The 72089-nt window shown below is 45.0% G+C and overlaps 2 protein-coding genes across 3 annotated transcripts in view; one reads left to right on the top strand and one right to left on the bottom strand.

The window, feature by feature from the left end:
• The window catches only part of slc25a25a (solute carrier family 25 member 25a), a 4043-nt gene extending 27 nt beyond the window's left edge, over positions 1 to 4016 (bottom strand). Inside the window, exons 1-10 of the mRNA XM_015960212.3 lie at positions 3746 to 4016; positions 2945 to 3071; positions 2776 to 2863; positions 2588 to 2699; positions 1731 to 1889; positions 1195 to 1347; positions 1008 to 1115; positions 762 to 929; positions 527 to 677; positions 1 to 436 (exon numbers count right to left, since the gene is read on the bottom strand). The exon at positions 1 to 436 is cut by the window's left edge and continues 27 nt beyond it. Of these exons, the coding sequence (XP_015815698.1) occupies positions 252 to 436; positions 527 to 677; positions 762 to 929; positions 1008 to 1115; positions 1195 to 1347; positions 1731 to 1889; positions 2588 to 2699; positions 2776 to 2863; positions 2945 to 3071; positions 3746 to 3907 (1413 nt within the window). The 5' untranslated portion in view covers positions 3908 to 4016 and the 3' untranslated portion in view covers positions 1 to 251. The remainder of the gene's footprint in view (positions 437 to 526; positions 678 to 761; positions 930 to 1007; positions 1116 to 1194; positions 1348 to 1730; positions 1890 to 2587; positions 2700 to 2775; positions 2864 to 2944; positions 3072 to 3745) is intronic.
• A 15537-nt stretch (positions 4017 to 19553) lies between these two features.
• Positions 19554 to 59620, top strand: LOC107386045 (early estrogen-induced gene 1 protein). 2 transcript variants are annotated; one of them, XM_015960214.3, is made up of 13 exons: positions 19554 to 19600; positions 19687 to 19841; positions 19935 to 20214; positions 36298 to 36418; positions 37784 to 37813; positions 40941 to 41057; positions 42465 to 42511; positions 42705 to 42859; positions 47957 to 48067; positions 48173 to 48368; positions 48460 to 48581; positions 48964 to 49033; positions 59340 to 59620. In XM_015960214.3, the coding sequence occupies exons 3-13, from the start codon at positions 20072 to 20074 to the stop codon at positions 59386 to 59388; spliced, it is 1161 nt and encodes a 386-aa protein (XP_015815700.1). In that variant the 5' UTR covers positions 19554 to 19600; positions 19687 to 19841; positions 19935 to 20071; the 3' UTR covers positions 59389 to 59620. The 2 variants fall into 2 exon arrangements, with proteins under 2 accessions (XP_015815700.1, XP_015815699.1); XM_015960213.3 differs by having other exon boundaries at positions 42705 to 42871.
• Positions 59621 to 72089: the final 12469 nt, after the last annotated feature.

The raw sequence follows: 72089 nt of genomic DNA, 5'->3' as shown, positions 1-72089 counted from the left end.
GAAGACTTCCTGAGTGCTGATGGTGCTTTTTAGTTTCACAACACCACATCTCCGCGTTTGACGACTAAACATTTGGTCCTCGTCACCGTTCACCCCTCATAGCAGCAGTATTTCTGACAACCTGAGCTCACAGAGTCCATATTTCCTTTGTCAGCCGACATTCACAGAATGGGACGGCTACTCCAGCCTCCAGAGGGCCCGGTGGACCCCGACAGGAGAAAGTTTGGCGATTCTGGTGCGTTTGTCTGCCTTCAGCGGGACGTGACTCCCAGCTGAGTCTTAAGCTGCTCGTAGACCACGTAGCTGATGCTGACGGCGGGGATGACTTTCAGGAAGTTGGGGGCCAGGCCTCTGTACAGCCCTGTCGGACCTTCGTTCTGCAGGATCTGCCTGAGGAGTCCGCTCATGGACAGCTGCTGATTCCCTTCAGTCACAGCTGGGAGAAAGAAACCCGTAGAGATTCAGGTACGGTCTAAACCCAGACGCCGCCATTTACCAACACGGTGAAACAGATGAGAAGACCTACCTTGAGCCTGCATCCGGGTTCGGATCAGAGCCAGCGGGTAGCTGGCGAGCTGACCACAGGTGCTGGACACGGTACCGCAGGCCAGCAGGACGAGCACGCCGGGGTCGGAGCTGTTGGTGCCGTACGTCTGCAGGTAGGAGTTCTTCAGAGTCTGTCGGGACAACACGAGTGAGTCAAGCTAGTCAGCTCTGGGTGACGCGTAAGGTCCGCGTTAGAAACGGCGGATCCGGCTCACCTCGTACACCGCCAGGTCGATGCCCGCGTACGGGACGATTCCCAACATGTTTGGGACGTAGCCTTTATAAAACGCTCCCAGTCCTTCCCTCCGGAAAATCTGCTTGGCACAGTCTGAAATCCCAGCGTACTGGCCGGTCTTCCTCAGCGCCAGGCGGGTTTTTAGAACCTGGGGACAGATCCGAGTTACTGGGACCGTTCCTAAGCCTCTGGACTTCAGACGAGAGGTAAACAGAGAGATAGTCACCTCCATGGGGTAGATGGAGCTCTGGGCGATCACGCCTGCCAAAGACCCAGCAGCAAACCGCTCCAAGATGCTCAGAGACTCGTTATCGCTGCCGATCAGACGCTTAATCTGGAAGAGCCGGTTCAAAAGCACATTAGTGACCGGCGCCAGGAACACGAGGCGTCCCAACAGGAAGTCACTGCTCTACCTGCTCATAAGCCATAAACTTCAGGGCTGATTCTGGAGCAATCTTGATGACGTTCACACCGTTCCCCCGCCACAACGACCTCATACCGCCCTCTTTGATCATCTGCATGAGTCCACTCATGATGCACATGTTGTTGGTTCTGGTTCCGTAGACCTAACGGGACGACAGAAAAAGCAGGTGAAGTGAGTTCGGGGTAGATCTGGAATGCTGACAATCCAGGCCAGCGGGGTCTGGTTTGTGTTGTAGAACTACGGGTCTATCGGGGTCAAAGTTCAGACGGCTGACGTAAATCAGACCTGCTGGTAACGCAGGCACACGCAGACCTTAACCCCCGATGACGGCGAATACTACAGGAGAGCTGCCATTGGTCAACAGGAGCCGGAGAATGGGAACATGGACTCTGACCTATGACACGGCCAATGCTAATCATCAACCGGTTGGAACCGTTGGGTAACTCGCTGTTGAGCAACAACGTTTCTAGAGGTGAACTAAGACCTGATAAATGTCCCCGAGACCTAGACGCTCCAGCTCCTCACCTGCATCATGACTTTGAGTCGGTCCAGCGGCGCCGTGCAGGTTCTGGAAACGACTCCAGCTCCTCCGCCTGCTACCAGGTGCCTCCACCACATCCCAGTCTGCCTTTCCTCAGTGGTGAACTCATCGGGCACCATCAGGTTCTCGCCAACGTCAAATATCTGCAGGGAGGACAGAACGTTTAGTTACACGCGTGTTCCGGTCGAGCGTCTTCAAGCATTTCTGAACATCCTTCTAGTCGCGCTCAGAAGCAACGCGTGAGAAACACGAACACGGGTCCGATTCTTCCAACAGGAAGGTCAAGGTGAGCTCTGTGTTCAGAGGTCAAGAACAGGAAGCGGGCGTGGCCAGTAAGCACAAGAAGACACGGTGAAATGATCACTAGTGAGTTTAGAATTTCTGCAGCCTCCTAGAATAAAAACAAAATTGGGTCAGAGTTGGGCTTGGAACCAGCCTTTACACACCTGTAAAGGTCAGGTTAAAGGTCAGAAATAGCCCACCTTTAAACCTGTTTTCACACAGCAGCTCCGGTTTCAGCACTAATTCTCAAGTGTTCTTGGCCCACAGAGCAGGCCAGGCCCGGTTCTATTCTGAGCCCTGAAAATAACCCCTGAGGAGCAGAGCCAGCGCCGGTTCTGACGCGCTGCTGTCCTCGTTTAAATCAGAACATCCTCCCTCTAATCCTGCTGGGAACGGAACCGCTCTCTTCTCGCGCCAACGACGCGCCGCAGGAGCGGTTTGTTCCAGACACCAAGTGAAACACGCTTCTGTCAGAGGTCACGGAGAGACGACCCTGGCCTTTGACTAAAGCAGCTGGTTTTGACTATCTGATCAGGCTTTGGTAGAGAGAGGAACCAACCGTGGAGTGTTTCCAGTAAAGAATGATCTCAGGAACATGTTCAGTCTTCTCCACCACCGGGTGCTGACTCCAGTCTTTACTGCTGATGGTTATCATGCCGTTCTTATCCATGCTGCAGACATAATAAATAAAGTCAATGTTGGTGTCTAATAATCCAAAGAAGGCAGCAGATTAGCTGGATGTTTTACCTCTCCAGCGCTTTACGTGCATGCTGCAGGGAAATGTGAACTCCGAGGTCACGGAGGGACTGCATGAACTCTTTGGGGTCGACACGACCTAAAAACGCCAGAGCCAGCGGTTTAGTGACGCTGGAGCGATGAAATGACACTAACCAGGTGTGAAACTTCACGCACTCACCTGCATTCTTCTTGTCGAGACTCTTCACCACAAGCTTCAGCTCTTTCTCGTAGGCTTCTAGATAATGAACAAACTCCTCGAAGTCCAGCTGTCCGTCTGCATCGTTTTCTTCCCTTTTTAAAGTTTTCTGCAACAAAAAGTTGAAATGATTAATGGAACAGACGCTGAGATGATGCTACTGGCTGCTGTTTACAGGGACAACGATGCTGGATTTAGGACAGGTCTGGCAGCAACAGTCTGGTTATGAAGGAGGTCAAAACTGGGTCACATCACAGCAAAGCCATCACGGCCCGGCTATCTTTAACCTCCTGCCAACGGTTTAAATCTGGACGGGCACTGGCTGTCCTCCAGGACACTGAACCGGACCGACACCTGACCTGCAGAAGCGCCTGACCGTGAAAGCGTTTTTTCAGCTGGACTTTCCTGTTAGAACACAGGTAAGTCCAGTAGGTGGCGCTGCTAGCCAACACACGGAGCCAGCTCCTTGTCCCCCGAACCGAACCCACTCCGGTTCAGAATCGCTTCTTAAGGCACTTTCATAAATAAAAAAAACACCATTTCATCCAGAAATATTAACTAAATAAAAGCCAGATTTACAGGGACCGACTTTTACGATGATCGCAAAGTGTGAACGGAACGTGAGGAATGTTCTGGACACCATTTTCCTCCCGAGGCCTGCGGCTCAGCCACTTCCGCCCGCCTAAAACTACTTTATCATTCAAATCGAACTTTATTCACACGTAGGTGGTGTGCAACACACCCAAGGAGATTACTTCGTTTAATTAAAAAAAAAAGTCTTACTTTCCGCCATTTTTCGTAGGTTGAAAACTCCTGAGACGGGAGGAACACGCTGAGTTTGTTAAAGAGGGACTTCAGCTCCGTCGGTAGTCCGTTAGACTCAAAGTACTCCACTTCCACGGGGTCCGCGTTGGACACGGGCACGTAGAGGCACAGTCCGAGCATGTTCGGCTCCGGTAAATCACAAAGACACTACAATAAATAAATAAGTATTACTCCTCGCTCGGCGTCTTCACCGCCCGGTTGGAGCCCAAGTGCCGGTTACGCGAGCAGCCGGCTTCTGAAGTAAGCCACTAGGCCCCGCCTCTTACAGGAACAGTGACGTATTTTACTACCAACCAATCAGCGAAGCTTCCCATTGATAAGAAAGGTCGAGATGAGGACGCATGGGGCTGGTCAGCCTCCTCTTGCGTAATTTCAATGGAGCCATTAAATGGATGGACCATCTTTGAGACACCTTCTGCTTTAGATAACATTCTTTATATATATTACCCCGCAGAGTATCAAAAAGATTAATTCAATAATATGTCATTTTATTTGGCGCAATAAAATACACCATGTTAAAAAATCACAACTGGTTAAAAACTACACTAAAGGAGGAAATTAAGACAATTCATTTCCCATCTATGGTAGGAGTTTTCAAAATAAATTGGCTAAAAGCTTATCTTTTAAAACTTTTAAAACTCAATATGGTTCCATATCCCAATGAATATGTTTAAAATGGTGGGAGGGTTGGAGTTCCTTTTGAAATGTGATTTTGACATATCGAGGTTACCTATCAAGCTGTCAGAATATCACAAACAAATATTGTTTTACTGGAAGATGGTGTTTAATCACAACTTCGTTCCCCATGGCTTCACCTTGTGGAATAAAAGGACAATTACAACAAATAGGAAATCATTATTTATAGATAAGTGGTATGAAAAAGGAATTATTTTTGTTACAGATTTACTAGATTCAAAAGGTCAGTGTCTTGAAATAAAGGCTTTTAATGGAAAATATAATATCCAATATTCACTTAGAGAATACAACAAAATTTGTCAAGCGATCCCTTTGCCCTTGTTGCATTTGATAGAAAATCATTTAATGTATAATCAAAGTCAAATAAGCTTACCTTTGTTGCAGTTAAAACAGATTCCTTTAATGAATAAAAAGTGTAACAAAACCATAAATAAACTAAAGAAATTTCATTTCATGAATTTAACAAAAACATTAAACTAAAGGGATGTAATATTAAGATAAATCAGAAATATATAAACTTTTTCAAATGGCCTATCCCCCAAAAGATTAAGGAAATGCAGTTTAAAACAATAAAGGAATATTACCCAGCAGCTCAAATGCTTAAAAAAACGATTCGGTTTTGAGGTGAAACTACATGGTTTTTGTTTACAAGAAGAAGAGAGTGTTGAACATTTGTTTTTTGTTTTTTTCTTGTTCTGTAACATCTAACTTTTGGCTGGACATGGTAAACTGGATGGGAATAACAATTAACAGAAAGAGTCAGCTGACAGTTGTTGTGGTGTGAAATATTAATTTAAGATTTAAATTAATATCAAAGTTTATTTATTAAACAGAAGATTCAGTGAGATTCTTTTCATTCGATAAACTGGAAATGCAACCCTTTTCTGTGTTTTGTTTCAATAATGAGGCAAGTTTAAAAATGAAAAAATTTATTCACTAACAATTTTAAACTGAAAATTTGAAGCAACAATTATAAAAATGACAACTCATAAATGGCAATTTTGATAACAATCCTTAACAGCTTTGATGTTACTTTTTTAAAAGCAAACCTGTGTTGGATGAAGCTAAAATTGACAATGAGTTTTGAATGCGTGAATGCAGTTCTCAGAAGGTTTCTTTCAGAGGGAATGGAAGGTGTTCTGGATGAAATGATGTTTTGCAGATAACAGAGTTATTTTTAGAGAAAACAGCATCAAACACATTCTATTGTGTTCTATCTCACCCGAAACAGGGCCCCCTTTGCGGATCCGGACATCAGAAGGATGGTTTCATCCAAGGTGGCACTTCGGCTGGAACGGTAGACGCAAGTGCCGATGGTCCGGTACAGAGATGTCCTGGGTACATGGCTATGCGAAGCGTTTGGCAGATGCACGTTCTCGTATTTAAATTTACTTCAGAAATCAATGACTCTGGGAGAGTCTTGCGTTAGCTCATTAGTTTCATTTGTTCTTTAGCCATTCTGGTCGGCGTGACCCAACAGCTTGCAGAGGGTCAAGGAGATGGCCGCTCTCCTTTCCTCGTGGTGTTGGTTGAAGAACTGGACGTGAAATCTGTAATGGTTAGTTTTTACCAAACTCTCTCAGAAGACCTCCCTCTCTCTCCGGAGGAAAGCTTGGTCATGCGTCAAAAAACATGTGCTGCAGTTATTGTTTATCTGAACTCTGTGTTAGCTGACAGTGAAGGTCTTCTTTGCTGAACACATCTTTAATCATTATAATAATTATCATTATAATACCCAAAGCATAATAATCCATTTCATGTAATTAAAATACCTTTATACCTGAACCAAGTGATCATGTATTAATGAATATTTAAACAGTAATAAAATCATCACCACATCCTCGTCCAGCAGAGATTACACCCTCGTCTTTCCAAGTGACTCCGCTTGTCCAGGTCCAGTGGTAATTCCCGGGTTTGCACCGCATCCATGTCCAGCGGTGGACCCAGGGTCCGCACCACATCAATGTCCAGCGGGGTTCCCACCTCCGTCTGTCCGAAAGGATCCGTCTATCCTGCTCCAGCGGTGGTCCCGAGGGTCGCATCGCATCCTGCTCCAGCGGTGGTCCCGAGGGTCGCATCGCATCCTGTCCCAGCGATGGTCCCGAAGGTCGCATTGCATCATGCTTCGGCGGTGTTCCCGGTGGACGCATCGCATCCTGCTTCGGCGGTGGTCCCGGAGGACGCATCGCATCCTGCTTCGGCGGCGGTCCCGGAGGACACATCGCACCCTGCTCCAGCGGTGGTCCCGAGGGTCGCATCGCATCCTGTCCCAGCGATGGTCCCAAAGGTCGCATTGCATCATGCTTCGGCGGTGTTCCCGGTGGACGCATCGCATCCTGCTTCGGCGGTGGTCCCGGAGGACGCATCGCATCCTGCTTCGGCGGCGGTCCCGGAGGACACATCGCATCCTGCTTCGGCGGTGGTCCCGGAGGACGCATCGCATCCTGCCTCGGCGGTGGTCCCGGAGGACGCATCGCATCCTGTTCAGCTCGTCCATGAGGTTCAGGTCCAGACCGTCCACGAGGCGCTGGTCCAGCCTGTTACAGAGTTCCCGTCTCCAGAGTTCCCAGAGTCTTCATCCTTGTCTCCAGAGTTCCGGTCTCCAGAGTTCCCAGAGTCTACGCCCCTGTCTCCAGAGTTCCCATTTCCAGAGTTCCCAGAGTCTACGCCCCTGTCTCCAGAGTTCCCATTTCCAGAGTTCCCAGAGTCTATGTTCCCGTCTCCAGAGTTCCCGTCTCCAGAGTTCCTGTCTCCCCCAGTCCCAGAGTCTACGTCCCTGTCTCCAGAGTTCCCGTCTCCCCCAGTCCCAGAGTCTACGTCCCTGTCTCCAGAGTTCCCGTCTCCCCCAGTCCCAGAGTCTACGTCCCTGTCTCCAGAGTCCCCTCGTAGTTGAAGTCTAGAGTTCCCTCAGTCTCCAGCGTCCCCTCTTAGTCGTAGTCCAGCGTCCCCTCTTAGTCGTAGTCCAGTGTCCCCTCTTAGTCATAGTCCAGTGTCCCCTCTTAGTCGTAGTCCAGCGTCCCCTCTTAGTCGTAGTCCAGCGTCCCCTCTTAGTCGTAGTCCAGCGTCCCCTCTTAGTCGTAGTCCAGCGTCCCCTCTTAGTCGTAGTCCAGCGTCCCCTCTTAGTCGTAGTCCAGCGTCCCCTCTTAGTCGTAGTCCAGCGTCCCCTCTTAGTCGTAGTCCAGCGTCCCCTCTTAGTCGTAGTCCAGCGTCCCCTCTTAGTCGTAGTCCAGCGTCCCCTCTTAGTCGTAGTCCAGCGTCCCCTCTTAGTCGTAGTCCAGCGTCCCCTCTTACTCGTAGTCCAGCGTCCCCTCTTACTCGTAGTCCAGTGTCCCCTCTTAGTCGCAGTTCAGCGTCCCCTCTTAGTCGTAGTCCAGTGTCCCCTCTTAGTCGCAGTTCAGCGTCCCCTCTTAGTCGTAGTCCAGTGTCCCCTCTTAGTCGTCGTCCAGTGTCCCCTCTTAGTCGTCATCCAGTGTCCCCTCTTAGTCGTCATCCAGTGTCCCCTCTTAGTCGTCCTCCAGTGTCCCCTCAGTGTCTTAGCCCGGAGTCCCCTCTTAGTTGTCCTCCTCTAGTGTCCCCTCAGTGTCTTTGCCCGGAGTCCCCTCTCAGTCGTCCTCCTCTAGTGTCCCCTCAGTGTGTTAGCCCAGAGTCCCCTCTTAGTCGTCCTCCTCTAGTGTCCCCTCAGTGTCTTAGCCCGGAGTCCCCTCTTAGTCGTCCTCCTCCAGTGTCCTCTATCCCCCGACTTCCACAGTCCCGGCTCCTGGTTCCCCGTCTCCGGCCCCCCAGACCCCCACTGTCCCGGCTCCTGGTTCCCTGTAGCCGGCCCCCCAGACCCCTGCAGTCCCGGCTCCTGGTTCCCCGTCGCCGGCCCCCCAGACTCTTCTGGCCCTCCTTCCTGGTCCGCCTTCTCCCGCCCTGCTCTGGTTTCCTGTGGGCGTCTTGAATCCGCCCTTGGGGGGGGGGGGGGGGGGGGGGGGGTTCTGTCATGACTCCCATCCTTCACCCTCCTCTGCCTCCTCATTTAACCTTCATTCAGCTCACCTGGTCCCTTCACCAAGCTCCTGACAAGCCCTGTTTTCCCTGGCAACCACAATCAGCTTCATCCACTTCACCTGCTCCTGACTCCTCAGCTCATCACTCACACTTGCTTCCCCTGCTATATATTCACCAGTCAGCCACCAGTTCCCTGCCAGATTATTGAAAACTTCGTGCCAGTAGATCTTCCAGCTATTCTGTGTAAACTGTGTCCAATACTGTGAAATTGATGTTTTGTGTATTAAAATAGCTAAACCTCTTTGCCTAGAGTTATAGCAGGCAGAGAACATGCTGGGAAACTCAGGTGTTTTAAGTTCATCTGCGGATGTGGCAGATCTATGAGTCTCTTATAAGAATATTACATCTGCTTGCACTCTCTTTAACTGATCAAAAATCTTTAATCTTTTCTCTCTGGAGCCAGCTCCATGTACGTTCCGTGAGACAAACCTTAGTGCACCCATAGATGTGTGTGAGTAGCTAAAATATGACGCCTTCATGTGAATAAGATGGAATAAGTAACTAAATGTAAAAAATAGTATGTTAATAAATAACAGAAAAGTAAATAATAATAATAAAGATCCAACAGTGTTTGTGGTTGTAGTATTTGACACATAAATTATGACATTGTGCTGTGGATTATATATATATATATATATATATATATATATATATATATATATATATATATATATATATATATATATATATGTATATATATATATATATATGTGTGTGGGGGTGTGTGTGTGTGTGGTTGTGTGTACGTTTGTGCCGAGACAGATGCAGTGTTGGAAAGTTGTGTGGTTGTGCCATACAGGTGTAAAGCTACAGAAGCAGGTAAAGAGGAAAGGAAAGTACAGATACAGGTTAAAGAAGAAGAAAGAACTAAAAAGAAAAGGTGATAGGGTGTGAGGTGGTGATGAACAGGTGATACCATCTAGAACACGGATTTAACAGCTGTTTAATCCTGATGTGCTCAAACCCAGTGAATCCTGAGAATAATAATAAATGTCTGACCTGATGTTGGGCTAATACAGCCAGTCTGTCACTCCTCACTCCTTGTAAAGTTTATAGTCCACATAAAGCTTATCCACCAAGATATCAGCCCTCTTCCCATCCTGGATAAAATTTTTGCACAGCAGAAAGAGGACTCGGCGCCGATCCAGAATTTCCTTAGGGAACTGGTCATTCACGCTGAAGTCTTTTCCGTTGAGCTCTCTTCCGTGGCTTTTAACAAGATCCTGCTCAAAATGTTCAAATTTAGCCACGATGGGACGAGGTCTTCTGCTGTCCACTCTTTTAGCTCCAAGGTGATGTACCTGGTGAAAGGTGATGTTTTTTACTGTTTCTTCAGGTATCTTCATTTGGCTCTGGAGAAAGTTTTTTATTGTTTGCTCGCAGTTCTCTGCTCCTCCCGTCTGCTCCGGCAGGCCTGCGAACACCAAATTATCCCTCATGCTACGGGCCTGAAGGTCCAAAACCGTCTCCTTCAGAATCTTGTTGTCCTGGGTGATCTGCGTCATTCCCTCTTCCAGGGAAGAAACGGACTCCGGCAGAGACGCGTTCTCAGCAGCGAACCGCTCAACCTGCTCTTGGCTGAACTCCAAAGATGTTCGGAGGTTCTGAAACTCCTGGTGTAGAACCTCAAGCAGATGAAGTCGCCCTTCAAATCCCAGAAGCCGTTTATCTATAGAATCTAATAATTCTAATATGTCCTTACAGGGAGATGAGTTCTCAGGTGAGTCCTGAGGAAGGCTCCTCTTGGTCCCAGGTGTTTCGGTCTCAGCTGCTGATTTCTTCGGACCCATAATGAAAAACTCAAAAACTCCATCATAATAGTTTTGTAAACTTTCTAAATTTTCTCCACTTACCTCCAGGTTGAGTGAGTTATACTTACCAGATTATTTTTTGCATTGTCAGTAGATAAATTAGGCGAAAATGCATCTTAATTGTTTGTGGATGTTGGTTAACGAGCTGCCATCAGCTTCAAACGCTGCCGTGTATCCGGTGATCGGCCATCAGCGCATGCTCAGCTCAGCCCCAAAGCTACCATAGCATAGTATGTTTGCTATTCACAGTGTCTCTATTAACTTCCTGGTTTGCTCTGACGCCTCGTCCTTGGACCGGGCGAATAGCAGCAGATCACCCAGGTAAAACAGAACCCTCATTCCCACTGTGCATAATGGATGGAGAGCTGTCTCCAGACATTTGGAGAAGTTGCGTGGGGCAAGTGATTAGCTGAAAGGGAGACGATTGAACTGGTATTGAACTCCCTTGAATGAAAAGAGCAGGAAATTCTGGTGTTTGGGAATTACTGGGATGTGGAAGTATGCGTCTTTCAGGTCTATCGTCGTGAACCAGTCCCCGGAGCGCACATATTCTAGGACTTGCCTCATTGTTAACATGCGTAAATGCAGTTGAACAGGGAAAGGTAGATTATTGGTCTCATTCCTCCCAACTTCTTCGGTACTACGAAGTAGCAGGAGTAGAAGCCCGAGTGTTCTTGCCCGCGAGGAACTTGGGAAATAGCTTCTTTGGACAGAAGTTCCCGAAGCTCCACCTCTAGGGCTTGAGATTGTTCCTGTGATGTGAGTTCTGTCTCCATGATCCCGTTGAAGGGAGGAGGAGCGGACTGAAAATGGAGTGTGTGACCGTAATGAATGGTGTCTGATATCCATTTGCTCATGTGTCAAAGGTGGCGCCATTCTCGTGCACGTTCCGTCAGCGGACGCATGTTCGAGGTCACATAAACTATATCTGCGGACTGGGTTTGTGCCCTTACCGCGGTCGCTCGCACCAGAGGAGAACTGGGAGCGACCCATGGAGGGCTGCGCTCGAAAGGGTGAGTGTGAAACAGCTGGAAGAGGCTGATTCGCATTGCGGAGCGTGGTGTCCAAAGATAAAGAATGATTGGGAGCCAGGCCCGTGCACGGGGACGATAAAGTGCCAGCGGATGGAGCCGTGCACTGTAATGTCGCGCGTGGTCGCGATAGCGTCATGACATCCCGTCCCACCCTACGTTGTGGGGGGAGCGGTGTGTGTTGGGCCTGGCTGGATGCTAGGGCCGGTGCGCAAATGGAACACACCTTTACAGCCGGCTGTGGCGTGTCATGTGATTGACTGCGTGAACATGCAGGTGTTTTGCAGTGCTTGGTGTGGGGAGCATGTGTGAGGATTCGGCAGAAGATTCGGCAGAGGACTGTAGGATTTAGCTCTCAATGTAACGTTGTTTGGGTTTTATTTCAAAACCAACATCAGCCACAGAGTTAACATTACAGTCATGTACACACACATTCCCCCAACAAGCCATTTTCTTGGTTGCTTTTGGCGAGGTACTTGTGATTGAGAAGGCCAGGATGACATCTGCTGGTTCTTTCAGAATCGTTGGTTGTCAGATTTCTGGTCCAGCTGAGGTGGAGCCGATGCAGGACGCCGGCTCCGAGGGGCGGGCGGTGCAGCTGGGTATTTGAAATGACCCCGCTTGCCGCGGTGTTCGTCCAATCCTCTGGAGGAGTGGCCGGAGTGAGAGGTGGACCGGGGGCGGACCAGGTCTCGCACTGTGGCTGACAGTTCAGCTGTCTTTTGAGATCTCTCGATGGCGCTCCTAAGATGGGGACCAAACAGAACGTCAGAGGTGATGGAGCCTTCTGGCATTTCTCTGTGCAGGTGTTCGGGAATGGAGGGCAGGGCCTTGAGCCACAAGGCCCGCTGGATGAGGGTCTGCCAGGCAGCAATGCGACCAGAACTGGTGTGTACAGCAGCGCACAGATTGAGAATGGCATCAGCAGTCTTGCTAATGATGTTTTTTGACTCGTCAGGAGTGTCGAGCTCCTCCACCATTTTGGAGACGCCAAAGGCAAGAAGGGCAATGTTATTTCCTGCAGCAGTGGTCTGGAAGGCGCACTGGTGTGTGCTGTCGGAGAGCCGTGCCAGGAGCTAATCATGTTTGGAAGCGGCAACTGCTCGCTGGCCAGCGAGGTGGTTCTTGGCGCCAAACAGCGAGGTCAGGTCTGGCTCCAGTGGATGAACGGTTGGACAGCCCTGGTCAGAGAAGCCCTCGACTTTTGTCAAGGGCGCATATGTGGAGACTGGTGCTTTGAGCTTAGCAGGCTCGGAAAAAGCGGCAGACCAGTAGCTCATGGCAGCGGGGAAGCACGGCCCGACAGGGTCTGGGCAGCGTGTTTGTGTGGCCCCAAAACTTCCCGACAAATCAGGTGGAGTCGGTTCTGGGACGGCTAGCCCCTTGCGGACCGCAGCCACGGAGATGATGGCAGGTAGCTCCTGGAGCAGTGCTCTGACTGTTAGCAGGAAGGAGCGTGAAGGCAATGGAGCAGAGTAAACTGCTGAGGGAGGCTCGTCGACCTCCGTGTTTTCCAGGAGGGAATAAGGGCTCTTGGAGCCAGCCTCGTTGTATTCCTCAAGGTCGTTCTCATCTTCCAGCCGGCTGGAGCCAGCCGGCTCCTGACCGACATTGAAGCATTGTAATAAGGCTTTGTCCAGCGAGTACGTGAGTGTCAGCCACCGGAAATTCCTCGGCGGCGGCGGAGGTGAAGTACTCGACCCTTTCAGCTACAGGCAGACGGCACAAAACGGGCACGAGGCCTGGGGTGGTCAGGGCCAGGCCAGCGTGAAGAGCCTCAAGACAGACCTCACATTTGGCGTAAAGGTCGCCGCTGGAGGTGAAGCCAGTCTGGCAGGCCGGGCAGGTCCTCACGTCGCTGGACATGCTTGACTGATGCTGAGATCACCCTTCCAATAGCAGCTAGCTTAAGGGCCAAGACTAGACGAAATAAAATGTTTTGTTTTGTTGAATTGTAAGAGATCTTTTAGTTCTAAATTCTGGTTTAACACACACACACACACACACATACAAAAAGTAAGGACAATGGAGCCGAGGTTCCGGACAAAATGGTGGAGTGGGTGCATCACAAATTCTGAACGCGGTCTTTTTGTAGCAGTTATTCAACAACTTGACCATCCCGCTGTCTTCACCAGATATTTCAAGCCTCAACCTGATCCTGGGAAGTGTCAAACAAAGGAATTTATGCCATGTTGTTTGTAAATGAAAACGTAAAAAAAAAAAAAAAAAAAGTAAGGACAATGGAGCCAATTCTACCATACCATACCACTTTATTTATATAGCGCTTTCAACACGGCATTACAACTATAGAAAGCGCTGACCAATCAGATCACGAATCTATCCTGCATAAGACCAACCATGTGGTTTTAAACTGTTCAAACTACTGCTGGCTAACTAACACTAACTGACCCACTACCTAGCTAACTAACTGGCTAACCAGCCAATCACTAGAGTAAGCGTAGCACTACTTCAACCTATTTATAATAAAGTGAAAAGTAGCCGCCCAGAAACATGGCTGCACCAACAGCGGGTTTCATTCGTGGAAGAATCTTAATTAAACACATATTTATCAGTAGTCACACGCAGGTACAGAAACATGACCCTCATTACACATGCTGTTTTCATTTAGACCGACAGAGTTTAAAAACAGTCATGATCGTTTCCTCCCAACATTTTTATTTCTCAGATAATAATAAATAAAAATTCACAATTACATTTTCATTCATTTGTCATTAATATTTAGTCAAAGCAAGCTGGCCAGCAACAATCAAACGATTTCACCTGAAGCAGGAACATTTTACCTGCTGGGTTCTGGTTCTGGTCCTGCTGCTGGCTGTGATTCACAGATGGAGCGGCTCCACAGCTCCTCAGCGTGCTGACCACGAGCTGCACTGATCATGGCGTCCAGGTCTGAGATGATGCTCAGATGTTCTGAAGGAAACTTTTGCTACCTCCGTGATGTTCTGTGTGCGTAACGTTTAAAATGTCTGCGTACCTGCATGCGTCTGTCAGAATGAACAGCAGCCTTGAGATTTCTCCATCAAAACAAACAGTCAACAACGGAGAATACGCGGTTAACGTGAACGGCAGCCCTTCACACAGGAGTGTTCCATTTTCTGCAGGTTTATAAGCTCACAAAGCAACCATACACCTAGCTATCCCATCATGCAACGCGCTACAGCACCCGATACGTCACCTGACAAGGACCAGCTGGTGGTGGAAAACTTGTAGAGAATATGCGTAGTTAAACTGAATTTTAAAAGCATCAATATGAAGATAGAGCTAGATAAGGGGCAGTAGCAGCTCAGGAAGTAGAGCAGGTTGTCCAGTAATCAGAAGGTTGCAGGTTCAATCCCGGCTCTGACCAGAGAGTTCTGCTGTTGTGTCCTTGAGCAAGACACCTAACCCCCCTATGCTGCAGGTGGTGGTCGGAGGGACCGGTGGCGCAGCAGCCTCACCTCTGCCAGTGCGCACCAGCGCAGCTGTGGCTCCATGGTAGCTCATCACCATCTGTGTGAATGGGTAGAATAGAACAGAATAGAATGGACTTTATTGATCCTACAGCAGCATACGCCCATAAGAGAACAATTAGAAGATAAATAATAACAAAAGTGCATGTACTCACACAGGCAGTAAGCATTACCGTGACCTTCGACCCTAAAAACCAAAGAAAAAACTAAAAACTTGGGTTTTACAACGACGCAGCATTCGGTCAATGATAAATGACCCGCTCTTCTATAGCGCCTCTCAGAGTAAGGACTCCAAAGTGCTTTACACTACAGTGTACCAGTCATCCATTCACACACACACATTCACACACTGATGGTGATGAGCTAAGATGTCGCCGCAGCTGCCCTGGGGCGCACTGACAGAGGTAAGGCCTGCCGAGCACAGGCGCCACCGGTCCCTCCGACCACCACCAGCAGGCAAGGTGGGTTAAGTGTCTTGATCAATGACTGGGTTGTGTTGTGAAGTGCCTTGGGGGGTCGTAGAACCCTGAGAAGAAGCTATGCAAACACAGGCTATAGCTTCAGAATGACTCATTTATTTAAATTCTTTACCTTTGTGAAGTTTTAATTAGCATTTTTACTTGAATATGTTTATGTTTATTGTTTATTTATTTGACAGACACTTTTATCCAAAGCGACGTACAATTTTTAACTTGTAGGGCATTTTGTGATCTGTGGGGGAAACCGGAGTACCCGGAGGAAACCCACGCATGCACGGGGAGAACACGCAACTCCACGCAGAAAGGCCGCAGCCGAGTTTCGAACCTGCAACCTTCGTGCTGCGAGGCAACAGTGCTAACAACTGTGCCACCGTGCAGCCTCATACATCGAATAGGGACACAATTATATGAGAATGAAGTTAAAACATGTGAGGTCATATTTTGACCTTTAACACGTCTTGTGACTCTTGAAAAGACCCCCCCCCCCACATACACACACACACACACACACACACACAACTCACCACTAGTCTTTGTACCCATGCTGTTGACTAACTCTTGTGTCACTGATGATATCACATCTCTGTAAAAATAGGCTTTTCAATACATCTGTGCACCACTACAACTTTAGACACATTGAACTGCTTGTCTATGAAATGTGCTAATAAATAACGCTGCCTTGCTTTGTACAGATTGTAAATTCATAGCTTTTCACGTGCTACTAAATAGTTTTCAAACTTTTTTATTTCTGACTGGAAACCTCTCCGCACCGGTGCAGCCGGCACGCGGCGCGCACTCTGCTGTATTTGCGGTCGGTAGATCTTTTAGAACTGCAGTTCAAAGGTAACTCGTGAGGTGAAAATATGAAGTCAGGTAGCAGATTTTCTTTAGGATTGAGAGGAGATGCAGGAAGATAATAAACAGAGACAGGACAGAAAAATAGTCAAAGAAAAACAAGTTAGTTTTTGTACCTGGTGGTTGCAACAAACAGACACTGTTGAAGTTAATCAGAAGTGAGGAACATAAAATGAAATTATTCTTTCAATGTTTGGATCAGCAGGAACTCTGAGAGGCTGCAGGCGCATCAGTGAGTTTGCGGCCGCTGCACAGGGGGAGGGGGAAGAGGGCTGAAGCAGGAATAGTAAAGATGCAAAAACTACCGTTGTTAAAAGAAATGTGTGTTAACTTAGAAAATGTGGGCACAATTCTAATTACTTCTCAACATTTTTCTCCAACGTTAAGACTGCTGCACAAAAAAAGAAAAAAAAAAGACTGCTGCTTGCGTGGGCCCCGTTGTGGCTGTGGGCCCCTGGGCCTGTGCCCAGTTTGCCCATATTATAATCCGGCCTTGACCACCATCTCCACCGCATGGTGACAGAAACTGTGTACACACCACATACATAAGAACAGCTTGTAACAGGCTGGTTTCAACGCTTTAAAATGATGACAAACACCCAGCAGGTGGCAGCATTGAGCTATAACTGACTGCTTGAAGGTTTCCTGTCAGGGAATTTCTTTGTACAAAAAGTAAGAACACAGCTGATTAGTGTAAAAGGAATGCAGAGGTTTGCTGTATTTTACGCTGTTTCACACGATGAATTAAAGGAAATACACATAAAATAATCTATCAGGAGGGATGGTTCTAAGAAATGGTAAAACAATGAACTGAAACTTCGATTGAGCCTAATAGAGATGATTTCATTTTTTATTACATTTCTAAACGTTAAGTGTTTCAGGTTTGTTTACAAGTTTGTTTGTGCTCCATTATGTAATATTGCACTGAAGCAAATGATAACAATACAATTTAAATTGGTATTTAATTAACTAGTAAACCTTTACTCAAGAAGCCTTCTCTGGATCCAGATGACCCATTGAATTATAGACCAATATCTAGCCTTCCATTTTTATCCAAAGTCCTGGAGAAAATAGTGGCCATCCAAGTATGTGAGCATTTAAACACTAATGATCTGTTTGAGGAATTTCAGTCTGGTTTTAGAGAGTATCACAGCACTGAAACTGCATTAGTGAGAGTTACAAATGATATTCTCATGGCCTCAGATAAGAATCTTGTGTCTGTTCTAGTCTTGTTAGATCTCAGTGCTGCCTTTGACACAGTTGATCACAATGTTCTTTTAGAAAGACTTGAACATGTTGTAGGGATCAAAGGAACAGCGCTAGGCTGGTTTAAATCCTACCTGTCTGACAGATTTCATTTTGTAAATGTACATGACAAATCCTCTTCATACTCCAGGGTTACTTGTGGAGTACCACAGGGTTCAGTGCTTGGACCAATTCTTTTTACTATATAAATAGGCTTTCAAATGGTAAAATCATTAGACAGCATGGGATAAACTTCCACTGTTATGCTGACGATACTCAGTTTTATTTATCCATTATCCCTGATGAACCTAAATCGGTTAGATAGATTACAGGCTTGTCTTGAAGACATAAAAAATTGGATGACTAAACTTTTTGCTTTTAAATCAAGACAAGACTGAAGTTCTCATCTTTGGACCTGAAAATCAGAAAAGGAAATTTCTTAGTCAATCACCTGACCTGAATGGCATTAAATTAGTCTCCGAGAACAAAGTAAGGAACCTTGGTGTTATCTTTGACCAGGACATGTCATTCAAATCCCACGTTTAACAGGTTTGTAGGATTTCCTTTTTCCACCTTCGGAATATTGCTAAGATTAGAAGCATTCTTTCCAGGAGTGATGCTGAATAACTAGTTCATACATTTATTACATCAAGACTGGATTATTGTAATTCATTACTGTCAGGAAGTCCACAGAATGTAGTTAAAAGTCTTTGTCAGCTTGTCCAAAATTCTGCAGCTAGAGTTCTGATGAGAATTAAAAAGAGAGATCATATCTCTCCTGCCTCCTGTCTCCTGCCTGTTTGTAGCCTTTTATCGCTTTTATTTAGTTGGTTTCACGGTGAAATTGTAAGAACTTGCTACGTGGCTGATTGCACTAACAGACAAGGATGTAGAGTCAACTCGTTTTGTTTTAAATAACGTTGATCGAGACTGAGGACGGAAATGAACTGCAGCGATCAATCAAACAGACTAGCAGCCCTCAGGTTTACAGCGAACGTGTTTTTACCAGGTAAGGTTAACATTTATTCATTTCATGACGAAGACAGGGACATGTGTGATGCGTTCTTCTGATGGATGGGTATTTCACCATGGAGGACGCGCGGTACCATCCACTGTAGTGAAATGCGAGATAATTAATTAAAATATTGCTCCAATGCTGGATTACGTGTGTTAAAATTACGTTACTTAGTATGAGCGTCGCCATTAAGAGAGATCTTGTCTCATCCCGGTGTGAGAGCCACCACCAGGCCAACAAAAACTAGTGGGGATCCAGACTTATTTTAAATCAGCTTCGGTGTAAAGGGAAACGCTGTTTATAACATAATGTTATAAATCCAGTCGGGTGAATAGGTTGTTTACATTGGTGAACAGCTGCAGAGAGAACTTAAGCTAATGTTCATAAGCTACTTAATAACATGTAACTTTTGTAAATACCGCTCTCTATGAGCCCCATCTAGGTGCGCTACTTCTTCTGATAACTTAACATGGGCCTGGAGAAACGAGGGCCCGGGCGGGATTCGATCCCCAGACTCCCAGGTGAGACTCATACGCTCTAACCAGTCAGCCAAAGGGACATCCCCTTGGCCAAGTAGCCAGGGCACATGATCAATCGGGACACTGTGACAGGATGCTCACACTGTCACATCTTCCCCCCTCTTTCCACAAGCACGTCCTCGTGCTCCCGCGCAGGGTGCCACAAACTTCACATCCATGGACCTACTTGACAGTACTACATGGATCCTGCCAACAACGCCAAATGTGGCAAGTTGGAGAAACGAGGGCCCGGGCGGGATTCGATCCCCAGACTCCCGGGTGAGAGTCATACGCTCTAACCAGTCAGCCAAAGGGACATCCCCTTGGCCAGGTAGCCAGGGCACATGATCAATCGGGACACTGTGACAGGACGCTCACACTGTCACACTATATTAATAAACTGGAATGGAATTGAATAACCGGGAACTGGGACGTAGAAACAGCTGCTTTTGGGAGTTTGCCAACTCCCGGTGCATTCACACTCTCTAAGAGCTGCATGTGGCCAGTAGGCGATCCACTCAACCTGGCTCCCTCGTTTATTCTTAGCCGTTAAAAACCTCAGCTTTCTTTTCTCCTCTTTTCCTTGCTGCAGTGCCATTATAACTCATCTAACGGTTACTCTCAGCCTCCCTGGGAATCATGGGTAATGCAGTCCTTATGTCATCCTCTACATAAATCTGAAAATATGTTTGATGATTGAATTTTCAATATGTGCCTTTATTCTGAAAGGATTCGGTCGGAAGTCACCGGACTACAAGAGCTAGCTTAACGCTGCTAACAGCAAAGTTCCACCTCTCGGCTGTTAAAAAGACTTTAAGGGTCTTTTCGGACACTTTATGTTATTGAACATTAGTTGCTGAGGGTCGCAAGAAACATGTGTCAAGGTGAGACTTTTGTCACTCTGAAAACTGTTAGTTTCACAGTTTCTCTCGTTCGTTCCCGCTGTTTACCGACTAACTTAATTGATTTGTTTTCAGATTTCAGCGCTGAATCACTTCTGAAGAAGAAGCGAAGTTCGCGTGAAAACTCGAGCTAAAGCGTCTCCAGCGGTCACGACTTGAGTTTTAGCGTCGACGGGTCTGGTGTTGAACAGCGTTGGTTAGAAGGTGAAATAATGGCCTTCTTCGTGAAAAAGAAGAAATTTAAGTTCCAGACCCATCTGACCCTGGAGGAGCTCACCGCGGTGCCTTTTGTCAACGGGGTGTTGTTCTGCAAGCTTCGGCTGCTCGACGGGGATTTCGTCGCTACTTCCACAAGGTAAAAGCGCCCAAAACACGCAGAAAAATGAAAACGTGAACAGAAAACCTCTTCCTGTGGTTTACTACAGGGATACACGTGTACTTCTCATTTTGATGGGTTTAAAATGTGTTTTTTCTCTGAATAAGTTTAATGACAATAAATTATAAAACATTTACAAAGCATATTTTTAGGCAAAAGCCTCTTAAAGACTCAGTTTTCCATAAAATTGATTAACCTAAAGCTACTTTATTATTAATGTTTAAATTATACATTTATTTAATGGAGTTCTGCAACCCCCCAAGGCGCTTTACAACGCGATTAGACCTTCAAACACTGGTGATGAGCTACGATATAGCCACAACGCTGACAGAGGCGAGGCTACCGGTCGCTCTGAACACCACCAGTGGGCAAGGGGGCTTAAGTGTCTTGCCCATGGACACAACAGCAGACTGAGCGGGGCTCGAACCTGCAACCTTTTGATTACGGGCGAGCGCTTAACTCCTGTGCCACCACCATTTCTCAAAGCTTTTCTCACATAACTATGTGCATCTGTGTGCTTGATCATCTTTCATTATTTCCTCTGAAACGTTTGTTGAACTGGGTTGGATTATAGTATTCCATCTTCTTGACCTTCTGCAGCTCTGGTTGCTAAATGGAGGCGTGTTTGTCTCTCAGTCATATTTAAAGGCAGGGTGGTGCCAGTTAAGTAGCCTTTCTATGTCCCAAACAGACAGTTTGGGTTAAGCTTGGTTTATGCTTCTGCGTCAGCTCCACAATGGAGAGACATGCCTACTTCTCCGTCTCCTGGGGAAGTTTCAAAGCTATTCCCCGCCAGGACAGCAGAGGGCGTAGTGCTGATCTGGGATATCCGGTCCAAGATAGTGCATTTAATTGTGTTTATGTATTTCAGAGACTTTTTAACTTGGACATATTTGTCCGTCATTCTCCTCCACCTCTTCATGTGTTCACCACCTCAAACCCACGTTTCGTTTCTATCCACAAATAACACGCTTGCTGCTTATCTTTTCACTTCTCCAGTCATGGGAGAATAAACTTTAATATTTTTTAGAGTTTTTCCACGAGATATTCTTCAATCTGCTCCGTGTCTGCCGCTGGATATTGTAGCGTTGACTCAAAATCACCAGACAGGAATTTATTAGCTTGTTAGAAAACGGCTGGAGTTACAGCTCCATTAACTTCTTCAACACCAAGCAGCCCACAAACAAGTCCCACCCCAACCAAGAACAGGTCTCTTAAGCTGTTTTTACAGGACCATAGCGTTTGCCAAACGGGATTTACCGCGGCTCCCTGGGGAGGATAAAGGTTGTTTATAAGATCAGACCGTGGCGGTAATGTGGCGCAATCGTGGCAATTTTATAAAAGATTAGGTGATGGCGGCATAAAGGGGGTATGGGGGCGGTCTCTGCACTGCCGCAGACTTCCGTTTATCTTGGACATAACTTGCTTTTTATTGCGACTGAAGCCATTATCGTTACGTTTTTTTTTTTAACAAGCAGCTCTTAAAGGTGTCTGTCCCCATCAGTCCCTGTGCAGTCTCTGGTGATCTGAGCTTCAGCTCTAACAGAGAGGCTCGTGGAGCGTTGCAGTGCTCCAGTTTGCCATCTCACCTGATTTTGTTCAAAAAGCAAACCTTATTGCCTGTGTTTACTTTCATTTTCAATAAATTTGCCAGCCGGAGCTCAGCAATAACTCCCCACGTCATCATGACATCTGCCTCTGTTGCGCCAGGGAGCATACGACAGACCATTACAGCAATATTACTACCAAGCAAGGCGGAACGATTGCCACAAAATTCGCGCAACGCCATGCCGCCATGGCGCGTTTTATAGACATAGCATTGCGGTAATATTACGCTGATTCGCCGGCATGGTGTGTCTTATAAAAGAGGTGTTAGAGACGGCACCAATGGAACAGTGGCCCCTTATGGATCATTACAATATCTTTGTTTTTGAGGGCATAATGGCGGTGCTGTTGACAAAAGCGCCACCCTGACCAATCACAAGCTTGCGTTCTCCGTCTCGTTTGATGGATGTTTTGAAAAGTGGGCCCGACTCCTTTGTCAGCATAATAGTAAGTACATGATACTCCTTGTTATCAGTGGGGATAGCAAAGAAGTAAACGTGTAAAACAACAACGTTTTGAAAGGTTTGTAACCGTTTTGTTATAAATTGGTAAATGCATTTTGTCCTCACAGGCTCCCGTAGAAGGAAACAAGCGTCACCCAGACTTTGATAGTTCCAATGTATTTTAGACCAGATTTTTACAGTTCTTTGAAAACCTCTAAAACTAGAGATGCTCTGAAAATGTGTCCATTGAAGATTTTTGGCCTAAAATGAACCAAAAGTGCATTTTCAGTTCAATGCGGAAACGGCTAAATCACCAAAACAGGCCGTCAGGTGAACCCCGTTTTCAGTTCATCCCTCATGTGGGCTCTTGCTCTGTGCTTCATAAAAATCGTACATTTAGACTGATTTCAAAAGTAAAGTTCAATAATGCTGTTTTATTATGATCTGTTGTGGAATTTCTTTTCGAGACAAAGTGGTCTGTAACTCGTGTTGTGATTCAGCCCATGGTTTTAGAAGTTGTTTTATTTTGGGATTTTTTGGAATTTACTGGTTTTCCATCTTAGGATTTATTTGCTAGTGTTTTGGTATTTCCTTTTTCAGAATTTATTATAGTCTTCATTTCAACACGGGAGTCTCGCGAAGTTACCGGAATCCCACGAGATTCTGACGCGTCAGAAATATGGCGGCATCCATATTGAGTGAACATACTCGTATACGTGAGCAAAACGGCGTTCAGTTGACTGCATCTTCCAGCGTTGGTCGCGGCAATCCGAAGAGGGGTGTGATTCGAGAGACTCTTCGTGACGTGAGCTAATGCCCAAGTGAGAACCGTCCAGGCCCCGGGTCCCAGGTTTAAGGATCCACAGATGACTGGACGTGAACCCGAGTGTGGAACTGGATGTAAGGACTTTTTTTGGACAAGCGTGTCATACCGATGTCGAACCAGCAAGCTGCTGATACTAGATGTGGAGAAACAAAGACCTGCAGTGCCCACCTTCTGGTGCGGTTGGAGCTGCTCAGTTTATAACAGAATGTAGTCTATTCACACCAGAGGAACTCGGGTCTATCCTTGCTGTTTTTGTTGGACTGTAAGTAAACACTGAACTGAATCTAAATGCTGAAGATGTGAAATTTCACATCTTCAAATAAGAAGCTGTCAAATGGTGGTTATTCTGATTACCAAATAGTTTGAACATTAGAGTGTGCACTATTTTTGTACATATATAGATATTTCTTGTGTTTTTCTTTGTATATTCTTTCTAAATAATATCGCTAAACTGTGGAGATGAAAATTAAATCTGATGTTTAAGTGTTTTGTTTGGCAAAACATATCTTCTCCCTGATGCCCATCGGTCTCTGTTGTTCCTACCATATTAGGTAGAAGGTGCCAGGTAAAGGATAAATAATATATTCTAGGTTACAAGTCCATGATTCAACCAAAAGGGTTTTATTTCATTATCTGGACCCATACCTTGGGGCTGTGCTAACAAGAGACGGGGGTGTAAATAATTCTCCTGCTCTTTGAAGCTGAACTCTCAAACTGTAGCTAAAAGAAAAACTTTTATGGCTGCCATAAAACCCGGCTTCTCCTGGCCCCACTGTAAGTTTGTATGGGTCAAATAAATAAGAAATCAATTTTATCCATTACAGATCGTTGAAATATTCATCTCAACCAGCGAGGCATAGTACTGAGACTACTGTTAAAGGTGTTGAGTGAGTGTGTTTTTAGCAACAGATGCCGGGGATACCATTATACTGTTGCTACTGGACCATAACCCTAACCTATAGACGGTTCAGGGAGGTTTTGCTCAGACACGTGAAAAGAGAGTTGCAGTAGTCTAAGCGTGAGAAGATGAAATTGTGGAGAACTGTCTCAAGTTCAGAGCGGGACAGAATGGGACTCTTCTTAGCAATGTTCCTGAGATGGAAGAAGGAAGAGCGAACAAGAGAACTGACATGATAATCAGGAAGCAGATAGAGGAGGAAGAGTAGAGACCCCAGCACAGAGCTTTGTGGGACACCATGGGTGAGGGAGGTGGTGGAAGACCTAAACTTTGAGACGGCCACAGAGAAGGAGCACTCTAGAGCAGACTCTGATTGGCCTACCTAATCTCTCAGCCTCTCCAGTAGCAGGTGATGGTCGACAGTGTCAAAGGCTGCAGTCAGGTCCAGCAGGACCAGAACAGAACAGTCCCCTGCATCACTGTGGGTTGATCACTGTGTTGACAGAAGCAGCCTAGCAAATAGCATGGCTCGGCTGAGAAAAAATGTCTTTCTACATCACTGGTGTCAGTAGACATGTCCAGAAATAATGGCACAGGTGATGGTACACAGTTAGACGGTTGCTCGGAGCTTTGGTAGATCATCATCTTTCATCGTCAGGTCGCATGGCCATAATTTGAACCCCAATCTCCCAGTCCCAGGGCACTAGGCCACTGAGAAGGTGTGACCTGCTGAATGTGTTTAGAAACGAGTCATTTCCAGCATCATTCAGTGATTCTGCACATTTTGAAAGCCTCAGAGGGATCTTGCCTCGACTGATCGAAGTTTTGTGGTTTGATTAAAAGCTTGTACACATTTTTCTCTTCATGCCACAGAAAATCCTCAGGACAGATTTGAGTGACTCTTTTCTGACTGGTCCCAGAGCACAGGGGTGGTCTAAAATAACCCTGTTGTGTGAAAAACAAGGGGCGTTTTGCGTGTTTTATTGGCAGGAGAGGGTTTCTCTGAATTATAGGGAGGCTCTTATTTTCCAGCTCTGGTTTCTGGTGAAACTTAAAGCAGCTCCATGTTCAGGTTCGTAAGAAGAAGAGGAAGAAAGACGTTTGAGTTTGTTCTCAGATGCCAGGCTGTTCCTCTTTTCTGAGGATTTTCCTCATGTTCAGGCAGGCTGCTGGAGCCAGCAGATACACAGGTGGGAGTGTTTCATGTGCATAAACCTGCTCCTGCAGAGGCATGTAACGCACACATCAGGACCTTCTCGTGAGGAGGAGCTCAGCTGTCATGTTCTGTTTTCTGGAGCAAGCTGAGACCTGCAGTTAATGATGAACGCCTGGTTTTATCTTTACAAAATAAAAGGAAGAACTCTGGTGATCCTAAAGCACGAGGCTTGATTCACCGGGAGAAGGCACGATGGCTTTAAAAAATGGCCTGTATTTGATATAGCACCTTCTAGAGTCTTGGAACACCCAAGGCTCCTTACAACACAATCAGTCATTCGCTCATTCACACCCTGGTGGTGATCAGCTACATCGTAGCCACTGCTGCCCTGGGGCGCACTGACAGGCGAGTTCCCATGAGGCAGTTCTACACCGCAGTCATCAAGTCACCCTCACCTGTTCCATCACCGTGTGCTACTCTGGCGCTACCACCAGGGACGAGAAGAAGCTGCAGCGGGTTGTACGCTCTGCCGAGAAGGTCATTGGCTGCAGACTCCCCTCCACACAGGACCGGTACACCTCCAGGACACTGAGGCATGCGGGCCGGATCACAACTGACCCGTCTCACCCTGGACAGTCTCTTCGACTCGCTCCCATCCGGCAGGAGGCTCCGATCCATTCGGACCAGAACCTCTCCCCCTCTGCGGTCGGTCTCATGAACAACAATCGTAGACCCGCCCACTCCAGCTGCTTAGTTCCTGTCACATGACCCAGTGTTGTGTTTGCGCCTGAACTGACCCGCTCTGACCTGTAGCTACACTGACTTGTATGAAGTAGCTGCTTCTCTAATTATCATCCCCCTATATTATCATTTCATTGTGTTTATTTCTAAATTCTAACTTTTCTCATCATTTATTTTTCCTGCACCAAAAACCGCAGCAGCTTCCTATTGTTGTGGTTCTTTGTCGTTATCCAGTGATCACTCTTTCCTTTCCCCCGCTTTTATTATGATCTTCTGTAGTTGTGGTCTACATTTTTCTAGTTCTTGTGACTTTTGTGTCGGGCGCTGCTGTTGGAACCTCCCAACCCTAGCCCTCTGCAGCAGCTTCCAGTGGGAACGGGCCACATGTGTGAGGAGATGGATGGAAAATCTAACCGTAGGTTTCTAACTCAGGACAGCGGACGCTGGGGGACAGACAAAAACGAGCCTTATCTCGATATCGGCGTCCCAAAGGGATTCTCCTCTGCCCTTGATGCATACATCTGCTGTCTGACATTAACATTACGTTATCATATCCTGCAGCCGCAGCCCCCCCCCCCCCCCACACACACACACACACGGAGGATTAAGTGTTTATTTATCCAACTAACAATGAATCTGGTGGGACATAACAAACCAGCACTCCGCTCGGTGATGTCAGAGGCCTCTGAGGGTTATATAATCTCATCTCCGTTATCATCTCTGGTCTGAAAACAAGGTGCCCTCAGAGCAGCCGGTGACGGCACAGGGAGGCTCCGCCGCTGAGGTTGGGGTTACATCACGGATCGGACAAACGCGGCCTTTGTGCGGAGCCTCGTCTTGTTGTGGGTCGGAACACTGTGTGTGTGTGTGTGTGTGTGGGGGGGGGCAGGCTAACCGTTTGTCCATCAGACCTCGCTGCCTTGCATGAAAGCTCTTTCCAAGAATCTGGCTGAAAGTGCAGCAGGTCACGTGCTGCAAACGTGACCGTGTCGTTGTGATATTCGGTGTCGCCCACCTCTGATGCCTCTGCTGCTGTACAGAAACACATTCATGCTTTTCCCATCAGCAACATCTAAAGACTGAGAACTTGAGTGTTCTGAACGTCGCACCAGGAAGAAGCTTTGCAGAAGCACAGACATCACATTTCACCTCTGCAGCGTCTTCTGGCAGGAAATGATTTGACCCCGTGGTTCTGACCATTAGGTTATAACTTATTCTTATTTTTGGGGAACGTCTTCACCACCGGAGCTGTAAGCATCAAGCATCCCGTCCAAAGTGATGAACAGTCACAGCTATGAGTCACAGATACCACTAACATCATCTCTAGTTTTCTTAAAACAGAGACTTGTACAAAGTAAAAGTACATGACTCGATTTATGTAAATTATAGAGGATTTATGTCTCAGTAGCTCTAGGACTAATAATAATTTAAAGCGAGGGGGCCGATTGGGTTCCACATTAAGTCCATGTGGCATAAATGTCCTTTTTCCATCAAGTTTCTTTGAATGTTATTCAGTCTTCATGATAAATATGTGAACCAGAAGTATCAAAGCAAAATGGTCCCATGTTGTGAACCACGTTGCATCGTAAGGTCATGTGGAGGAAGTTCAGCTGGGATTGACCCGTCAGCCTCAGACAGATCGAATCTGTCATCAAGTCTGAATCTAAATAATGACTCATTTCAAACTTAACCTTTCCAATCTTAGCAGTACAAACTAAAACCACTAACACATCTAGTTAACGTTAATATCTCACTCAGCTATGACTAGTTGAAGACATAGTTGTGAGAATATCTGCAGGTTTTCACTTGGAATTGGACTGAATTGGTACTTCCAACATGATGGAGGCAGTTTTTATCTGGCCTGCTCAAATGAGCCAATCACAAAAAAACTGAGACAAGTTGTTTAATTTTTATTCAGGTTCATCTCCTTACAAAGTTCTTACATTTCTAATGAATTATTAATCACAGAGGATAAAATGAGACGCGGCCCAGGAATCGAGAGGGTGCTCGCTGCAGAACTACAGAGGCGGAGCTGCACCAGAGTCAGCCCCGCCCATTCACGCAAAGTCTGCCTAGCCCACTGACTCCTTCTGTTTTTGTTTTTCAACTTTATCACAAACTAACCTGACCCACATGAATTACGGCTGTTACTAGTTTACAATTGTTAATGCTATGTTCTATGCTCCAATTAAACAAGATGAATATAACTTGCCACATGACAAAGCCTGAATATATCCTAAAATGAAAAGGTTTCTTTTAGCAAATATCTGCCCACAGCCGCTCCAACAAAAGTGGCGTACAACAGCATTTTAGGCTATCGTGTAGGTTCTGGTAGGCCAGTGGTAAGGTCGTTTGACTTAAGTTTTGCTTTCCCCTCAGCTGATGCTGGTTTGACTCTCGGTGGGGTCGGCAGCAATCTATTTAGCCAGCTGAAACATTTCATTTGTTTATATTTTAGTTGTAATGTTTATTTTCTGCTAAATATTTATGTCTCTAAAAGTTCTTTGAATTTGGTCGTTCCTAAACAGCATTTTAGTTGAAACTCTGCTCACAAATGGACTCACACTGGCTAAATAAACGAATAAATAAAAAACACATTAGTCATTATATTGTAAACGGTATACCAGTAAATCGTTGTAAACATAGTACTGGCAAGTGTAGCTAGAAAAGAAGAGAAAGGGTTTTAAACTACCTATATAATACCGCTACCGGGAGGCGAACCTGCGCAAAACTGCATGTTACTCTGACTCCATAACCACTTCACCGATATATCTGATATAAAGCAGGTGGCGTTACATGTAATTGTGCCATCCAGTGTGTCTTTGTAGATGGGATGTGTGGTTTTTCCGGCGGTGTCTCAGTAGAAGTCATTTCAGAAATAATTTGTCAGAAAATTCACAGAATATCCAGATTTGAGAACCAAGACCAGACCCGCTTTGGGGGAGGAGACCAAATTGAAGCTGTGATGGGAGGAAAATGCAAGAATGAGGCCAAAAATGGCTTTGGCGTGTTTCTTATGAGGAAATGACAATATAACATATATGGAACCTTTACAAATACTGTTCAATTAACTTCTCAACTCCGTCCTCAATCTTGCATTTTAGATGATATTAGCTATAACACCCTCTTTGGTTCCAGAATGCTATCAAGTCTGACAACTGGAAGGAATTGGACTGACTCTGATGGAATGGGCGGGGCTGACTCTGGTGCAGCTCCGCCTTTGTGGTTCTGCAGCGAGCACCACTTGCAGGAATCTGCAGGAGGAAACTCATCCGTGACTGCCGTAGACATTTCGGTTCAGTTCTATGTGGCCAAACCACGACAAGAGTCGTCTCGAGGACCTTCACACAGTAAACATTACAATCCAGGTCAGGTCATTAAGTCAGTCAGTAAAAAGTTTCCCATATAAGGAACCCAACAGGTTGCATCGAGTCACTGACTAGTGTCAGAGTCTTTACAGCAATCCTCATACTAAGAAAGCATACAGCGACAGTGGAGACACACACACACACACCCTTTTAAAAGTACAAATTTAATGAGTAGTTTTGACAAGGCTGGGTTTTATTGAACACCTGTTTAACTCCATAACTGTAATCATATGTAGGAGGTTACTTTTAATAAATTGTCAAAATAATATAAAGATATTCAATAAAATGTAAGATTCCATAAAAATATGGATTATCAATATTGAGCCTTTAGGGAAACACTTTATAATAATTTTAAAAATGGAGCTACATGGACTGAATGTGTAAACTAGAAGTTGTTCTGGAACCCATTCGGTCCTTTCACTTAAAATTATTATTATTATTAGTACTACTGAGACATTAATGCACCGGTTTGTGATTTAAAGCGCCTGGCTCATCATCTATTTAACTAACAGTTAGTAGAAATGCACGGGGAAGCTCTGTGGAAGAAGTTTGTTGTGATTACCTGCTTGGATAACAGCTGAATAAAAACACCCACTCACCTTCCCTAACATCCCTCTGAAGCGCTAACGACTGGAAAAGTCGGATGAAAACAGGAAACAGCTGTTGAGGAGCAGCTTGTCTATTTCTCCTCACAAATTCTCTCTCCTTCCCAAGGTTCTTCCTGCCTCACCAGTCAACCGCTTCTCTTCCTCAGTGATCACATCGGAGAACTTAAAAAGTTCTCAGTTTGAGACTCTGGAGCAACAAAAGCCATGGTCTTGACTCGGAAAAGGGTAGAATGCCTTCTCCGGGTCAGGGATGAGGTCCTGTCCCAAGTGGAGGAGTTTAAGTATCTCGGGGTCTTGTTCATGAGTGAGGGAAAACTGGAGCGTGAGATCGTTAGGCGGATTGGTGCTGCATCTGCAGTGATGCGGGCGTTGTACCGGTCTGTCGTGGTGAAGAGAGAGCTGAGTCAGAAGGCAAAGCTCTCGATTTACCGGTCGATCTACGTTCCTACCCTCCCCTATGGCCATGAGCTTTGGGTAGTGACCGAAAGAACGAGATCGCGAATACAAGCGGCCGAAATGAGATTTCTCTGCAGGGTGGCTGTACTCTCCCTTAGAGATAGGGTGAGAAGCTCGGTCATTCAGGAGGGGCTTGGAGTAGACCCGCTGCTCCTCCGCATTGAAAGGAGCCAGTTGAGGTTGCTCGGGCTTCTGGTCAGGGTGCATCCTGGACGCCTCTCTGGTGAGGTTTTCCAGGCACATCCAACCAGGAGGAGACCTAAAGGTAGACTCAGGACACGCTGGAGGGACTATGTGTCTCACCTGGCCAGGGAACGCCTTGGGATTCCCCCGGAGGAGCTGGTCCAAGCGGCTGGGGTGAGGGAAGTCTGGGCCTCTCACCTTAGGCTACTGCCCCTGCGACCCGACTCCGGATAAGTGGATGAAAATGGATGGATGAATATAACTTAGATCTGTTCTGTTTTGCCATGGCCCCCAGAATGCCTTGAAACGGCCCTGGGTGTGTGAGTTGAGTTTTGAAGGTGATCAGAATCGTATCAAATGTATAAATGTTGCATGTGTAAAACTTACTGTTTTATAAAAGGTGTAGTGGAGATAAATCTACCTACATCTTACTTTCATTTTATTTTATTGTTTTTATGTAACTATTTTCCTGTCCTGTCAGTCTCTCATCTTCCTGCATCTCCTCTAAACTATTTTTCCAGGAGAAGGAGGACTCCTCCTGGTGTGTAGAGCGCCATGTTCTCTCCATTTTCTAGAGTTTTGTTTTAAATGATAAAATAAATGACCCGCACTTGTATAGCGCCTCTCAGAGTAAGGACTCCAAAGCTCTTTACACTACAGTGTATCATTCATCCATTCACACACTGATGGTGATGAGCTACAATGTAGCCACAGCTGCCTTGGGGCGCACTGACAGAGGCGAGGCTGCCGAGCACAGGCGCCACCGGTCCCTCCGACCACCCCCTGTATATTACACGACACTCAGCGCAAAACTCGCCCCGCTCTTGTGGATTCTCGCACGAGTGGAGAATCGGCTCAAAAAAGTGAAAAAGTCGCACAGTGTACGCCCGGCTCAACCGCTGAGCTGAGACTCTGAGGTGTTAGAAGAAGCTGCATTGACAGGAAATTTTGGAAACATTTTTCCCATGTTTATGATTCTTTAGGAAAAGTCAGTCTAACGGCTCGGCAGCACAGAGGAAGAAAACAAAATCAGTTCTTTCTTTTTGCTAAGAAGCAGCAGCTAAACTTGTCTTTTAGGCTCTCCAAGAGAAAACGACTGAAGATGTGTGATTATTGTTCATCTGTTTAAGCTGGTTTCTGCTGGAAATCAGCTATTTGTATCAAAGAAACTCATTTATAGGAACACATAAATAAACTTTAGCCCGTCTTAAGCTGTAAACAACGTTCTGGCGGAGGGAGGTGAAAATATTTGGGAGGACATCTGCCTATCCCTGGAAACAAGAGCAGCTCTTATCAGGAACCCCACGCTTTGGGTCCTCCAGAGTGTAATGTGGAGCGCGCCCAAACCACATTCCTCAGTCCAGATGGCTTTGTTCAGGCTCCATGGAAACCTCACACAAAAATCCACAGACAAGCTGCCATAAGCACCGAGGAGGAGGAGAGGCTCGCTCAGCTGCAGACATGTTTATAAACCTGCTGCTGTTTCTAACCTTACCTGCCATCTTTACATCTCTGCTTCAATGCCGGGGAGCTGGGAGTGAATCTGGGTCTGATCAGATCGGTCATTCCCACTCCTGGCTTCAGCCTCGGCTGTGAGCAGTAAAAGACCCTGTAGGGAGTCCTGCTTCTCCCCACGTCGCCCTTTAAATCTTCAATGTTGCGTTCAACCTGGAGATGAACCGCAGAAGTAGAACGAGCAGCAAAAACAACATCAAAGAATCTGCTTTAAGATGCAACGTCACAGAAAAATGAGACACGTCTGTTATTAGATCTGGTGACTGGGGAGGCCGCTGGAGTCCAGTGAACTCATGGCCATGTTCTTGAAACCAGTTGGAGATGATCTGAGCTTTGTGACATGGTGCATGATGCTGCTGGAAGTAGCATCAGAAGATGGGTCAGCAACAAGACTCTGGTAGGATGTGGTGTTAAAACCAGGTTCAGGTGCTACTGAGTGGTCCAGAACACCACCAGCAGCATCAGCAGACCAGACCTATCTGGTCCCAACAGCTACATCAAAGTAATCTCCATCCTGATACTCCATTTGAACCTCAGCAGGTCTATCTCACTACACCATGCTTCCATCTGAGAGTTGACCAAACGTAGCTAGAGGTGGGCGCTTCTCTGTTCCAGCAGCGCCTACAAACACAGCTAAACGAAGCCTTTAATGGATGTGTTTGCATTTCTCACTAAGGTTATAATCACCGACTGGAAGTGTGCAGACACCAGGACACAGATTACTGCTCAGGTTAAACAAACGGAGCTGATGGGAGATCAGATCACACGAAAACCTCCTGCAACTGCAGACCATCACAAAACCTCTCATTGCGTCTCTTCATGTGTTAAGCTGCAGGCTGCCCAGTCATCACGCTGGAGAACTTTACCAAAATAAAAGCCTCTTTTCAGGAAAATGCCTTTAAAAATCAAACATTATTTCCAACTTCTGCCAAGCGAGTAAAACCTGTTTCCTGTTGATAAATGACCCTGGAGGGAGGAAAAGTAGCAGCTAAAAAGTCAGATAAGTTAAAAAGGACAAACGTCAGAGAAAGACTTCCGACATAAAAAACAGCTTCAGGACAACGTTGGAGGTGAGGAACGGAACCTGATCCGAGAGCAACCGTCTGACAACATCTGCATAAAGGACTTTGACTTTCCTGGTGGTGTGTGTGTCTGTTTCCTTGGTCCAATGCCAGAAAACTAAACACAGCAGTTTCATTAGACTGAGGAAGATGAAGTGAACCTCGGCGAGAAGATCGATATGTAAACATGTCAGACCCTCGCATGTCGGCAGTGAGACATTATGGGATGTTATCTCTCACCCTGGCTGCAGAAGAAGCACAAACAGCAGCTCGACCCGGTCGGGTCAAGTCAGGTCAGGGGCTTTGATAAACCGACTGGTTTGAGCCTGTTCCGTCAGTGACGTCGGGTCAGGAGAGGATGTTCCTGAACGTCAGCGGGTTAACTTTGTAGATCGATATAATCAAGGAAGATGAACTTTTTGTCCTATAAAGTTGTAAGGTCCTTTATGATTCAAGGAGAAGGAACTTTATTCAGAGTGAAAGTGCAGAAAGCCTCGTCTTCCAGCACCTATTATGGCTCCCTTGTTGTGTTGCAAGGTCGTAGATCCGTGCGTTTCTAGTTTGGATGCCAGACAGATGGATGTGTGACGCAGTTTGTGTCTGGAAATTAAAAGTGTAGTATTAAGGAGTGGTTACATATTTATCAACATGATCAATAAGATGTGGTAATTCCTGATTGATCTTTGAATATTTAATCAGAAGATTATAGTTACTTATTCAGGGACCATAAACACACACATTAATTCAGACGGTCAGGTATATCGTTTATAAAAATGAATTTTTTTCTATTTCCCTAAACTAATGATTATACATGACAAGATATGAATAATGAGATGTAATGTAATGGATATGAAGGGATTTACTGTGATGTGTGGAATGATGGAATGTGAGCTAGATGTTTTAGCAAAACCTTTCTTAAGTATCTGAGAGAGTTTGTGGAGACTGGGTTGTAAAATAATTTGGCTGTATGAAACCATCCAGTGCAATCTTTACCAAGTCTACGCACCCTTTCTGTGGAGATTCTCATGCGATCCAGGGGGTCAAGAGGTCGTGATGGACACTACACTGATACCTCTCGGTATCAGGAACCAGTAGATAAGCTAAGATAGGACCCGTCTAGTCTGAGATCTCTCCAGGTCGCGACCAAAAGCTGCTTGTTTGCGTCTAAGGCTGTTTGTTGGCTCGTAGAAGAGCCGTTGTGTCTGATATCAGCCGCAGCGTTGCAGCGAGGCTTTGACTTGAGGTCAAAAGAGAAGACGATTTCAAAAGGCTTTTCCCCCCCATTGGGCCGAGTTGGGAGTCAGCTGGAAACTGAATTAATCGGGATGTGATTCCTGTTTTATTAAAACACATTGTTGATAAATTAGGCAAATCAGAATTTGAGACGTTTGAGGGCTTTACCAAAATATATCTCAAAAGTCACTAAGATACAAAGATGTTAACTCTTTGTGTGAATGAGAATGTTTTAAAACTTATGTGAAGTGAATGTTAAACATTAATAATTATCTTGTTATAATGTGTATGAGTATAGATATTGATTAAAGCACTGATTTTTCAAACATTTGATTACACATCTTGTTCATTCAACACATTTGATTATTTCAACTTATAAGTTGTAAAGTCACGAAGGAACTTTGAGGAGTTTGACCTTTATTCATAGTGAGGAATGCAGGAGTCTCGCATGAGGCCTTGAGCAAAGACGTTATGGCTTCTTTGGCTAGTAACAAGAACTGGGGCAGAACTTTCTGGATTTGGAGGTCAGACAGAGGGTGTGTTTGTGTCTGCAAATGAAAGCTTACTTTCTGGCCAATTTGTTACTGAAAACTTGACCACTGGTACGTTACTTAAGTTTATTTCTGGTCATTTTTTATGTAAAATACCAGCCTTTTGGTACACTACACAGGTCATGGTAATCCAATAGTGTTCAAATGAAGCCAACTGGACTTCTTTGGATTCTTGAAGGTGTTTCTTTTCTCATCCAAGGGCCTTTGGCAATTCTGACTATAAAAGGGGAGAGTCAAGCTTATCTATTGTTATTTAAAGAGCAGAAACTCTCCATAGCAGCTTCAGACCCATCTCTCTCCATCCGTTCATAGCCGTTGCGCTAGAATTTCAGGTGTGGCACAGCACCATGCCTGATACTTTGTAGGGGAAACACTGCCATCTCCTAGGGTTGGGCATCGAGCATCGATTGGAACCGGTTCCAACAGTTCATTTTTCCCAGAATCGTTCAAAGATTTTTATTCCGATTCCTAGTTTCGATTCCTAGAATGCCGACCGGAAGAGGAATCAATGGCCAATCTCCGTGAAAAATAAACTTGATCTGCAAATTGTGATCAACGCTTTTCAGAGCTGATCACACCAGCTGTCTGTGTGCAGCACGAGTCCCCCCCCCCCCCCCACGAAGTTGAGATCATCTCATCAAGTAGGGCCCGTGGTTTGCTAGATCATGTAAAACATGTCATGTCTGAAAGAATCAGAATCGATAGGAACCGGAATCGAAACAAGGAATTGGAATCGGAATCGTTCAAAATCAAACGATGCCCAACCCTGTCTTCAACTGAGTCTAGTGGGCAGACCAGACCCGAGCTAGCTTTCTCTCCTAACTAAATGGTATATGGCCTGTATTTGATAGAGCGCCTTCAAGAGTCCTGAAACCCCCCAAGGCGCTTTACAACACAACCAGTCATTCACCCATTCACACGCTGGTGGGCTGAGCTACGATGTAGCCACAGCTGCCCTGGGGCGCACTGACAGAGGCGAGGCTGTCGAGCACTGGTGCCACCGGTCCCTCTGACCACCACCAGCAGGTAAGGTGGGTTAAGTGTTTTGCCCAAGGACACAAAAGCAGCGACAGACTGAGCGGGGCTCGAACCGGCAACCTTCCGATTACGGGGCGAGCACTTAACTCCTGTGCCATTACCTGAAATTGATGTTTTCTCATAAGCTGTGTGACCTTTTTGACGCGTGTGGAAAAAGCAACTCGGTCACATGGTGGACTTGGTTCTGAGTTAGACTCACCAGTCATGAGCCTGTTAAGACAGCCATGACACAATAGGACACATGGACAATGTCCCGTTATAAAGCCTCAAATGCAAAGTGACAAGTGCACATCTATGTTAGAGTTTTGACTTTCGAAATGGTAAAATCACGTATAAAAAGCAGATGTCATCATCTTTGTGTCGGTTTTATTGTCTTACAGAGAGGAAGTTCGGGAGCACTGTGTCCGCTGGAGGAAAAGGTTTAGCTTTGTGTCCAAAATGAGCGCCAACCCCCACACGGGAGTCCTGGATCCATCCGTCTGCAGAGTGTCAGTCAGGAAGGTAGGAGAAGTTCCCCCCCAAAGTTGGTTTTGTTATTACTCATTAGCCATGTTTCCACTACCAGAACTTCAAGGTAGATTTACGGGAACCTCCTGAAATGCGCCTTTCTCCACCTGACCAGGCTGGCCAAACGGCCGTTTTCAGGAACATTCTGAACACCATGGGGCAGGTACTCCGAACGGCCTGGTGAAGGAGCTGAGCTGAACTCACACTGATTTGTTGTAACTCAGTAGAAAATAAAATCCGTAAATATTGTCCACACAACCGGCATTAGTAAAATTAGAAGAGTTGTATAAGCAGCTATCGCGTTTCATATCCAAGTCCTGACACCGGAAAACATGGCAAAATTCCCCCACAGCTGTTGCTAAACTCCAGACTCTGGGAAAAAAACGCAGAAATTCCCCCACAGATCTAATTAGCGGGTCTTTGTTGTCTCGCGGAGCGTCGTAAAAAACGCCGCTTCATCTGGTCATTGAACGCCACATCTTAGATTACACAGCCACTCTCGTCCTCGGAAGGGACCAACTGATTTACTTCGATACAACAAACGTTTGTGTCTCCGTTAAAACATGTTTGAACATTTCAGAAAACTGATTCAGGATCTGTTTCAGCGGATTGTTGTCGTTAACCTTTGGACTGAATTAAGCAAACAATGTTGAAAAAGTAAGGAAAGGATATGATCATTTTTACAGTCGCGGAGTGAACGGCGCTGTGCGCCTCCGCTCTGATGTTGCTCAAGTTTAATAGTTTTCCTACAGCTTCGCAACTTCTTCACAAGGCAAAAAAGTTAAACGTAGGCAGGGATCGCGTTAACTAGATGTTTCCATATTTGTTTTCTGAGAAAATCTAGAGGCTGTTGGTGCTTTTGACGGACTGGAATTACCCCGACGCGTGCAGGTGTGCAGACATTTCAAACGCACAGAGAACATGGTGGAGGTAACAAAATTAATCCAAAAGATTCCCATCAGAACATCTGAGCATTACCTCAGACCTGGACACCGTGATCAGGCCCTCTAGCAGGGAGCACTACTTGGACTAACTGTCAGATTTTCCTGGAATCGCTCAAATATTTAAATTTAGATTTGAAACGTTAGCTAAGTCCCTCCTTCCTTTTTGTTTAGAGAGGAGAAAAACTGGCCATCCCCACAGCCAGCTGGATATGAAATATCTCTCGATATAACCTTCCTCCCGAAGTGACATTTGGGATTTTCTCACTGTAAAATTCCCACTATATTCCTACATCTGACCGGTTCACGACAGACCGTTGATCGTCTCCTCCATCCGTCCATCTGGTTCTGAGTTGATTGGATCTGTGTCATCAGCATGAGTTACAAGTGCATTCATGTCTTCCTGTTTTCCCTGCAGGAGCTCAAAGGAGGAAAAGCGTACACAAAGGTAAGCAGTGGTCTCTTCCTCTTGGCCTCATATCGATAAACACAGAACGTGTTATAGGTGAGCTTGTGTCACATAAACACCATAACATGTGCTGGCATTTCTCTTCAGCCAGCAGCCTTCCAGCTGGATTTAAACCAGAGCGTTCCCCGGTCGGGAATTCCTTTCTGACCGTAACTGATGAGTCACGCCTCACGAATCTGAGGTCAAACTCCTCATGAACACTAATTTAGTCTGATCTGTGGACGCTGTCGCCCGACAGGAACCACTTCCTCTGTTTTTACCCGTTCTCCATTTAGATTTCCTTGAGTTGATTTTATGCCACTTCCCTCCTTAGAAGTTGGTTTCCTTAAATGCACACCTATATAAACGAAAACTCCTCTGAGGAAAAGGGGAACCTGGAAGATCTTCGGGTTAAAAATAACATCCAGAGTGTGTTTGACACAAAAGGCCATTTCCACCCGGTGAGGAAGCTTCGGGTTAAACGCCCGTAGCCGAGAGTCTTATCCGTGTTGTTTAAGGCTGCTCTGGAATTCAGACACTCCTGACCTGCACTTCAGAGGTGGGGGGAGTTTGGAAAAAGCAGCGTCACATTCCTGGTTCAAATGACCCTGACAGGAGAGAATTTATAGAAACGAAGCATCACCAGTTCTCATGTGGGTCACAATAAATCAGAGTTAAAAGGCGTTTGTAGCCTGGTAAGGCCGACTAAATGAATATATAACTTAGTCTGGCAACGCTCCATCGACGGCTCTCGGTCGTGGGGCGGGTTCTACCGTTGTCTTTCAAACGATCTCCGCATGCTACTGGACAATGAACAACGTGACGTACTCACTGCAACGGATGTGGGAGGAAACGGTCCGCTGTTGAAGCAGACAGAAGTACATCCTTATTCTAAATAAAGATCTTAAACACATCTATCTGCTCCTGATTCTAATAAATCCCAAGTACTAATACTCCAAAACTGATGGAAAAGCTGTTTTAAATGAGCTGTCGCCATCTTGTTCAACTCCGTCGCATCAACCCGCCCACCAAACGAATAGAGCACTGCGATTGGCCCATCATTGTGGACCATTCACAGTACCGTTATCAGTTTGCCTCTGTCAGAGCGCCCCAGGGTAGCTGTAGCTACGTCGTAGCTCACCCACCCATCTCTAAACTTCCGTTTCGTCTCCAAGATCTTGGAAAAGGTTGTGGCTAAACAGCTCACAGCTGCTCTTGATGACATTTATGATTGCTTACAGTCAGGTTTTCACAGAGCTCATTCTACTGTGTAAAGAATGAGTCTTTTACATCTTACTTTATGAACCATAAAATGTGAGATTCCATAGAAATATGAAATATCAATCTGGTGGATCTTTGACTAGTTTAACCAGAAGATCTGAACTTTTTATAGCAGGGATTAAGCGACACTTCGTATTAACTCCAAGGAAAGAGAGAGAGCCAGGTTTAAAATGGTTAAGAAATTTATTTCTACACAATTTAAACAAGACTAACTTTAACACTCTGTGTACCGATGGACTGAGGTTGAGTGAGGCGTGATGAATGATGATGTGTGTGGAATGTTATTCAGAACCAGCGGATCCGGAGAAGCAGTTAGTTCTGAGTGGGAGTCAATGTTTCGCTCTAAACTTTAGTAGGAGATTTATAACACACATGAAACGCCTTCTGTCGGTCTACATACCCAGGGGAAGCCTCCAATCAGATCCAGAATGCTGCGGTCCTCGTGGACCCTCTTTTGTACCGAAGCCGGTAGAAAAGCAGCGGTGCCGACGTGCAGACGCTTTTCAATTCAATTCAAGTTTATTTATATAGCGTCAAATCACGACAAGAGTCGTCTCAAGGCACTTCACATAATAAACATTCCAATTCAGGTCAGTTCATTAAGCCAATCAGAAATAATGTTTCCTATATAAGGAACCCAGCAGGTTGCATCAAGTCACTGACTAGTGTCAGTGACTTTACAGCAATCCTCATACTAAGCAAGCATAAAGCGACAGTGGAGAGGAAAACTCCCTTTTAACAGGAAGAAACCTCCAGAGAATCCTGGCTCAGTATAAGCAGCCATCCTCCACGACTCACTGGGGATGGAGAAGACAGAGCAGACACACACACACACGCACACACACACACACACACACACGCACACACACACACACACACGCACACACACACACACACGCACACACACACACACACACACACACACACACACACACACGCACACACACACACACACACACACGTACTCACACATGCTCAGTATAAGCAGCCATCCTCCACGACTCACTGGAGATGGAGAAGACAGAGCAGACACACACACACGCACACACACACACACACACGCACACACACGTACTCACACATGCTCAGTATAAGCAGCCATCCACCATGACTCACTGGATATCAAGAAGACAGAGCAGGCGCACGCACACACACGCACGCGCACACACACACACACACACACACACACACACACATGGTTGTAAAGCACCTTGGAGGGGGGGGGGGGTCCAGTACTCTAGAAGGCTCTTTATCAAACACAGGCCATTTACCATTTTTACAGGCTATTTGAAACCCCTCTAGAATTCTGCTAGGGGCTGCGGAGGTTCCAGTGGAGCGTTCCTAGACCAAACTTTGCAAAGCAAGAATTTGGTCTGGTTCAGGCTAGGGTGTTTGTGCTTGAGCAGGAAATCTGAGTGTGATCAGGCTTCAAAACTGTGAAATGTTTGGAAATGAGAATTAATATTTAGATGCTGTCCAAAAAGACTCATGTTCAAAGATATATATATATATATATATATATATATATATATAACTGCTATCCTTAAAGGATTTGGTCTGAGATCAAACCTCCAGAGACTTGTTGATGTTTTCTAACCAGTCATTTGAAACAGCCTCCCAGTAGGTGGTCCAATCGCGTCTCTTCTCCATTACCAGAACTCTCCTCTAAAATGGTCCGGAGCGACCTGTTTAAAAGCAGCCATGTGGTTTTTGCACCCTGTCATATTCTAAAAGATGAAAGGGTGAGGCTGCTCTAAATGCTGGGAATCACTGGAGACTCTTTTTCTCCATGTGAGCCTAAAGTAAAAAAGGCCTCCAGAATTAACCCGCTGCTCTTCACCCTCAGCTGGGCTTCACTGACCTCAACATGGCGGAGTTTGCTGGTTCTGGCTCCACCGTCCGCTGTTGTCTGCTGGAAGGTTACGACACCAAAAACACCCGGCAGGACAACTCCATCCTGAAGGTAAGGAGACATATTTATGTGTGTTTGTGTGTTTATGTATTAGCAGAGGCTTTTGTCCAAAGAGACTTACAGGTGATAATGAAGCAGCAGGCTGCCCTTGAGACTAACTACAAACACTGAACCTAGGTGGCAGTGAGGCAGCATGATGAATCCTAGAGGGAAGTGAACATGGAGTGGACAGTAGAGAGGGGGACGGGTGCTGGGAGGGTGCTAGTTTAGAAGATGTTCTCTGAAGAGCACGGTCTTTAGGAGTTTCCTGAAAATCAACAAGGAAGCCGCTGTTCTGGTAGTGCTTGGTAGGTCATTCCACATCTGTGGAACGATACGTGAAGAGCCTGGATTGTCCTGAGCGTGGTGTAGGTACGGCTAGCCGATGATCCATTGCTGACCGGAGCGGCCGGGCCGAGACGTAAGCCTTTGCAAGAGGATTCAGGTAGATGGGAGCCGTACCATCCAGGACTTTGTATGCTAGTGTTAGCTATTTGAATTTGATGCTTGCAGCTAGCGGTAGCCAGTGGAGTTCAATAACCAGAGGGGTGATATGTGCTCTTTTAGGATGATTGAAGACCAGACGTGCTGCTGCATTCTGGACCATTTGAAGAGGTCTGATGGTCCAGGCTGGAAGACCAGTTAGAGGGGCGTTGCAGTAATCGAGGCGGGAGATGACAGTAGATTGCATCAGGAGCTGGGTGGCATGTTGTGTTATCAGAGCGGGAAGGAGCAGAGCAACCTCATCGACCCTTTTCTCTGGTTGGTGTCAGCCAGAGAGGTTTTCTAAAACCTGGGCCAAGACTCTGAAAACAGAGCAGACTCTTTAGTTGGAGGTGTTTTTGGTTTAATGCTTCACCTCTGATGACAACAGGCAGAAGCAGCTGGAACTCTGTAATATCTTAATGTCTGAAGCTGGCCCCTGTTTACCAGTATAGTTAAATCAGAGGGGTCTAGCTATGGCAATTATAAATTCTGTAATTAGGTGTTTTTGAGCTTTGGTGGATATTTCCCTCGGTTAAGAGACAATTCATCTCAGTTTGACCAAATAAATACATCCACACGTTTGTTTTACAAAAGTTAACAGATGATTATTATTAAACATCATCTGTGTGGAAATCTTCTGCAGCACTTTGCTGTTTGCTGAGGAGCTCGAGAGCGCCCCCAACAGACCACCAGCTCTGCTGGAGCTCAGAGCCAACCAACAGTCACGTGCAATTGAACTGGAAGACTTCACTTTAGTTTTTTCCAGCTGCAGCTCAGATGTCGGTGAGCTAACGGGGCATATTCAGGTGTTTTGTTTGGAAAAACGATGCAGAGACGGAGGAAAGCTGCTGTTTCACAGCAATAAAAATAAACAGTGGTTTTGAACGTGACCCTAACTTTTCACTAACAGCGGTTTTTTATTCCTCCCTGAAGGTGATCATCGGGATGACTCTCCTCTCTGGAGATCCGTGTTTTAAAACGTAAGTTCTCCTGAGGGGGGCGAAACAACGTCCCTCCCAAGTTTATCTTTGTTTTATTGATGGACTGGTTTCATCATTGCTGAGCCTTTTGTTGCCACGGTGACTCATTCCTTCCTGAGTCGTATCCCAGCCAAGCTAAACACAACCAGACCAGTTCCAGGCTGATAAATCCTGTTTGTCTTTTTCCTCACAGACCTCCAAGTACAGCAAAGTCCATCTCCGTCCCGGGCCAGGAGCACACCCTGCAGCTGGACTGTAAGGGGGAGGGTACCGCCGAGGGCCCCGGGCCAGCTGGAGGAGTTTCTCTGGGCCGAGCCCCGAAGTCTCGGCCGTCCATCATCAGCTCATGTACGAGTCCAGGTCCGGCAGCTTCGAGTTTAGAGTTCAGAGCAGAAACAGCTGGTTATTTATCATCTTAGTTAATTAAATAATGGTTACCATACTTTCCGAAGTATAAGTCGCACCAGCCATAAAATGTATAATGAAGAAGAAAAAAACATGTATAAGTCACATTTTGGGGGGAAATTTTATTATTTTTCTTACAAAATCTGAGACCAAGCGTTTCACATTGCAAGACAAGTACCGGTAACAATAACAGAATAAACAGGGTGCAGCAGCGCGCCATGGTCTCCAGCAGGTGATGGCGGTGTTTGAAACCCTCCCAGCGGGACAGGGGAGCTAGTTCCTGGGCCGGAGCCGGCCCGCAGCAGCGCGTTATACATGATTTGGTATATAAGTCACTTTGGTATATAAGTCACTTTGGTATATAAGTCGCAGGACCAAGCAGGCTACGAAAAGAAGTGTGACTTATAGTCCGAAAAATACAGTATTTATCTTAGATAAGTAAATAATGGTTATCATCTTAGATAATTAAATAATGGTTATTTATCATAATAGTTAATAAAATAATGGTTATTTATGATCTTAGTTAATTAAATAACGTTATTTGTCATAATAGTTGATTAAATAACAATTATTTATCACAATAGTTAATTAAATAACATTATTTGTCATAATAGTTAATTAAATAATGTTATTTATCTTAATAGTTGATTAAATAACGTTATTAATCCTATTAGTTAAATAAATAGCGGTTATTTATCCTGTTAGTAAGATAAATAATGGTTATCACAAAATTGATTAAATAACGGTTTAGGCAAGGCAGCCTTATTTTTATAGCACGTTTCAAACAACGGCTATTAGAGAGAGAACACAGTAAATCACACAAAGAAATGTAGACATGAATTTCAGAGTCAACAAACACATAAAAGGTTAAGTTAAAGGGTGAGCAGCTACAGCGCAGAAGGTGAAGCATAAGAACATTTATGCAAAGGCTGTTGAAAACAGGAAGGTTTTTCATTTTGATGATACAGGATCAAAAACTGTGGTTTGCATTGAAGTCAATGGGACGTTTTTGTCCATAACAGGCACAAGAGGGTGGTAAATTTTAAATCTGCTGCTATACAAAAACTAAAAAAAGCATAAAATGTGATATTTTGCCAGACTCTAGACATGTCCCAGGCTGATTTAAAAAATAAAGAAGATCTTAATGGACGTAAAAACAAAGAGTCTGAGTACCCGGCCCAGAGGGTTACCGGGGTCCCACCCTGGAGCCAGGCCTAGGGTTGGGGCCCATGAGCGAGCGCCTGGTGGCCAGGCCTTCGCCCATGAGGCCCAGCCCGAACCAGATACATGGGCTCATCCAACTGTGGACCCACCACCCGCAGGAGGAACATGAAGGGTCCGGTGCAGTGTGGATCGGGTGGCCTTGGCGGTCCGATCCCCGGACAAGGAAACTGGTTTTTGGGACATGGAACGTCACCTCGCTGTCGGGGAAGGAGCAGGTGCTTGTGGCAGAGGTTGAGCGGTACCGGCTAGATATAGTCAGACTCACCTCGACACATAGCGTTGGCTCTGGAACCCAAGTCCTTGAGAGGGGTTGGACACTCTCCTTTGCTGGAGTTGCCCCGGGTGAGAGGCGGAGGGCTGGGGTTGGCTTTTTGTTAGCCCCAAGACTCTCTGCCTGTGTGTTGGGGTTTACCCCGGGGGACGAGAGGGTAGCTTCCCTGCGCCTTCGGGTTGGGGAACGGGTCCTGACTGTTTGTGCTTATGCGCCAAATATCAGTTCAGATTACCCACCCTTTTTGGAGTCCCTGGGACGAGTGCTAGATAGTGCTCCATCAGGGGGCTCCATTGTCCTGCTGGGGAACTTCAATGCTCACGTGGGCAATGACAGCATGACCTGGAGGGGTGTGATTGGGAGGAACGGCCCGCCTGATCTGAACTCGAGTGGTGTTTCGTTATTGGACTTCTGTGCAAGCCGCAGTTTGGCCATAACGAACACCACGTTCGAACATAAGGATGCCCATCGGTACACTTGGTACCAGGGCAGCCTAGGTCGCAGGTCGATGATAGACTTTGTAGTCGTATCATCTGACCTGCGGCCGTATGTTTTGGACACCCGAGTGAAGAGAGGAGCAGAGCTGTCAACTGATCACCACCTGGTGGTGAGTTGGATCAGATGGCAGGGGAAGATGCCGTGGAGACCTGGCAGACCCAAACACATAGTGAGGGTCTGCTGGGAACGCTTGACAGAAGAACCTGTCAAGACGGTCTTCAACTCCCACCTCTGGCAGAGCTTTGACTGTGTACCGAGAGCAGTGGGAGACATCGACTCCGAGTGGGCCTTGTTCCACTCTGCGATTGTTGAGGCGGCTGTTGCTAGCAATGGTCGCAAGGTGGCCGGTGCCAGTCATGGTGGCAACCCCCGTACCCGCTGGTGGACACCAGAGGTTCAGGCAGCCGTCAGGCTGAAGAAGGAGGCCTACAGGGCGTGGCTGGTCTGTGGATCTCCAGAGGCAGCAGACGGGTACCGGATAGCCGAGGGGGGTGCAGCAGTAGTAGTTGCCGAGTTAAAATCTTGGGCGTGGGAGGAGTTTGGTGAGGCCATGGAGAAAGATTATCGATCAGTGCCAAAGAGGTTCTGGCAAACTGTCCGGCGCCTCAGGAGAGGGAGGCAGCAACTCGCGCACACTGTTTACAGTGGGGATGGGGAGCTGCTGACGTCAACTGGGGCTATAGTCGGGCGGTGTAAGGAATACTTTGAGGAGCTCCTCAATCCCACCTACGCGCATTCCGAGGAGGAGCCAGAGCCGGGAGACCTGGGGATGGACTGTCCAATCTCTGGGGCAGAAGTTGCTGAGGTAGTCAAACAACCACACAGCGGCGGAGCCCCGGGGGCGGATGAGATTCGTCCTGGGCATCTCAAGGCTATAGATGTGGTAGGGCTATCGTGGTTGACACGTCTCTGCAACATTGCGTGGTCACCGGGGGCAGTTCCTGTGGAGTGGCAGACCGGGGTGGTGGTCCCCATCTTTAAGAAGGGTGACCGGAGGATGTGTTGCAACTATAGGGGGATCACACTCCTCAGCCTCCCTGGAAAGGTCTACTCCAAGGTACTGGAGAGGAGGGTCCGATCGATAGTTGAATCTCAGATTGAGGAGGAGCAATGTGGTTTTCGTCCTGGCTGTGGGACTGTGGACCAGCTCTATACCCTTGCAAGGGTGATGGAGGGGGCATGGGAGTTTGTCCAACCAATCCACATGTGTTTTGTAGATTTGGAAAAGGCTTATGACCGTGTCCCCAGGGGCACCCTGTGGGGGACGCTCCAGGAGTATGAGGTGGGTGGCCTTTTGTTAAGGGCCATTCAGTCCCTTTACCGGAAGAGCGTGAGTTTGGTCCGCATAGCCGGTAGTAAGTCGGACTCTGCCAGGGCTGCCCTTTGTCACCGGTTCTGTTCATAACCTTTATGGACAGAATTTCTAGGCGCAGCCGTGGTGTGGAGTGTGTCGAGTTTGGTGGCAGGAGAGTCTCGTCTCTGCTTTTTGCGGATGATGTGGTCCTCCTGGCTTCATCCAGCTCTGATCTTCAGCTCTTGCTGGGTAGGTTAGCGGCCGAGTGTGAAGCGGCTGGGATGAGGATCAGCACCTCCAAATCTGAGACCATGGTTCTCGACCGGGAAAGGTTGGCTTGCCAACTCCGGGTCGGGAGAGAGGTCCTACCTCAAGTGGAGGAGTTTAAGTATCTCGGGGTCTTGTTCACGAGTGAGGGTAGGAGGGATCGGGAGATCGACAGGCGGATTGGTTCGGCGTCTGCAGTGATGCGGACACTGAGCCGATCTGTCGTGGTGAAGAGGGAGCTGAGTCAGAAAGCCAGGCTCTCGATTTACCGGTTGATCTACGTCCCAATCCTCACCTATGGTAATGAGCTTTGGGTATTGACCGAAAGAACGAGATCGCGAATACAAGCGGCCGACATGAGCAAAAAAAGTATTTTTTTTTTAGAAAATAACTCGGTTTTAGTTTATTTATTTATTCATAAATTACATCAATGAATTTGAGAATTCAAACTGGCATTTCAAGGGTTAAAAGCCTTTAAATGATACAATTTTTTTATGGTTGAGCAGGGCTGAAGTTGTCCAACAGATCTATGAAAAAAAAAGCAAAAAATATATTGTTATGTATACACTTTTTTTATCCACCTTTACAAGCGGACATTTTTGTCCTCTAATGACTCTTTTGTATGAAAATTAAAGTGAACCCTGAGGGCTAGAAGGTGCTATATCAAATACAGGCCATTTACCATGTATACTGAAAGGATCCAACATGTATTCTGGCCCCATGCCATTGAGATATTTATTAACTAGTAGAAGTATTTTGAAACTGATCCTGTAGTTTACTGGTAACCAGTGTACGGATCTAAGAACAGGAGTGATGGGCTCGGTTTTCCTGGTTCTTGTTAAGACTCAAGCAGCAGCTTTCTGAACAAGCTGCAGTTGCTTCACAGCTTTTTGGGAAGACAAGTTAGGAGACCATTGCAGTAGTCCAGCCTGCTGGAGATGAACACATGAATGAGTTTCTCTGGGTCTTGTCTGGACATGAGACTTCTGAGTCGTGCTGTTTGATGATAAAACGTTGATCTAGTTCTAGCTTTAATGTAACCAGTGAAGCTCAGGTCAGAATCAGTTATGACACCAAGACTTCTAACCTGGGTCTTTGTCTCCGTTCCTCTGGAGCCGGGCTGAGCAGTAACCTCCATCCTGTCCTTCTGATTCCTAAAGACGATATTATAATATATGTCTCAAACATGAATATTACTCAGTAGATGCAGCATGAAATACCTGAAAGCAGGTGTTTGTTTATGACTGGTTTTATCTATTTAATCATTTAAATAATTTGATCATATACATAAAAAGACTGTTCGGGGTCGTAAGCTTGTTCCTGGTTTAAAACAAAAAAGTGAAAAAGGTGAGAAACTAAAAGTGGATTTAAAGTTTTTCTGACTGGTGATCTGGTTCAAAACCTCTGAAACTCATTCTATAGCTTATAGATTTAGTTCTTCTGTAAAAGGAAACACACAGGTCTGTAACCGTCCTGGCGCCTGCAGGTCTCCTGGAGGAATCGGAGGCCAGTCAGAACCAGTCGGGTCCCGCTGATGCTTTCCAGACGGGACATTCTCGTAATTCCAGCTACGCCAGCCAGCACAGCAAAATCTCAGGTACCAGTCTCTCCACGGTCGTGCGATCCCTGATGACCTTTGGGACCAGGGTTAGTGTTGGAGCTGATTATATGATGTCATTTCCTGTCTGCCGCCATCCTGCAGGCTACAGCACAGAGCACTCCTGCTCTTCCAGCCTGTCGGACCTCACGCATCGCAGGAACACCTCCACAGGAAGCAGCACCTCCGGAGTCCTGTGCTTCACTTCTGATGCACCATTAGAGGGAGACAAGGACGCTGGACGCCCAGAAAGACCCCCTCGTCCTCCACGGCCCGTCCTGCCCCCAAACAGACCCACCAGGTATGGACACGGGCCGGTTTGGCTGCTTCAACTCTTCCTGAGCAAACACACGTCCTGCAGGCAGAGAAATGAAAATGTTGACTTGTTTCAGGAGGAAGCAGGACGCCATGGAGAGCCACCCCTCCTGGGTCAACGACACTCGCATCGACGCCGACGACATCGTGGAGAAAATTGTCCAGAGTCAGAACTTTGCTGACATCAACAACACTGAAGGTAGATGGATGAGACCACGTGGTCAGCGAGCTCAGGAGGGATTTCAACCATCAGAACACCACCTCTTCCACTGAGAAGGATTCATTTTAGATTAGTTTGGTCTTGTTGGAAAGGAAAAAGGGACAGGATGGATCTTTTCTGGGTGGAAAACGTATTTAATGCAGCTGGAGATTAAAGTCTGGCATCACTATTAATCATCCGCTATTAAAAATGTTCATTCATGCTTATTTATGCTGAATCTAATTCATTTGACTATAAAAGTAAACTTTTATAAAGCATATTTTTTCAAAAAGCAACAAAACGTTATTTTAATGCTGTTTAGTCACATGACCAATTCTATTTATTTACTGATGAGCGGCAGGGGGCGCTGTTTGTGTTTCAGACAGTAACCTGCGACTGTTCGTCAGCAGAGACGGAACCACGGCGCTCAGCGGCATCAGGCTGGGAAACAGGTGAGATGACATCACATCCTGTGTCCGTGTCACTTCCTCCCATCTAAATCAGTCTCCCACTTCCTCCGTGATTTACATGCTGCTCTTTAGTTTCCTGCTTTTTAGAGAACTGAGCTTCAGTTTTAGCTCATCTAGACATTCGTACATACCTGCAAACTTATGTTTTCTCTACCCAAAGATGGCGTCCACGTCAATCGTGTGTGTGTGTGTGTGTGGTTTCAGTCACTCTTTATGATGATCAACCCGAGAGGAGAAGGGTCATCTTGTTCACAAGCACCTTGTTGCAGCGTGTCATGTGTTATCAGTTGTGGAGGCACCAATGCCAAAAACGACACTTAGAACGTCTGACTACTGTAGCCTCAACAGCGGCTCTGAGCTCAACATTGGTCTAATCAAACAAAATGAGCAGAAACATGGTTTTCTGTCAAGGATGTTAGCAGCTTTAGCTCCTTTCAGCCCTCATAGATGTGGTTTTCTTCTTGGAGTTTAACATAAACACTGTATTTAACCGTGTTGAAGTGGCCTCTAGGGCTGCAACTAACCATTAATGGGATCATCAATGAATCAGATGGGGCCTTGATTTGATTAATCTGATTAAACGGGAAAATTTTTTATTAAATCAAACTTTATTTATAAATCGCCTATGGTTTTTTGGGTTGGTGTTTTTGTAAATAGGGATGTGACATAGACATAGTAGTTAACAGAGTCAGACAGGACAAGACTTTACACAAAAGAAGAAACCTCACAGCAGACGACATAGCACAACTGATAGCTAACTCCACTTACTTCACATACGACAACGCAATATACAAACAACTGGAAGGCTTCGCCATGGGTAACCCGTTATCAGCCACCCTGTGCAAATTTTTCATGGAGGACCTTGAACAAAAAGCCATAGCCACTGCCCCCCCAAACTGTAAAATAAAACTATGGAAACGCTACGTGGACGACATACTGGAAATCATACCGAAAGGACAAACAGAAACACTAACACAACACAAATAACATTGACGATACAGGCAACATAAAATTCACTTATGAGATAGAAACAGAAGGCAGCATAGCATTTATGGATATGAAAATCACCAGGCAGACCGACGGGACCCTAAACATAAACACATACAGGAAACCAACACACACAGACCAATATCTATTATGGACATCAGAACACCCTACCATACACAAAATGTCAGTAATCAGAACACTATATCACCGAACAAACATAATAACAGAAGAAAGAGACCGTAAACAAGAGGACAAACACATACAACACGCTTTAAAGACCTGCGGATACCCAACATGGGCAATAAACAAAGGAAAACGGCAAACAACAACAGAAAGAAAAGAACAACCTAAGCAAATAACCAGAAATCCAGAAAGACAAGAACCAAAACCAGTGATAACCCTACCATACATCAGAGGCATAAAAGAAAAAATAAGAGCAACAATGAAAAAACACAGCATAAACACACCAACAAAACCATACACAACAGTTAGAAACAGACTAGTACACCCAAAAGACAAAATACCAGCTGGACTTAAATGTGGAGTCGTTTAGGAAATTCCATGCAAACTCTGCAATACAACATACATAGGCGAAACCGGACGCCAACTCAACACACGAACAATAGAACATAGAAAGGAGTGCGAGAAGGAGGCAAGTCAAACACACAAGAGCAGCAAAAGAAGAAGCAGAAAGCACAATAAAGAAGTCAGCCGTAACAGATCACTGCACAAGAGAAAACCATGTAATGGACTGGGACAACACAAGGATCGTAAACACCGAACTACAAAAATACAAAAGATGGATCAAGGAAGCAATAGAGATAAGGAGACGTGGATGTGGGACCATGAACAGGGACGACGGAGTGTACACGTTAGACCGCGCATGGGACTGCATCGTCAAAGAGGGGAGAGCGGGCAGTAGAGGGCGACAATGTCCTCTGCTGCCCACGGATAAACGGAGAAGGAAGTGACGCTCCACCATCAGCGTCAGCCTGAAGAAGCCTGCAGCTGCCGGCGAAACGTAGCGACAAAACAGGTAAACAAAACTGTTTCTGTGTTTTAAAAAGAACGACAACATGGGACCCTCTCTAGTGTGTTAAAGAAATCACTGGTGTCAGACACAGCCTTGCAAGTGTGGCACAGCACCAAATTAAGTTCATGAGCATAGACACATCACTGCTGCTCCATCATATGCTTGTGCAACACATTTCAGTTCTTGCAATCCATTTGATTCTAACACATTTCTATGGTGTCTGCAATGGAAACCGCATCAAAGGACTCAAGGTTGGAAAGCTGAAGAAAACGCTCTTTCACTTTGTCATCAGACCCCACATAACGCACACAAACAGCAAGTTGCTCAACACGACCATCACGAGCTTCATCAGCCATCACTGCAAACAATTTTGAACGTTTCATCGCATTAATGATCCCAGCAGTAACCTTATCAGCACAACACTTGATCATTTCATTTTGTGAACCAGGGTAAAGATAGGTGGAATGAGAGGGTGCACTGTGGTCTTTAAGAAATGGGTCAAATTCCTCCAGGTAAGTCAAGAGCACCAGAAAATTCCCCCAGTTGCTTGAGGAATCTGTTTCATCATGGCCTCGGAAAGGCATTCCCTGTTAAGCTAAAAAGTATATTGTAGCCACAACACGACGAAGGTACTCTCTCCGTTCGGTGATCCGGTCAATGCTGGCCACATTTATTCGGTCAACCACACTGCCATTTGTCAAAGTTACCTTAAAGCCATTCCAGGCAAGCATTGAAACTTTGTGTCCTGCACAACTGTCATGCTCTCTGAAGCTGTCCAGTGCTCTTTTCCAGTTGGAAAAACCAACCATGCTAGTGATGCAGTCTTTTTTTGGTCGCCATGCCTGCTTTCCAAAGACTCTGCAGCTATTGCAGAATGCTGAATTTTGACTGATCGAATACTCCAGCCACTCAAGTCACACCATTTTTTTTTTTGGAATGACCGTCTCTGAAGTCCAAAGTTTGTGAAAGGGTACCCTCTAAATTTTGGTCTCTCTGGGCCTGTTTCCAGGGTTCCTAAATCGGTCACTCTGGCATCTTCTATCTCCACCTCTTTCCAACTTCCTGAGTCATCTGTAATGAAAATAAGACAGGAACAAGTTAGAAAATGATACACACCTGACTCAAAACAATGAAATTCAAAAGTATTTTTTTTAAAAGCTTGTTGTGAAATGTTACTATATAAATAAACTGAAATGAAAAACCATTGTAGCCAGTTCACTTGCTTAATGAGGATGATGGTTCTTCTGGTGGTGATGCAGCCACATCAACTGCTCCTGTGGCCTCTTCAGTCTGTAGGTCATCTCTCACAACCACTAAAAGATCATGACATCAAAATTAATTGTGCGAAGCTGAGAACTAAAAATACAAAAATAAATATCCTTATTGTTGTGTTTCTAACACTAGGTAGCAGCAGAGCATTACATGTATAAATGGAGGTGTAGAGAAAGAGCTGAGTTCTGCAACAAATGTACAAGATGCATGCTGCATGTTTGTTTCTCTTTCTTTGCTAAATTTCCAGATTGATAAAAAAAATACTGCCTGCTACTTTCTACTAACTACAAAACTTAACATTTAAGTAAATAATTGGGCTACATGCATTCAAAATGCATCAAGTGTATTACAAATCTGTTTAATTTGGTTAGCATGCTTCAGAACAAAAAAGGTGAATAACTATTACCAATCTCTATGGTTGATTGGAAGACCTCTGCTGCAGTCTCCTGCTGTAGCTCACCTTTGCGTCTTTCTACAGAAATATTAAACCAAATCAACATGAGCATTAAAGCAACAGAAAACATGCAACACAGATAATGATGCAATACAAGCAAATAGACAAAAACAACAAATCAGCATGTTGTTCTACATCCATTATGGAAACATTTCCCCTTTCTAAAGCTGCAAATTGTATGGCGTTTAAAGCGTGCCACAACCCGTGCACGCGCATTGGGTCCACAGCGCGCGTGTGAACGGGACTCGCGAGCGCAAATATACATGGCAGCGCGCGTGTGAACGGGACTCGCGCGCGTGTGAACGGGACTCGCGAGCGAAAATATACATGGCGAGAGGTCATTTGTGCACTGAGAGGGAGCAAACTGTGTCTGTGAGCGCACAAGGATGTGCACAAGTGACAAACCTGCATGCGCCCGTTGTCAACGAGCACACGGCAGAGGAAAACGTGCGCGCGCGGCAGCCTCTGTGCGCGCGCGGCAGCCTCTCTGCGCGCTCGGTTTCTGACTCCTGCTCGCTCGGCTGTAAGGGCTTTTGGCACTCTGGAGGCGTGGCCTGTGGCAGATCTTGTCTGTCCTCTGATTGGTTAGTTCACCCCGCACTTTACCCTCTATCTATATAAAAAAGTCTGATGTTCCGTAGTTGCTGGCATAGCTCAGCTGGGAGAGCGGGTGACTCTCGCCCCGGAGGATCCAGGTTCGAGTCCGGGCAAGGAGAATGTAGTAGACGTCATGTTAACTTTTCTTAATTTCAGGTATTTTACAGTTGTGACCGTTCAACTGTCATTAAACGTCCGAATGTTTGCTGGGCAGTGTTTTAAAAAGTGCACATAAGCTAGATGGTTTTAACCATATAAAATTACATTTTTTGTGATACTGGAAAAATACATACTGAAATAAAACTACTGATTGAAAACTTTATGACTGTGGTTGTACAATATATGACTCACTAATACACTGCAAACTCCCTTAGAGTGGGGCTTCCAGAGAGAGAGAGAGAGAAAGAGAGAAAGAGAGAGAGAGAGAGAGAGAGAGAGAGAAGTTCTTGCCTCATTAATGAATTGTTTATTTTTTTTCAGTATTTAATTGACAAATTATCCTTTCAAATAATTAATTGATGAGTTACATAATTGTCCATTTAGAATTGTTGAATGGACTAAGTCAAGTTTGGTGCACTTTATATATTTCAAAACATGTTTTTTTTTTTTATTTTAATGATGCATATAAATAATTTAAATGTTAATTTAATGAAATATTTCTATTTTTTCATGACCTCACCCTTGTTTTGACAAAAACGGGACCTTGCTGGATAATATCATGGAGAAACTATTTGTTCACAGTACATGGCTCAGTGAGGATCTGTGTAAAGGAGGAGATACTCAGAAATCTGTCTGCAGATTGTTACAACCAAGACTGGAAGTGGTGGGCTGTAATAAGAAAGGAGACCAAACAGAGGAGGGGGGGTTCAACAACTGATTTATTTAACAAAAGTAAGGATTTACTAAAGCAAGTTAGTGAACAGAAAATGGCCATCTCAAGGTTTTACTCGGATGTCCCTCAGCAGGGTGCAGCACTGTTGAAGGTCATCTGAATGAAAGCTTGATATGCAGTTTCTTTATGAAATGGACAATTATGTAACTCATCAATTAATTATTTGAAAGGATAATTTGTCAATTAAATACTGAAAAAAATAAACAATTCATTAATGAGGCAAGAACTTTTCTCTCTCTCTCTCTCTCTCTCTGGAAGCCCCACTCTAAGGGAGTTTGCAGTGTATTAGTGAGTCATATATTGTACAACCACAGTCATAAAGTTTTCAATCAGTAGTTTTATTTCAGTATGTATTTTTCCAGTATCACAAAAAATGTAATTTTATATGGTTAAAACCATCTAGCTTATGTGCACTTTTTAAAACACTGCCCAGCAAACATTCGGACGTTTAATGACAGTTGAACGGTCACAACTGTAAAATACCTGAAATTAAGAAAAGTTAACATGACGTCTACTACATTCTCCTTGCCCGGACTCGAACCTGGATCCTCCGGGGCGAGAGTCACCCGCTCTCCCAGCTGAGCTATGCCAGCAACTACTGAACATCAGACTTTTTTATATAGATAGAGGGTAAAGTGCGGGGTGAACTAACCAATCAGAGGACAGACAAGATCTGCCACAGGCCACGCCTCCAGAGTGCCAAAAGCCCTTTTACAGCCGAGCGAGCAGGAGTCAGAAACCGAGAGGCTGCCGAGCGCGCACAGAGGCTGCCGCGCGCGCACGTTTTCCTCTGCCGTGTGGTCGTTGACAACGCGCGCACGCAGGTTTGTCACTTGTGCGCTCACAGACACAGGTTGCTCCCTCTCAGTGCACAAATGACCTCTCGCCATGTATATTTTCGCTCGCGAGTCCCGTTCACACGCGCGCTGTGGACCCAATGCGCGTGCACGGGTTGTGGCACGCATTAAACGCGATAAAATTGGGCCTACTGTGGAGTTCTTCAGTATATAAAATTGTTTTGCTATGAAATGTAAAAGTTTTCATTGCTTTGTATTATTCATTAAATTGTTGTTCTAAATTTCTGTAGTCCACATGCTACTGCCTATTAGTGATAGCTAGTTAGCTAGCAACACAACAGCTAAAGAAAACGATGCATGAGTCAGCATTTTCCTTTCTAAATAATTTCATTTGCACTTCTCAACAATAGATTCTTACCAGTGGTTATCTCCTGAAAAAAAGTTTCGACAGTTTTTTTTTTTGGATGTTTTCTATGAGCCATTGATTTCTGTTTGACTCTGAGAAATACTGCTAATCTTATTACAAGGTTTACTCCACTCCAACTGATCTCAGAACAAAGAGCTGGCAAATCACATAGTCACAAGACGCCAAACATTTACATTAAGGTGGCGCCAAACACAACATTTCCATTTTTTTCACAACATCCTTTTACCTGGGCGTATGCATTCCAGTGGTTGCCGCCTCACTCAATATCTCACGCTGAGCACGTCGCGCATGCTCGTGTCCATTCAGAGCAGGCAAGATAGGAGAGTGGAGGGGGGAGTCACCACGGTAACAAGCCCAGCTTGCTGCGAGTTAGGGTTAGATGAGCGAGACTGTGACTGATGAGTGAAAAACTTATGAATAAACATTCAGGGCTCGATTGAAAGTAGATCAAGTACAGGCCTTTTAGCATATATACTGGAAGGATCCAACATGTACTTTGGCCCCATACCAAAGCTCTTGTCCTACGCTAACGTGATATCTGCTGACCAAACTGGTTTTTATCTCAGGATGTCACTCATTTGCAAATGTTCGTCGGCTCCTAAATGTTAGTCTACTCTATTGCGTCCAGTGAGGTGCCTGAGGTGGTTATCGCGCTGGATGTAGAGAAAGCATTTGATAGGGTACAGTGGGGCTATTTACTTGGGTTTGGCCCTAACCTTATGTAGGGGATACGACTTTTATACACCTCACCCAAACCCTCCTTAATCATAAATGCTAAGCATTCACAATGTTTTCAGTTGACAAGGAATACCTGACAGTGTTGTCCTATTAGTCCATTGTTATTTGCCTTGGCCCTAGAGCCCCTGTCCATTACACTCCAAACCTTGCCATCAGTTACAGGGATTCATAGGGGGAATAGCGACCATAGAGTATCCACTTATGCAGACAAGTTGTTGTTAATGTATTTATCTAACCCTGTTTCATGTATGCTCCATTTTATCCACACCCTATGAAACTTTGGCTCCTTCTCTGGGTACAAATAGAACCTCAGTAAAAGTTGATGCTATCCAGTTAACAACAAGGCTCTTCAAATACAGAACAGTGCTATACCTTTCAAAATGGCTAGAAACAGCTTCAAATATCTAGGTATAAATATTACAAGAGATGTGCACAATCTTTACAAAGACAAATGTTGTCTGCTGTTTTCATCTATCCATCCATTCTCATCTGCTTATCTGGGGTCGGGTCGTGGGGGCAGTAGCCTAAGTCGAAAAGCCCAGACTTCCCTCTCCTCAGCCACCTGTGCCAGCTGTTTCGGGGAAATCCCAAGGCGTTTCCTGGCCAGGTGAGAGACATGGTCCCTCCAGCGTGTCCTGGGTCTTACTTTAGGCCTCCTCCCGGTTTGATATGCCCGCAAAACCTCACCAGGGAGGCGTCTAGGAGGCATCCTGACCAGATGCCCGAGCCACCTCAACTGGCTCCTCTTGATGTGGAGGAGCAGCAGGTCTACTCCGAGCCCCTCCCAGATAACCGAGCTTCTCTATCACTATCTCTAAAGCCCCCTTCAGACAGGCCATGAAAAATGGAAATGTTCTGGACTCTGTCCATAAGACCTTTGTGTCTGAATACAAACATCCGGATAACGTGTTCCGGAATTTAACCGGACGAAGCCCCTAGTAACAGGTCCGGACTTGTTACGGACAAGGTGGCTGCTTCAGACTGGTGAGGTAGAGTTCCGGACAAGGGGGAGGGGGAGGGGGAGGAGGAGGGGACCAGGGGACGCTGTGCGCACCTAGATAGCCCGCTACTGTAGCATGCGGCGAACCACGGCAGCTCGCCTCCTACGGTACCGTCTAGACGCGCGACGGAGCGTTTCACACCGCTTCGGTGATTCCTTTAACCATTGAGCTTCAACATCCAGGTCTCTTATGCGTCTTCGTGTGCGCAGAATTATGCTTAAGCGCCTCGTGATTTTTATCTTGAGGCTCTATAGAAATGATATTTTCTTCTTCTTCTTCTTCTTCTTAACATGAGTCCGATTCCCCCCCACCCCCCGCCGCCGTCGTCAGACATCTGGAACTTTTCCCTGCTGTGTGAACGCAGCCGAAAGGACAAGTTCCGGTACAAAAGTGGTGTGTCTGAAAACACAGTTCCGGTTAAAAACCGGATTGAATTGTCCACAAATGTTCCAGAATGTCTATCTGAAAAGGGCTTAAGAGAGAGCCCAGACACCCTGTGTCTCATTTCGGCCGCTTGTATCCGTTATCTCATTCTTTCGGTCACTACCCAAAGCTCGTGACCATAGGTGAGGGTAGGAACGTAGATCGACCGGTAAATCGAGAGCTTTGCCTTCTGACTCAGCTCTCACTTCACTGTGACAGACCGGTACAACGCCCGCACCACAGCAGATGCAGCACCAATCCGCCTAACAATCTCACGCTCCAGTTTTCCCTCACTCGTGAACAAGAACCCGAGATACTTAAACTCCTCCACTTGGGGCAGGACCTCATCCTTGACCCGGAGAAGGCATTCTACCCTTTTCCGAGTCAAGACCATGGTCCCAGATTCAGAGGAGCCTATCCTCATCACAGCTGCTTCACACTCGGCTGCAAACCGCTCCAGCGAAAGCTGAAGATCACGTTCTGATGAAGCCAACAGGACCACATCATGTACAAAAAGCAGAGACCTGATCCTCAGGCCACCAAAACGGATCCCCTCAACACCTTGGCAGCTCCTAGAAATCCTGTCCATAAAGGTTATGAACAGAATCGGTGACAAAGGGCTTACTTGGCGTAGTCCAACTATCAACAGGAAATGAGCCTGACTTACTGCCGACAATGTGGACCAAGCTCTGACACCGGTCATACAGGGATCTAACAGCCCGTATCAGAGGGCCTGGTACCCCATACTCCTGGAGTACCCCCCACAGGGTCCCCCGAGGGACGCGGTCAATTGACCTTCTCCAAATCCACAAACACATGTAGATTGGTTGGGCGAACTCCCGCGCACTCTCCAGGACCCCCTAAGGGTATAGAGCTGGTCCAGTGTTCCACGGCCAGGACCAAAACCACATTGTTCCTCCTGAATCTGAGTTTCAACAATCCGCCGGACCCTCCTCTCCAGAACCCTGAATAGACCTTACCAGGGAGGCTCAGGAATGTGATCCACCTGTTGTTGGAACACATCCTGCGGTCCTCCTTTTAAATAAGGGTGTAGGTGTGGTGGCTGGTAAGGGTCACCATGGCCACGGTAACCCACCAACATAATATTTTCAAAAAACAAAATGCAAATCATTATTGTTAACATTCTTACCGGAGTTTACCACTACACCGGTCACCATGACAACCCTACATGAACATTGTTCTCTGTGTTGTCCTTGTTCAACTTAACCCGCCCTGCCTGCTGGTGGTGGTCAGAGGAACCGGTGGTGCCTGTTTTCAGCAGCCTCGCCTCTGTCAATGCACCCCAGGGTAGCTGTGGCTACATCTTAGCTCATCCCCGTTAATGTGTGAATGGATGACTGAAGTGTTGTAAGGTGCCTTGGGGGGTTGTAGAACCCTAAGAAGGCGCTATACAAATACAGATGTTTACCATTAGAAGATTAAAAATGAGAAAATTATTTGGAAATGAGATCGACTTTCTGAATCTTTTTATGGCGAAGGCAAAAGATCAGATTCACTGTTTGTTGTCTGCCTCAAGGGCTACCTGCTGGCTTGGTCATCACCAGTAAGTCGCTGTGGACAAAAGCATCTGCTGAATACATGAACAGCTGAATTTCAGCATCACAATAAAAACCTGGGTGACTGGAATATTGTTGTGTGTGTTTCAGAGTCTCCGCTGCCGCTGGCTACGAGCCGGTGGTGATCGAGAGCCACTAACCAGACCTGTGGATCCTCGTCAGCCTCGCTGGTTTTACTGGAACTTCAGCTGGTCTGAAGCCATGAGAGGAAAAGCCTTCAGTCCGTTTGCACTTTACGTGAAGTCGGTCTCCGTGTCCATTCAGTCCAGTGCACAAAATCCTCGTCTGCAGTTCTGAGACTCCAGAATCATCCGTTTATCTCCAGTTTTCCTCCTGGTCTGCAGCTCCGTGTTGTTCAGGAAGTCCAGACTGTCGTCATTTCTCTGCTATTTGAACTCATCATACTGTAATTTCATATTTTTCTTGATAAACACGACGGATTTGATCATTTTTTAGTAAAAATAAGGAGTTTAGTTTCTTATTTCTTGTTATGAAAACTCAAAACGGTCGACATAATGAACAACATTGTTCAGATTCAGTCTTTGGTTCTCTGACTGTTAACCTTCTGAGGTCACTTATCTAAATAAATAAAGGAGGGAATCAGATGAAACATTAAAACAAAGGAGCTGTTGGGTCTAAACGGATGATTCTTGCTGAACTGAGCTCTTGTTTTAGATTTATCCTTCACTTGTTTCAGTTTGCCCTCCAGCTGCTGAAATCGGATCCGTTTCTCCAGAATCCTGCTGGTCTGGATTCAGTAATCATGTCAAAGTTCCTCTGAGGCCCAAAATGGGAACAGACACTATAAAAACCAGAATGGACTCAATCCGCCGTAGATCGGGGGTTGAGCAGAACCACTATGTGCCAGCATTGTTTCTCTTGAATGATCCTAAAGCGCCATGAAACCTCTGAGTGCTTCTGCTGGGGAATAGAGAAGTGTTAAGTTTTTTATTAACCTGTGAAGCTGATAGAAATCTGCTCACACGTGAATAAGTACTGAGCTGCTGCTGCGGCATTGTTCATTAGCCCAACTCAGCTGAGAAACCAGAACAAGCTGTAGGGTTTGTTGTGGTCCGTCTGCAGAGAGAGGGTTTACGGGCCTCGGTCGTCCCTGGTGGAGCGACTTTCTCTCTGGTTACAGAAACAAACACATAAAAGTGGAGGATGAGCAGCTGGCTGGTCTCCTTTACCTGCTAGTTTTCTGACTATAATCTACCGGAGAAGAGCATCAAAGCCCTGGAAGTTGAACAGTTCTGGTGTTTTCATTTGACCTTATTTTATCTGAACTGTAAGGTTGTAGTTCAACAAGACTTTGAAGCAACAGACGAAACCAGAAAGCAGCACTTTTTAAAAATCAGATACAAATGACTGAAGATGGGATTTAATATCTTTCTCATGATGAATGTTTGGTTCTACATATTTTTGCTGTCTCCTTCGTTTCCTGTCTCCATCCTGTTGCAGCTAAATGTTTATTTTTCACTCTTCACAAATGGGGATAAACCACTGAACTTGGTTTTCTTTTAAAGCATTTATTTAAATATTTTAAGCTCTTTTGCCTGGAGGTTGTTATAAGCTATGCACACGTGTCACCTCCTAGAGCTTGTGTTTGTTTGTTTTAGTGATTCTAACAGGATTTTATCACAGCAACACTAGAATTACTGAAATGTATACAAGGTGGAGCTGGGACCGAGGATCCAGTCTTCTAGTTAAAATGTTTTGTTTGGCACTGACTTCTAACAATAAAAAGGTTAACCTGAGTTTTTCTGCCTTGTGTTTTGACTCGCGTTGTTTAATAGAGTCTCACCACGCTGCGGTAGGAAGATTAAACGAGGAGGCACGGATAGTCAGAACAGAGACGCCCCCGACACCAACAGTAAAAATAAATAAATACTAAATAAAATCCATTGTAACTGGTGATGCGTGAGCCGCACAAGCGCATCTCATCTGGAGTTTTCCCGTCTTGTGTAGACTTCCAGACGGCTCTTCCTCGCTTGTACGATCCGAGCCCATACGGAGTAAGCCCAATGGGTCGTATCGGACTTGGGTCAATTAAAGGTGCTGTAACGAATCTGCAAACAAAACCGGCTAGCTAGCTTACACATAGGAAGCCTACGTTAAGCCCATCTACTTCGGGACCATGGGTCCCCGGACAAACAGGGATAAAAACGCTATTTTCTAATTTCGCTTATGTGCCATGGATTTCACATATGATATGCAGTAATCCAAGAATGTTCAAATGAAAACAACTGGACTGTTTTGGTTTCCATTCTCATCTGAGGAGCTTTGTCTATTCTAACTTGAATATGGGAGAAAGGGACACATCTTTGAAGATGGCAAAGTCCAAATTCTGGACAGAGAAGATGGATGGTTTGAGAGAGGAGTAAAAGAAGCCATCTATGTCAAACGTGAAAGCCCCAGCCCCAGGGGGACTAAGACTTCACCTTTCCAGTATCATGGCAGTCCAGCTGAAGTCCAGTTGCCTTCATTTGAACCATTCTGGATTACCATGACCTGGATGACTGAGAACCTTCACCAACACAGAGCAACTGCAGCGCCTTGCTCCAAAATCTGCGTCCGCTTTGATCTCACGAGGTTATCGTCGCCTACGTAGGCATGCAGTCAGATCAAGTCGGAGTTAAGTCATACGCAAGTCTAAGTGGCATGCACTACATGAGAGTAGTACATTTATTTGTTATTTGCCTAAAGCTAGCCCAGTCACAGGGGAGATGAACTTTTCTGGCTTTGGCCCGTGCCGCATTACGCTGATAGATAATATTTGACAGTTCCTTTGTGTTTGAAATGTGCCGTACAAATAAAGCTGCATAGCCTAGCCTAAGTGCTGTGTACATTCTGCATTTCAGTGTAATTAAAAAATGTTCTCTCACACTTACCACAACTGAATCGTCTTGTAATGTATTTCCTGTTCCTTTTTGGGGTACAGCCATCTTTACCATAGACCTACTCTATAACTGATGCAAGTGGGCTGGATCCCTCTCCAATACAAAGAATAGGAGAGCCTTTGGGTGCAGGGGTTTGTGACAGAAACCTGGGTGACTTTCAGCTCAGTTCAGGGTTTTCACCCAGAACTGGAAGCTCTCCATAGTTTGCAGTTCTTTTTATTTATTAGTTTTTTTAGATCACCGTCCTTGTTTGTTGTAGAGTAGCTGAGTACACCTTGTGGAGTTTTATATTATGGAGAACTGGAAAATAATGGAATGTGGTGTCTGAGACTTGCGAACACTCTCCAGCAGAGTCAGCTCAGTGTGACATGAGGACACAGGATTACAACAACTGAGTGGATTTTTATTTACTATACTATAGATCATTAGAACCATAAACCAGCGATGGTATGACCGAATTTACACTTATGACTTCATGAAATGAGCTTTATTTTGCTTTTCATACATTGGCTTATTGTCATTGGGCAGAAAACGTGGATTCAATGTTTAGTTTAGCAGTTTGAGCCTGTTTCCATAAAGTATATGTGCAGTTTGCATATGTTGGTGAATATTAAACACGAGTCTGGCAGGTTCAGTTCGTATCACGCATAAGAATGGTGCTTTGGCGTTCCCTAGTGGTGATATGTGGTTAGTGCCTGTGAAAAACTCTTTATATAGCAATCCTCAAGATAAAAATCACGATTCAGAAGAACCAAAATTAAAAAAATAAACTAAGAAAAGAATCAAAAGATGCATCAGCCACCACTGGGTTTTTTCTGTTTTCCATCAGAAGCTAACGCAGGATATGGGTGTAGGAGACCATTTTCATGTTCAGTCTCTCAGAGTGACCCATTATAATCAAACATTATCATTAAAAATGTTTTCTCAGGGAACTTGGTCTTTAATCATTGTAAGCTGCATTATTTTTTAAATAATTATTGATGGACCAATACAAAGCAAAGTTCAGATTTCAAGCACTTCCTGAACTTGCTGACATACACCACTTTAAAGTCTGTTAGTCAACATATTCTGATGTTGGAAGGCAGGAATTTTAAATGCTGTGGTTTCCTTTGTTGGCCTTCACTGGTGGATGCTACCCAACGCTGAAAATTGCCAGTAACAGGATGCAAAGTTGGCTTTTTTGGTGGCAGAGCGGCCTCTGAGGAAGTGTCTGCATGTAGATAAGCTGCGTTTCACTTCTCAGCCGATGACTTTGGCTGCACTTTTGCTTTTGCTAAAACAAAACCTTCAGAGTAAAGTTTCATCTGTTCTTAAAAACGGAGGAGAAACAAAACCGTTTAGAGTTCAGCAGGATCCGAATGTTTGAGATCATTTCCATTTATGCACCCCACCTTGTGTTCATGGTGGTCTCCTTAAACAACAAAGCTGCAGAAGTAAGCACAGGCAATTAATTACAATGCTTTTTAAAATAATAATAGTATTTATACCCACACAAACACACACTAGGACCAGTTCACAGAGTTCGCCCTCCCCATAAACCTATAACATCTATAACCTATATCTATAGCATATGACATCTGTAACCTATGACGTCTATAACCTGTAATATCTATAACCTGTAATATCGATAACCTATAACATCTATAACCTGTAAACCTATTACCTATAACATCTATAACCTATAACCTGTAATATCTCTAACCTATGACGTCTATAACCTATGACATCTATAACCTATAACCATCTATAACCTGTGATATCTGTAACCTATGACTTCTATAACCTATGACATCTATAAACTGTAATATCTATAACATATGGCATCTGTAACCTATGACATCTGACATGTTTAGCCGCATGCTGTCCTTCAACCGCTGGTTGTCTAGGTGGTGTCCTGAAAACAACGTGGGCTACATTGATAAGTGGAAAACTTTTTGGGGAAAACCTGGTCTGATGCAAAGGGACAGCATCATCCATATTTGGATGGTGCAGCTCTTCTTTCTAGGAACATGGCCAGTTTTATTAGTCCTCCATGACAACCCAGGGTCCAGACCAGGAAGCAGAGTCATAGTTTAACACACCCCTCTGCAGCTTCAGTACTGTTACCCACCCACAACCCCACTGAGACAGTGTCCTGCCCACGGCCAAAATCACACAGATTAAATATCAGGCTTAATAAAGCAAATCATGGAAATCTCATAATCTTTGGACCAGAAATCCAGAAAGGGAAATTGCTTAGTCAATCACCTGACCTGAATGGCATTAAATTAGTCCGAGAACAAAGTAAGGAACCTTGGTGTTATTTTTGACCAGGACATGTCATTCAAATCCCAGGTTAATCAGGTTTGTAGGATTTCCTTTTTCCACCTTCGGAATATTGCTAAGATTAGAATCATCCTTTCCAGGAGTGAGGAGTGCTGAAAAACTAGTTCATGCATTTATTACATCAAGACTGGATTACTGTAAGTCATTGCTCTCAGGAAGTCCACAGAATGTAGTTAAAAGTCTTCAGCTTGTCCAAAATGCTGCAGCTAGAGTTCTGATGAGAATTAAGAAGAGAGATCATATCTCTCCTGTCTTAGCTTCCCTACATTGGCTACCTGTTAAATTCAGAATAGATTTTAAGATCCTCCTTCTCACATATAAAGCTCTTAATAATCAAGCTCCATCATACATCAGTGATCAGATTGTTCCATACGTTCCTAACCGAGCACTTTGCTCTCAGACTGCAGGTTTACTGGTGGTTCCCAGAATATCTAAAATTAGGATGGGAGGCAGATCTTTTAGTTATCAGGCTCCTCTCCTGTGGAACCAGCTCCCAGCTTTAGTCCGTGAGGCAGACACCTTGTCTACTTTTAAGAATAGGCTCAAAACCTTTTTATTTGATAGGGCCTACAGAGATGGTTAAAATCTGATGTTAGCCTAGATCTGGACAAGTGGGGGAGTAGAAGGAGGTGGAGTGTACAGTCAGTAAAGACGGCTCTCCCTTGCCCTGCCTCCAACATGCCTCCATCCAAGGCTAGGTTATCCAGAGTTATCTCTGTAGTTATGCTGCTATAGGCTTAGACTGCTGGAGGATACACTGACCACTTAACACACTTTACTACTTTCTTCTACAATCTGCTCTTTAACTGTATTATTTCCTGCTACTTCAGCTATTAACTTTATTTTCTCTCTAAGTGTTTTTCTCCCCAGAAGAAGCTGCAATGATGTTCTGCTGAACTGTGGTGGCCTCACAGAGGGGGCTATCATCTAGCACACTGCTGCTAACCACTTAAACTTTCTCCCTCTCCTGATAATAACTTTTTGTTCCCTAAACGTTGGATGTGCTACTGCTAGTTTACCCGTTTAACAATAGATTCACTAGGATAAATACAATAAAGTTTATTTATCTCTCGCCAAATAGAATATTTACTAAGCAATCACGGTGTAACCATGGACACATTGCTTGGTATGTGTGTGTGTGTGTGCGCGTGTGTGTGCGCGTGCGCGCGTGTGTGCGTGCGCGCTCTGTCTTCTTGATCCCCAGTGAGTCGTGGAGGATGGCTGCTTATACTGAACCAGGATCCTCTGGAGGTTTCTTTGTAAAGGGAGTTTTCCTCTCCACTGTCGCTGCATGCTTGCTTAGTAAAAGGATTGCTGTAAAGACTCTGACACTAGTCAGTGACTCGATGCAACCTGCTGGGTTCCTTATATAGGAAACTTTGTTCTGATTGGCTCAAAGAATTGACCTGTATTGGAATGTTTATTATGTGAAGTGCCTTGAGACGACGCTTGTCGTGATTTGGCGCTATATAAATAAACTTGAATTGAATTGAGTAATAACCTATGACATCCATAACCCGTAATATCTATAATCTATTACAACTATAACCTGTAATATTTATAATCTATAACATCTATAACCTGTAATATCTATAACCTATGACATCCATAACCCGTAATATCTATAATCTATTACAACTATAACCTGTAATATTTATAATCTATAACATCTATAACCTGTAATATCTATAACCTATGACATCTATAACCTGTAATATCTATAACCTATGACATCTATAACCTGTAATATCTATAACCTATGACATCTATAACCTGTAATATCTATAACCTATGACATGTTTATGTATTTAGCAGACGCTTTTGTCCAAAGCGACTTACAAGTGATAATCGGCATGTTGCCCTTGAGTCTAACAACAACAATAACTACAACAACTTGACATCAGTCATGGAGAGGAGGGAACAAGGAGTGGACAGTAGAGAGGGGGACGGGTGCAGGGAGGGTGCTAGTTTAGAAGACACTCTCTGAAGAGCAGGGTCTTCAGGAGTTTCTTGAAAATCGAAAAGGAAGCCTCAACCTGTAATATCTTTAACCTATGGCATCTGTAACCTATGACAACTATAACCTGTAATATATATAACCTATGACATCTATAACCTGTAATATCTATAACCTATGACATCTATAACCTAAGACAACTGTAGCCTATGACATCTATAACCTATAACATCTATAACCTGTAATATATATAACCTATGACATCTATAACCTGTAATATCTTTTACCTATGACATCTATAACCTATGACAACTGTAACCTGTAATATATATAACCTATGACATCTATAACCTGTAATATCTTTTACCTATGACATCTATAACCTGTAATATCTATAACCTATGACATCTATAACCTGTAATATCTTTTACCTATGACATCTATAACCTGTAATATATATAACCTATGACATCTATAACCTGTAATATCTTTTACCTATGACATCTATAACCTGTAATATCTATAACCTATGACATCTATAACCTGTAATATCTTTTACCTATGACATCTATAACCTGTAATATATATAACCTATGACATCTATAACCTGTAATATCTATAACCTATGACATCTATAACCTATGACAACTGTAGCCTATGACATCTATAACCTATAACATCTATAACCTGTAATATATATAACCTATGACATCTATAACCTGTAATATCTTTTACCTATGACATCTATAACCTATGACAACTGTAACCTGTAATATATATAACCTATGACATCTATAGCCTGTAATATATTTTACCTATGACATCTATAACCTGTAATATCTTTAACCTATGACATCTGTAACCAATGACAACTATAACCTGTAATATATATAACCTATGACATCTATAACCTGTAATATCTATAACCTATGACATCTATAACCTATGACAACTGTTGCCTATGACATCTATAACCTATAACATCTATAACCTGTATTATATATAACCTATGACATCTATAACCTGTAATATCTTTTACCTATGACATCTATAACCTATGACAACTGTAGCCTATGACATCTATAACCTATAAAATCTATAACCTGTAATATATATAACCTATGACATCTATAACCTGTAATATCTATAACCTATGACATCTATAACCTATGACAACTGTAACCTATGACATCTATAACCTATAACATCTATAACCTGTAATATATATAACCTATGACATCTATAACCTGTAATATCTTTAACCTACTGTATAACATCTATAACCTGTAATATATAAAGAACCTATGACATCTGTAACCTATGACATGTTTATGTTTATGTATTTAGCAGATGCTTTTGTCCAAAACGACTTACAAGTGATAATCGGCATGCTGCCATTGAGGCTAACAACAACAACAACTTGACATCAGTCATGGAGAGGAGGGAACAAGGAGTGGACAGTAGAGAGGGGGACGGGTGCAGGGAGGGTGTTAGTTTAGAAGACGCTCTCTGAAGAGCAGGGTCTTCAGGAGTTTCTTGAAAATCGAAAAGGAAGCCTCAACCTGTAATATCTTTAACCTATGACATCTGTAACCTATGACATCTATAACCTATGACATCTATAACCTGTAATATCTATAACCTATGACATCTATAACCTATGACATCTATAACCTATGACATCTATAACCTGTAATATCTATAACCTGTAATATCTATAACCTATGACATCTGTAACCTATGACATCTGTAACCTATGACATCTATAACCTGTGACATCTGTAACCTATAACATCTATAACAGCACACTATAGGCACAAATGAAATCTGGACACAATCACCAAAGGCACAACATTTGTTTTAGGTCAGACAATGACAACAAATAAAGAAAAATGTAACATTTACAAAAGCTTCACCTCTGAAGGGAAGTTAGTGAATGGGTGAATGACTGATTGTTTTGTAAAGCACCTTGGGTGGTTCCAGGACTCTAGAAGGTGCTATATCAAATACAGGCCCTTTACCATTTAGAACTGCCAAGGAGCTTTACAACAAATCCAGTCATTCACACACTAGTGGTGATAAGCATCGACGTAGCCACAGCTGCCCAGAGGCGCACTGACAGAGCCCAGGCTACCGAGCTACCGAGCCCAGGCGCCATTGGTCCATCCAACCACCACCAGCGGGCAAGGTGGGTTAAGTGTCTTGCTCAAGGACACGACAGCGACAAACTGAGCGGGGCTCAAACCTGCAACCTTCTGCTTATGGGTTGGATCCTTAACTCCTGTGCCACCTTCAGCTTGCTTTATGAAAACAAACCAGATCATTGATCAGTTTGTAAAGTTGGTGTTTGTCCTTCCTCCAGACTCATGCAACAGCTGATGGGTGGGTTTTTGGCTCTTTCCTCTCGAGTTTCTGCGTCTGACATGCAGAATAAAGTATTTTTCTTGTCTCACGATGACAGTTTACTGTTTGGTTGATGAAGCTGAAGTCCTACCAGCTCTGATTTTAAAGTCAAAGCCTTTTTATCACTTCATCTCCATTTGTTAACATCAGTAATTACATTTATGTTGTTTAGTGATGCTGAACCAGCTGTCTTTGATCATGTTTGTTTCTGATCACACTTTGAGTTGATATTGTTTATTTTGTGAATATCTGTCTAATATTGATAATAATAAAGCTTAAGCTTCTTCCTGCTCCTTTTTGAACATTACTTGTAGTGTTTCTTTTTTTGTTTTTTATTTGTTTTGTTTTTCTCTGTCTATTTTCTTTTTATGTACTTTTTAAAATATGTTCAAAATAAAGATTCAATCAATAAACTTAGTTTCTTGCTGCTGCATCATATCAGTTGCTGGATCTTGTGTTTCAGCATTCTATCAGAATTTCACATCTTTTCTGTGAAATGTCACAAACCACTGCATTTGACTCAGTAGGTGTGAAGTTTTGTTTTCACACAAACGCACATAAAGATGAGAATGACTCAGAAAAAATATTTGCTGCCAACTGCAGCATTTTCTTTGGCATCCTCTGTGCTAATGTGTACACTGTAAAGAAAACAGATGGATTTATGAGAATTTCACAGCTTTTCTGTGAAACATCAGAAACTTTACTGTTATTGACTCAGAAGTTTTGTTTTCAATACATATAAATGAAAACTTAAATTCCCATCCCACCCCCTGTGGGTGCTCTCATCCTTCCAAGCTCGGGTCCTCTACCAGAGGCCTGGGAGCTTGAGGGTTCTGCAGTGCCGTGCACAGACAGGACAAAGAGCCTTGGGATGAGGAGGGAGGGAGGGAGAGGAGAAAAAAGCATCTGTACTCTCCAAGAGCCGGAAGAAGTTTTTATCCAGAATGACTATAGATGTGATGTGTTTTATTTTTGGTGTGTTTTTTTGTGCTTCTTTAATTTTAACTGTGCAGCACTTTGGTCGACAGTGTTGTGTAGAAAGTCCCATAGAGCACATCATCTGTTGTCCTTGATGTACTTATGGATCTTGGATGTTGCATTCTGGCTCACTAGTCCTCAGCCTCCTTCCTTACGGCTAGTGCACAGTCTCAGGGTGCTGGATTTGGGATGAACCCTCCGTGCATGGCTGGGAGCTGCTGTGTCTTAACATCTGCGGTCTGTATGTCTTCCTTTGGCCAGATTATTCAGTACGTTTACATGCAGCCAGTAACCCTTTTAAAACCCGAATATTCACAATAACCCGGTTCCGCAGGTCCTTGTAAACACCGCCAAAAACCCGGTTACTACACCTGGGGTAACCCTTTTCTAACCCGAATGTTTGGTCGTGTAAACGCATATCGAGATATCCCCATCAAAGCGCGTGTTCTGCGCATGCTCTGTTCGCAAGGAATCTTGGTCTTTTGAGTAGCGATACGTCTTGTATGCGCCAGAACACGGGAAGTAAACGACAAGTTGGGAGCAAAATGGCGAGTCGCGGCACAGCACCACACTTTTGGAGTGACGAAGACACTAAAGCACAAACAAACGCGGACGCTATCTCTTCCGAACTGGGAAACATGTTGTTTTCACGGATACCAGAACAAGAAGAACCAGAAATGAGGCATATTGCGTCTGGACGTAGTCCATACGTCTTGACGCTACCCCAACGTCCGCATTTAAATCGGGTTATGCAAGTTAGGGGTAACTCTTTCTATTTATGCTTGTAAACGGGTTATTCTGATCAACTCAGAAACCCGAATACTGACCTTAACCCGATCATAACCCGGATATTGGCTGCATGTAAACGTAGTCATAATTTGGTGCCTCAGACCACATTACTGTCATGCTAATGCCTGCTTACAGACCGCTCGTTAAAGTCACCAAACCGGTTTGTAAGCAAATACAAGTGTGGCCAGAAGGGTCTTCAGAGGCTTTACATGACTGTTTTAGCTCCACGGACTGGAACATGTTTAAGCAGGCTGCCACCTACAATAACACCACTGATCTCCAGGAGTATGCAGAGACGGTTACAGCCTACATCAAGAAATGCATTGAGGATGTAACAATAACTAAAACCATAACTGTCCGTGCAAATCAAAAACCCTGGATGACAGGAGAGGTCCACAGGCTGCTGAAGGAGCTGATCTGTTCAGGAAAGGAGACGAGATGAGACTGAGGACAGCTAGGGCCAACCTTTCCCGTGGTATCAGAGAGGCTAAGAGACAGTACTCCAGGAAAATATCCTGACACTTCAAAGACAGCAGAGACACACGAAGCTTGTGGCGGGGCATTCAGACCATCATAGATTACAAGCCCCCTCCACAGACCTGTGATAGCACGATTCTCCCTGCTGAACGAGCTGAACACCTTTTTTTGCTCGCTTTGAAGTGCAAAACGGTACCACAGCAAAGAAGATTCCACCTCCTCCTGGTGACCAGTTGATGACTCTGTCCCCAGACAGAGTAAGGAGATCCCTTATCAGGAACAATGCACGTAAAGCTCCGGGTCCTGATAATATTCCTGGCCGGGCACTGAGAGACTGTGCAGTGGAACTAACTGATGTCTTCACAGACATCTTCAACACATCACTTATCCAGGCTGTCGTCCCCACGTGCTTTAAAGCCACATCAATTATTCCGGGCCCAAAAACATCATCTCCCTACTGCTTTAATGACTACCATCCTGTTGCACTTACTCCCATCCTTATGAAGTGCTTCGAACGGTTAGTCATGCAACACATCAAGTCTGTTCTGCCCCCCTGCCTGGACCCCTTCCAGTTTGCATACCGGCCCAACCGCTCGACCGATGACGCCATCTCCACTGCACTCCACTCAGCACTCACACATCTGGACAAAAAAGACTCATATGTCCGAATGCTGTTCATAGACTTTAGTTCAGCATTCAACACCATCATCCCCCAACAGCTTACTCAAAAACTGGTCCAGCTGGATCTTAACACCTCACTGTGTAACTGGCTGTTGGACTTCCTCACTGGAAGACCACAAGCAGTACGGGTTGGCAGAAACACATCCAGCACCATCATTTCAAACACGGGGGCCCCCCAGGGATGTGTGCTGAGCCCCCTCCTCTTCACTCTGCTGACCCACGACTGTACACCATTACACAGCTCTAACCTCTTCATCAAGTTTGCGGATGACACAACAGTGGTGGGTCTCATAAACCACGGAGATGAGACCGACTATAGAAACGAGGTGA

The sequence above is a fragment of the Nothobranchius furzeri genome, chromosome 10 (genome assembly GCF_043380555.1).
Source record: "Nothobranchius furzeri strain GRZ-AD chromosome 10, NfurGRZ-RIMD1, whole genome shotgun sequence".
NCBI lineage: Eukaryota > Metazoa > Chordata > Actinopteri > Cyprinodontiformes > Nothobranchiidae > Nothobranchius > Nothobranchius furzeri.
Note: the sequence above shows the minus strand (reverse complement) of the source record. Positions and strands in the feature narration are given on the sequence as shown.

Coding starts and splice junctions, on each gene's coding strand:
- LOC107386045 (XM_015960213.3), top strand. CDS start 20,072: ATGGCCTTCTTCGTGAAAAAGAAGAAATTTAAGTTCCAGACCCATCTG. Junction 42,872..47,956: donor CAGCTCATGTACGAGTCCAG/GTCCGGCAGCTT, acceptor TGGCGCCTGCAG/GTCTCCTGGAGGAATCGGAG. Junction 48,369..48,459: donor CCCCCAAACAGACCCACCAG/GTATGGACACGG, acceptor GACTTGTTTCAG/GAGGAAGCAGGACGCCATGG.